This window comes from Pecten maximus, chromosome 6, assembly GCF_902652985.1.
Source record: "Pecten maximus chromosome 6, xPecMax1.1, whole genome shotgun sequence".
Classification (NCBI taxonomy): domain Eukaryota; kingdom Metazoa; phylum Mollusca; class Bivalvia; order Pectinida; family Pectinidae; genus Pecten; species Pecten maximus.
The window spans coordinates 18,348,197-18,406,986 of record NC_047020.1 but is presented as its reverse complement, the minus strand read 5'-3'; the positions used below and the strand labels follow the sequence as shown (position 1 = coordinate 18,406,986).

At 34.9% G+C, this 58,790-nt stretch overlaps 3 protein-coding genes across 3 annotated transcripts; all 3 read left to right on the top strand.

Annotated features, from left to right (window-relative positions):
* The first annotated feature begins 6,307 nt into the window (after positions 1-6,307).
* Positions 6,308-13,630, top strand: LOC117329134 (cytochrome P450 2C37-like). Its single transcript, XM_033886880.1, has 6 exons — positions 6,308-6,476; positions 8,121-8,476; positions 9,743-10,073; positions 11,912-12,093; positions 12,339-12,782; positions 13,119-13,630. The coding sequence occupies exons 2-6, from the start codon at positions 8,131-8,133 to the stop codon at positions 13,298-13,300; spliced, it is 1,485 nt and encodes a 494-aa protein (XP_033742771.1). The 5' UTR covers positions 6,308-6,476; positions 8,121-8,130; the 3' UTR covers positions 13,301-13,630.
* A 9,287-nt stretch (positions 13,631-22,917) lies between these two features.
* LOC117330082 (cytochrome P450 2C25-like) lies at positions 22,918-28,604 on the top strand. The gene is made up of 5 exons (XM_033888301.1): positions 22,918-23,242; positions 24,327-24,528; positions 27,350-27,531; positions 27,777-28,220; positions 28,486-28,604. Exons 1-5 carry the CDS (start codon positions 22,918-22,920, stop codon positions 28,602-28,604), a joined length of 1,272 nt encoding a protein of 423 aa, XP_033744192.1.
* Positions 28,605-40,621: 12,017 nt separating this feature from the next.
* Positions 40,622-47,347, top strand: LOC117330081 (cytochrome P450 2C37-like). The gene is made up of 5 exons (XM_033888300.1): positions 40,622-40,967; positions 42,374-42,704; positions 44,649-44,830; positions 45,071-45,514; positions 46,472-47,347. The coding sequence occupies exons 1-5, from the start codon at positions 40,622-40,624 to the stop codon at positions 46,651-46,653; spliced, it is 1,485 nt and encodes a 494-aa protein (XP_033744191.1). The 3' UTR covers positions 46,654-47,347.
* Positions 47,348-58,790: the final 11,443 nt, after the last annotated feature.

Here is a 58,790-nt window from a genome sequence, read left to right as displayed (position 1 = left end):
TAGTATGGGATTAATGAGCCCCGCCCCCTTCTGTATTCTGTTTAAAATACAGGCTGTTTTGAATTAATCTATTCTTTCTTTTGATTTACTTTCAAGCATATCACTTAGCCTCAACAGCCATATGATTTATTTTAATTGTTCAACACCAGATTATATTTACAGTTCTTGTATATATGTCGTATATATAATCCTTCTCTCATAACCTTATGATAGTTTACACGTGTAGGCGTTTTTTATATGGCAGCCCTAAGTCAACTGCACATATTCCCAACTCATCAGGTCTTTATATGGAATGTACATGTATTCGAAATTTTGGTGGACTTCATATCAGGCAGCAGCTGGAATCACTATCTTGTAATACAGTAATTACTTCCCTTCCCTAGCTAGTGGTATATATCTTTATTTCCTCCTCTGATGGAGATAATAACACGTAATGTCACACAAATACATGGACAATGTATGTACAAAAACACACATAATTACAGAGATGTATGTATCTATAACAAACATATCCTGTAAAGGGAAAATAATAATAATAATAATAATAATAAAAAAACATCGATAAAACGCAAAGACGAAACCGAAGGCATATCATAGATTAACACAGATACCATATTCAAGAAAAGTCAGACCATGTGTTCCGATAGGGTAAGCGTCTGATTGGCAATGCAACAGTCAAGCCAAGGTGATGTAACGTTCTCAAACTTAGAACAAGCGTATTGACGATCGAACTACCAGGAACTTCCACACTGAGATTAGGGATCGAGACTATCACATGTATCCTAGGTCTTCATTATCCCTCATCTATCCAAACATTTGTATTGCTATCCTTAACAGATCTGATTACTGTTGTAACATTGACAGTCTTATCTCACTGTTCATGTCTTCCGAAATTGTGCCGATACCTCAAAGAAAAAAAAAAAAAAAAAAATGAAAAAAAAAAAAAAAATGCAATAGGTTAAAATAAAAAGTTGGCAAAAGAAACTGCCAGGACGATGAGAAGTTAAATAAGTAAAACAAAATGATGGCAATATATTATGTTTGTCTGCAAAGCGCTTTATCATTTAATTTTAACAAGGAAGCTCAACACACATATTTACATTCCCTACAATACATATATTTACGTTCTCCACAATACATATACATGCATTTACGTTCTCTTCAAAACATATTTACATTCCCTACAATACACATTTATTTACATTCCCTACAATACGCATACATTTAATTATCAACAATACATATATTTATGTTCTCCACAATACATATACATGCATTTACATTTTCTACAAAACATAAATTTGCATTCCCTACAATACACATAAATTTACATTCCCTACAATACCCATATTTTCTTCCCCAAATGCATATATCTTCATTTCCTAATGAACTTATATGGAACATTAATACTGTAAAAGACTGGGCGTATAGCAACTGGAGCTGGCGTATAACGGCCGTGATAGAAAAAAAATATTCGCGTTACAAAAGCTGGCAGAAAAATACTAATGGTGAATAATGGCCGTGACAGAAATACATCTATATATGTGTGACGGGGAAGATATAGGCGTTATAACGATGAGAGACAAAAAACAAAATTGGCGTATTTCTAATCTTCTTTAGGTTGGAAAGTACTGTTAAACAACATACGTGACATTTCGATGACTAGTACGGTAAATCTGAGGTGACGATTGTGTGATAGCCACAGAGCATTCATATTAAATAATTAGTTATACAGAGGCTGATCAACTGAGATCCTAGGTAGGGTTTTGAAATCAACAAAATTATCATCGAGCAATATAACAAAAGAAAAACGAGGCAGATACAAATCTAGTATGATTCTACCAGCTGACAAGGGTAAGACCATAGTCGTCATGAACACCAATGATAATGAGGCCAAATGTCATGATAATGTTAAAGGACATTTGAAAATCTGCATACCAACGAAACACAAAAGTTTTAAAGGCGTCTAGTAGCTATCCTGACAAAATTGAAGCAAGACAGCAAGCAGCTTAATGAAGGCCAATACAGATTTGCCAGAAACGCTTCGGCACTGATATGGGGAGTCCAGTGTCACATATTATGGCAAATACATTCATGGAGCATCTGGACCAAGAGGCGATATCCACATCACCCCGAGAATAAAAGCCATGTTTATGGAAATTGTAGGTTGATGACAAACTTGAGGTAATCAAGAAGGACCATGGAAGGATCGCCCATATCAACACCATACTTGTGAAGAAGAAACCAACAGCACTATGCATTTCAATGACACTCTAATAGTAAAAAAAGAAGACGATACCGTAAAAGTATTGGTACATATGATTAAATGGCTAACGCAGCAATTACTAGATAGAATATCATATCATATGACACTGTGCTTTACCTTCTTTTCCTTCTAATGTCTATACCCATGGGGTTCATGGTGGTTCATCGGTCCAAGCTTAGCAATCCCAACATGACCACGTCTAATGATGCGAAACAAGAGATTCCTCCTATCGTAAAGAACTTGATAAACCTACTTGAAATATTTAAATATTTTAAATAAACGTCTACTTTCCGAATTTGAAAAAATCATTAATATATTTTAATTTGATTATTTTTGTTGAAAGGAAAACCAATAAATTTGATGTTCTTGAAATACCTGAAAGATATTCTTATTTCGCAAAACATGCGATTAAATTTAAAAGATAAAAGGAGGTATTGTCATAGTTTTCAAAAATAGTATTGAACATTAATTGCAGCCTAAAAACAGTAGTTCTGAATATGATCGGTAATGTGCATATTCCCTCCGAAACTTCTTTGTGTTAAATGCTGATGCCTTTTCTGAGCTAGAACGAGAAATTATTTCTCAAACGACAATACACAAGTTGTGTTAATAGGAGATTTCAATTCCAAGACGCAGTTGAAACCAGATTATATAGATCTTGACAACAGTCTTGTTATTGTTTTAAATATTGATCACAATGATTATTTATTTGATGTAATGCATGACGCTGAGAAATTACAAGATTTACATATACTTTCAGCAAGATGTACGCAACGGAACCCGAAAATGACTAATTTTGGAAATACGTTTATTGAGTTTTGTCAGCAAAGTAATATGTATATTGCCAATGGTATAATTGAAAAGACTAGTACATTGGCAAACCTACATGTAATAACTAGACAGTTATACTTAGTATATTATCTTTTGGTCTCCTCGGAGTTATTCGTTGTATAAATGAATTTGAACCTTCAGTCTTTGAACCCTTGTTTTCAGATGAACATTGTAGGATTAAATACATTATCTGTGAGTCAGCAATAAACTCTAACAGTGCCCATAACTCTCATAATACAGAAACAATAAGGTTGATTATGTAAAATGGAGAAAAAAATCATAGATTAACCAAACAGACAATATTGATCTGTTAAATCATGTACGTGATCGATTAGCTAATACACAAACTGTTTCTCGAACTGAAAAAGATAATGTTATATAAAATATGTGCAATATTTTTGCAACGGATGCCTCTAATGTTTTTGGTAAGAAATAAATAAATATAAACCTACGAATAGCAATAATAACACCCCCCCCCCCCCCAAAAAAAAAACAAAAACAAAAAAACAAACAAACAAAACAAAACAACAACAAAAACAACAACAAAAAACCATGGCACGCTTATAAATGTTTTAGTGGTACGGCTCTCTGAATCCCATAAGACAATGAACAAGTAGATGGCGTTTAAGACAGTATGCCGAATAGCCATGTCTACGTAGCAAATATAAGATGCTTCCACATTGCGGAAATGGGATTTGATTTTGTTTATATATATAAATTCTATGGACACAACAAAGCCAAAAGAGGCAATTTGAAGTGAGAAATAAGCAAGGAAAGTTTTGAAGAGAAAACGAAAGATCGAAAATGAAATTGCCTTAATTAACAGAATTAAATTTGATTAAATTGAAACAGAAAAGAGACCGCAGGTAAAACCCTTACTACTTTATCACAAGACGGAAAGGGAGGCAACTGGGCATCACAAACAAACCACAGTTGTGTTGTAACCTTGATGGTGAAATATTGTCAAGGCAGGTAACAAAGCGTTTATACTAAACAAGCTGTCGCAACTGGCTACCAACGGCAGAGATAACAGAAAATTCTCAAAAGTTCCTGACCATTTCGTGATATGACAACTCAATGAATACAGTTTTGTTTTAAGGGTCATCTATATATAAACAATGACGATTAAAAAGGATAGATATCCACAAATGTGCATCAACTTAGTCATGTTATATGCTACAGTGTTTGTCCGAGCTGTAGAAAGCCGACAGTTTCTTCTGTAAAGTTTCTTTGTTGTAAGACGCAGCAGTTTTCAGAAACCTTTTTAGGAAATATTGTTCAAATGCTGAATTTGAGTTTAAAGATGTAGATTTCTTTAAAAAAAAAGCCCCGAACTCCAGAGTTACCATGATCAGATGACGTAATACCATATAATACGACAATCTTTATTGATTGGAATAGCTCTATATGCTATATTTGTGTATTATTCACAACCACTATTGCATTTCAAGGTAAAATTAAAATAAGCGATTATATACTCAATAGCCTAATCATGTCAAGCGAATGTCCCTACTGCATGCTATATGTACATGTAAGCATAACGACATGAGCTAATCTTGTTCCCCTAAAACATCCATTTTTTGCTTTACAACAGCCTAACAATTCACATTTCAACAGCACATTGTTAGCCATGATAAATCCTAATAATTGCCTAAATTACCTCTGTTAAGTCTATCATACTAGTGATGTATAGGCTAGCGAAATATTACTGAATTTTATCATTTAGATCACCCTGAGCCAGTCGTAATATATGGCTTATATTATGCATCACAGTAACTCATTAATGCACACATGCCATGATCAGGCATACTTTGTCAAAACAAATAAAGGTAATACGCACATTTCGGGTTAAAAGATAGAACAGATATTGTTATGATGGGAGTACCAGACTAAATTTTATTTTTGTGTCTTCTTATCACCACATAATCATGTCCATGTATATACCGAAGATGCAGTAGTGAGAGTGATTGAATTTCTTGCGACATGTTTTTAGGAGACCTAATCTCTCAACAAACTATTAGCAATACCCATGCGAACAATCTGTGACCCTGGCTTTGCCGCTTGTTTCATTGGAATACCCTTTGGAACAAAGTGTGACCCTCACTTCGATGCATTGTTTTTGCTTTCATACGAGATTTATTCTAGAATTAAACGTATTGCTATAAGGATATATCTTTCACTACTCTTTCACATCGGCCGCTTGCCTCGATCTTTACTAACAATGTAATAAACAGGAAATAGGAGCATGTTTTGAGAGGATTTGACTTTATGCACGTATGAACACTTATTTTATTATGATTATTAAATGCGAATGATAGCTGTGAATAATATTTCAAAAATATAGCCTAAAAAGAGGCATTTCGAAAACGCTTTTTTTTGTAATATTAAGACATCAGATCATAGTAAAAAGGTCGTTTTCAAGACAAATACTCTTATTGTGGAGTTAAGGACCATTTTCAGAAATATGAATACTTCACTTCAACTCAGCGGTTGAACAATTTTCCTTAAAATAGACATGTTCAGAGTGGATGTATATGTATAAATGAAATATTTGATTGATATTATACGACCGTCATTTGCATTTCAATTCAGGTCAAAATAGAATCAGTTTTATATAAAGACCACTTCGTTGAAAATAATGCCCCTTTTGTGTGCTTATCAGCAAAATGACATGGTTATTTTCTGGAATATATGCGATAATTTTACTTTTTCCGCATGATTTGTTGGTTCACAAACAGCTTAACAAATTACATTTCAAGAGCAAGGCCCATGGTAATACATAATTCATACTAAGAATTGTTGAAGCTAACTTACGTTTATCAAATTGTACCATAGGAGTGATGTATAGGCTTGTAAAATATTACTGATATCACTGGGTTTGCTATTTAGATAACCCTCACTACACAGTTATCGTCACCATGTGTACATATATTTTGCCACACACAACCACGTTGGAGTATTTTCGTAGCTGAAATTGTTTATGAGTACAACGTTCACAAAAAACTGCAAATCGAATATCTTGCATGAACGACGGAAGAAGTTGCAAAACACTATGGTCACATAACTCTTAATTGATGCGTTGTTCTAATGACTATTTTAATGATATCAAAGCCAAGGATGGATGCTCTGTTAAAATATTTGGCTGAGTGCCAATTTACGGTTGTGATTTCAGCTGGCGTCACCTTTTCAAACTGAGTTTCCGTTTGGTAGGTTCGTTAGGGTTGATCAACATTTTTGAAGCACGATTCTTATATAAGTATATTATAGTGATAAAGGCTAGAGACACGGTAAAGTGTGCGATTCACCGTCAACAACACCCACCCAAGGGCTGCTAAAATGTAAACACCGTGCAAGTTGAAGTGCCTGAAATCGAGGTCAGGTAAGAAATAAACGTTTGCGTATCGTTTTTGACTGTGATTCCACTTATTATATAGCACACTGACCTCACTAGCGTTTTGATACATTTCATGCCCGTGACTATGGCTGAATACTGTGTAGTTATTTCAAACAAAGTGATGCCATTATGGCAGCTATCATGGATTGGGGCATCATGGGATAGGCTGATGGGGATGATTATTGGAAGCAGATAAAATAGCGCTTTGATTGAAATATCACAAACCAACATCGGAATCGAGTTGCGACAGGCCTTGATGAATTTTTTGTTAAAAGTAAACCATAAGTGAAACAAATTGATTAAAAAAATGTTAGAAGATTGTAAGACAGTGATAGTAACTGTTTGTGTATTAACAGCATTATTCAAGCAATCTAATTAAAATCTAGATGGTTATTCTCACTACGTTACATGAACATCTAACAACATCCCATAAGGGGTCACGTCGGGATGACCTTTTGGATAAGCGAATCAAATGACTTTGCTTCGATGACATCGACAAATTGAAAATTCGCCCTGAAAGTGAAATACACATATCTCAGAGATGTTGTTAGATGTTCATGTAACGTAGTGAGAATGATCATCTAGATTTTAACGGATTGTTATTCAAGATACTTAGAGCATATTTTAAAAAAAGTGGATGAGTGATATCGGAGGTGGTTTATCGAGAAAAAAAAAAAAAAAAAAAATAGAAAGAATATTTGAATTTCGTAGGTAACCGGGTGTATTCAGCTACGACTTTCGGTGGAGTCAGTACGCTATATGAAAAGTGGTAAGATAATCGTAAAGAAACGACACGGAAAAGTTTTTTTTTATTTTACTGAACTCGTTCTCAAGCCCTTATCCTTGCAGTTCCCGACCATTGCACTTAGCATCCATGTGATTGGGTTACCTCTATTTACAGGAATTGGCCAAAAGGTCCCCATAATAGAAAATTGTAACTTTTCGTTTTGAATGAAAATTATTTATTTCAGATTTCGGGATAAGTGGTAGGTTTAAGGTTTTTTAACTGTCAGGATCAGCGTTTTACTTCGGGATATCCGTGTTTTCGAGTTATCAGAGTTCGAATTATCCGCGATTGCATTACAAAGATAAAAAGGACTTGGGCAATGAACAAAAAAATATTCGATTGAAAGGAAGTCTTCGAGATATCCGAGTTATCGAAGTTTTACTTTATTCATGAACAGTTCAAACAAGGTTGATCACTCAACACAATACATTCATAGGAAATAGTAATGAAAATCTATTGCAAGCGCCTTTCGAGCTCACCTAGTGTACATCTTCTTACATGGGAATTCACCGCTAGCTAGCAGGGAATTCTTTCATTGAATATGATAATTACGGATTTGAATTCCCCTCCCAAAACAGTTATCCACCACTTCGCAGTAAGTGTGAAACGGTTTTACATAATCTAAACTGTCTGCCTGGATTATCTGATGGGAAATGCCAATTGCATTATGAAAGAATTCTAGTTTCATACACTAAGTTACAGTTGCTACGGTTTGTGTAGATGTCGGTCGGGGGATCCCTCCAACTTTGTGATCGAAGTCACTTCCTCTAATGTCGATGGGCCTGATTATTATTATTTGCTTTACTAGAGGTTGTGATAACATGCTACTTTCTGATCTTCAGATACCCGAATATGTTGGATGCACTATTCAGCATGGATCCTTTGACTGTCGTTCTGGGTATATTATCTGTCTTGTTTCTCTTAAAACTGATGCATGTTTCTGACAATGGTCCACCAGGACCTACTGGATACCCACTTGTTGGAAACTTCCCACTGTTAATGTCTGGAAACAGACCGAAATTATTCGATCAACTACGACGGAAATATGGTGACGTGTTCAGCTTACAGTTAGGCAGTCGACGCATGGTGGTTATCAATGGCTACGAGGCTCTGAAGGAAGCATTTGTAAAGCAAGCTGATGTCTTCTCAGAAAGGCCACAAGCCGACTACGCCTCAATACGGACTAGTAATTGCAAAGGTAAATGAAATGTTCAGTCTGTAACAAATGGCGCAGACTAATGGTTAAAATAGTCTGTAACATATGGCGTAGACCAATGGTTAAAAACCTTGAAAGAAAGGAACAACTTTGAAAAGTAGGTTTTGTTCTCGGATAAGTCGTCTAAGAATTACACTTACAACTCGTCAAAAAGTCTGTAACCAGACACTGTTAGGGTCAATGATATTGCTAAATATGAAGTATGTTCTATGTTTGCCATTTTAAAATTAAAGTAGCACGAGAAAATTAATAAAGAAATGTCTTCTATGTTAAACAATATCTACGAAAATCATACCCTCAATCGTAGAAAAAACCCGTTGAAATAGTCATGACAAAATCAAATTACATGTACAAAGCTTCTCAGAGAGGATAAGATATATTCACATAATAATATGGTTATTGTTTAACCTTCTTGCCACAAGCAGCGTAGCATAAGGATTGGAGGCCATGTATTAGCATGTAAAGACATCTCTCAGCTCTGTGTGTATTTGCTGTATGCCAAAACCTAAACTAGGTATGAATACATATTCAACCATTGTACAAACCAACGAAGAATATGTTAGTAAGTTGTCTTATGACCCTATACGCGCATTCCAATTGCTGATTAACTCAAAAGATTTCAAAGGACATAATCGATAGAGTGTATCCTAGAAATAGTCTTATCCCATAGGATATAATAAAAGGAGTTTATCCTAGAAATAGTCTTATCCCACAGGACATAATAAAAAGTGTATCCTAGAAATAGTCGTATCCCATAGGATATAATCAGTATAATTTATCTTAGAAATATTCTCATCCCACACTTCTAACGTCATTTTGTTAAGTTCTTTCAAACAGTAACATCTACGTTTAGCGAGATAGGTGACCTCACACTGGTGGAACCGTTACCTAACTTTTATAAGACACCATGCGGAGCAATTAGATATTGTATGATTAGCCTAAGTAACCTACCTCACCTGTCATATAAGTATGGACGCTTCATTATCAAGCAAGCTAGTTACTTCAAAACACAGTCTACACAAAAAAAATCATTATGCATGTAGCATCATGCGCTACCAACCCATCATTGTCATTTTGAAAGATATCCATGTGAAGACTGTGGGTAGCCAACATTTAAAGGGACAGTTTCAAACATGATTATTTATCCTTTGCTCTTTTGAATCCAGATGTCTTTCATATTACCATTATCATTATTAGGGCTTTCCATTACAAGCAGATTTTTATGCGCACTAACTTCAAACTTGACAGGTATTGTCCGTAGTTCAGGGGAGTTTTGGAAGAACACAAGGACATTTAGCATGCGAGCGCTGAGAGAGTTTGGATTTGGAAAAAGGTCTCTGGAGACAAACATTCTCGAAGAGGTATCAGTCTTTCTTGAAGTCATCGGGAAAAGCTATGGAAACGCATTTTCCTTAGGAACAATCGCACAGATCAGTGTTTCCAACATCATTTGCAGCATTTCATTTGGTGAGAGGTACACACACGATGACCAGAATTTCAAGAAGCTTATGATGATGATAGACAACCATGTAAAACTACTTTCCAAAGCGGCCATTTCAACGTTCTTCCCAGTGGTCAGGTAACTACGCTTTAAAATCATCATGGTATGTTGCTGGTTTGTCATGTAACTTCACTGTAATATCATCATGGTATGTAGCTGGTTTGTCAGGTAACTACCTGTAAGATCATCATGGTATGTAGCTGGTTTGTCAGGTAACAACCTGTAAGATCATCATGGTATGTAGCTGGTTTGTCATGTAACTACACTGTAAGATCATCATGGTATGTTGCTGGTTTGTCAGGTAACTACCTGTAAGATCATCATGGTATGTAGCTGGTTTGGCAGGTAAATACACTGTAAGATCATCATGGTATGTAGCTGGTTTGTCAGGTAACTACTTGTAAGATCATCATGGTATGTTGGTGGTTTGTGTTTTTATATCTCTGGTATACTTACATTACACAGAGGTTAACATAGTCATATTTCGATTCCTAAACAAAGTTTGACTCCATATACATGTAGGCTACTGTTTCGTTTTCTCATGGATATGGCAAGATTTACATTGCCTGTGAATATGATTTTTTGTCCAATTTAAAATGAGGGCTATAGACAAACATAAGATAGAATCCAGATTAAAACAAACGTGAAAAAAATAAGGATTTAATCTTACGTTTGTCAATTTCCAATTCATTTAATTTGGCCAACTTAATTCCTAACTTAATAAAATCGCAAAAATATAGGAATATATTGATATTGAATCAAAGATTCCTTCGGAGAAAGATACACCTAAATCTGGCCATAGTTCACTTCTGTGCGGTCATGCTTTTGTCCATGATTTTAAGAGTATTGGATTGTTCATTGAGTTGCTTCATCCCAAACAAAAAGAATGACGTAAGCAATATGCATCATCATGTGACCTTCGTAAACATTAGGTGAATATACCACTCTGCTAGAGAGATCTTCTCTTTAACACTCGTGTGATAAGACTAGTAATGTAGAGGTCCTTCTTTCGATCACCAATACAAATAATATATCATGACCGCTGTTACAGTTATAGCTGTCAACTTATTTCATCTTATGCTGTGACCTTGAAAACTCCTTTTATCTATTTTATTTAGTCAGATTGATGTAAACAGATCCCGTTATCTTGTGCTTCATGAGTTTAGATGTTCAAATTGGTTGACATTTCTACCGATAATCCTGATAAACTTTTAAGCAAAGATATAAAAAATGTATCGGTGGAGTACATATAGGCGTGTTTCTGTGTCATTGACACCTGAGGTCGATATCATAACGCATAAAGTTATCGAGAGAACATTGCATGTGTTCAAGGTCCCATATACAAAAAACATGGAGAGAGGACAGTGATGTCATAACGAGATCAATAAATTCTATATGACATGGTCACGAGTGTTCAGTTCATCACATAACTCATATCAATGAGAAAGCGAGTGAAAGCAAACTCAAAATAATTTCCAGATGGACGGCATGTGTTTCACTACGGAAACAAACGATACAATGTATAACATCCATCCTGCTTAACAGCGGTTGGATGAAAAATGTTATACTGGATGATATCCAGGCAGATGTTGAAGTCACATTGAGAAATGAAAACACGCGTGTAATGTAGCGTGACATCACTGTTGCCATAGTAAAACAAAGGGACGATGCAATATTCGAAACAGGAATCTCTAATCTCATAATGTAGATATATCAACCCTTCCCAGTTGAGTTTTACATAATCTAGGCAAACAATTTCGAGTCTTGGAACAAATAGTATGTAAATAGGAAAATCTGATAATATATTACATCGTAAGTTATTTTTACACCTTAATGGAAATATTAATTTTATCTTAGAGAAAACCAAAATTTTCAATTGTAAGTTGAAATCTTTCAATGTTCTATATTCCATACAGATATATTCCTGGTGATGTAACTGGAGTGGAGGCGATGGGTACGACTTATGACAATATAAAGCGATTTCTGCAAGAACAAATAGACAAACACCGGGCTACGTTTCAAATAGAAAACGTCAGAGACCTTATCGACGCCTTCATATTGGAGGAAATGACTCGTGGGAAGACCGATTACTTGGAGGGTACGTGTTTCTCGTAGGCAACAACCGGAAATGCATTTTTCTTATTATTTATTTATTGATCTATTCATTGATGCGTTATTTACTTATTTTCATATTTTGTTTTGTTTTTGTTAAGCACGAACGTTTTTTGGGTTGAACACGTTAGATTGAACTTCTTACTCATAGTTATATTAATTAAAAACAAGTAGTGAAATACCATAAACTTTAACCATTGAATTAAATAAGTTACCAATTGAACTTTTCAGATGAAAATTTGGCAATAGTGTTATACAATTTGTTTGTTGCTGGAACTGAAACAACATCTACAACAATCAAGTGGGCTATTTTGTATCTTATTTCGAACCCACACGTACAGACTAAATTACGTAATGAAATTAACGACGTCATAGGATTGTCAAGGGCGCCATCGATGACGGACAAACCGGAAATGACGTACATGGATGCGTTTATGCATGAAACATTTCGAATGGGTAATTTAGTACCATTCTCTCTACTACATGGGGTAAAAAAGGACGTCACTTTCAAGGGTTACACTATACGTAGGGAGGACCTTGTAGTTCCTAACCTTGATTCTGCCTTATTTGACGAATCCCTGTTTGAAGATCCTCGTACCTTCAACCCAGACAGATTTATCGGCGAAGACGGAAAGCTCAACGGAAAAGAACACACAGTTCTAGCATTTTCTTTAGGTAATTAGTATACATCATTATAGAAATGAAACATTTACATATATCAAACACATATAGGGTCTTTCGAATACTTCATTTCAAAAACATTGTCATAATCGATTTAAATTCAAAATGAATAATGAAAAAATACATATAGCCATTTTTTTACCTTGAATATTACGTGACAATTTCGAGTTTTATAATGTAGAAATTAGTAGAAAAATTATCATCAGTACTATAATAATGAGATGTTGACAATAATCATATCTCCTTAATCACGATTTAGACATGGACAAAAATGACTTTGGTTGGATTGATATTTTTAATTAATTGCCTTTCTTATTTTGATGTATAAAGGAAGAAGAGTATGTTTCGGCGAAAGTCTAGCGAGGATGGAAGTCTTCCTGTTCCTGACGTCGCTGCTGCAAAGATTCAAGCTTCTACCAGAAGATGATGATAGCCTACCATCGCTTGAACCAATAGCCGGAGTAGTTAATCACCCTCAACAATTCAGGTTCAAGGCCATCAAAGCTAACTAACCACTGTAAGATATAGTTGCGGATTTTACTAAAATCATGACATACGTTACACGTGATACATGCATTGTGATCTGTGCGATAATAATGTGGGTGATCAATATTTTCACATGCCGTGATAGATAAGTATTACTAATACCACGTGCATCAGCTTGTTGCGTACATAGCACTGCAATGATGTCAACATGATAAAGCTAGAATATTTTTTCTAAGAGAAGATAAAAAGTTATTGGTGTAAGCATGCCGACATTAATTATTCAGAAACTGAAGCTAAACCTGTTACAATACGTTGTTGTTGTTGGATTTTACAGAAAAAAAAATAAAAAATAAAAATAGCAATGCGATATGTGTTAAAGTGTCGCTTTTTATGATATGTTGTATATTGTGATGCTAAGCTTTCATTATCAATAATGAACAATACATAGAAAAGAATTACCTTGACTTCAGATAATATGTATAATTTAATTACAATGTTTGGCTCAAAGTCATATGTACCGTGATAAGGATACACATAGTAAATACAGAAATTGATCATTTTATTAGTGTATGTTTTGTATTGTTTTATTGACCTCCATGAAACTCTGTTTTTTTCCCAATAATTTAAATAACATCAATTAAAGTAATGTCCGCTTTACATGTATTTATATATAAAACATAGTAACACAAATGACGAAATTCTAGAACCCACTATCTACGGCACCAAATCGCCTAGCCAGGAATACCCGCAGCTTATACGACTGCTTCACATCCACGTTCTTTAAAAGGCCGTCAATCGTAATTAGAAGAAGTTGATCCACACATTATTTGGAGTATTAAGTATTAAGAAAACCTTACGCTAGAATTCAGAATAAAGATTGGTATATGTTACAAAATCACTTCTCTAACTAGAGTTATCCCAATGATTTGCAAAGTTAAAGCTCGGGTCATGCAGTTATTATTGTGGAATGAAAAAGAAAAATAAGACACCATCGCCTGTATTTTTTGAATTCGCTGTGGTTGCATTTGGTTGTATTGCCATCTAGATGACAAGTCGGCCTGCGTTGTACAGATATTCTAGGCTTATAAAAATATATCTTCGGTCTATACCGCTATAATAAAATAGTTTAAGTATTTGGCTGAGAGACAAATAGCAAGTCTCTGTTTTTTCTCGACCATTCGTATTTCCCAACCAGCAACTTGCTATATTCTTCAATCCCACAATTTAATGTATCATGTAGAAATGCTAACTGGAATTAAACCGTCACGAGGTAGCTAACGACATCCGGTTATACGTTCGAGTTAGAACAACTGAACATGGAATACAATAAAATGCACATGCAGTTTGATGAACATTATTCACAAGCGAACAGGAAGATTTTGTTTTGTAATTACAATATGCATCATCTGTAAGTATGGGGTTAATGAGCCCCGCCCCCTTCTGTATTCTGTTTAAAATACAGACTGTTTTGAATTAATCTATTCTTTCTTTTGATTTACTTTCAAGCATATCACTTAGCCTCAACAGCCATATGATTTATTTTAATTGTTCAACACCAGATTATATTTACAGTTCTTGTATATATGTCGTATATATAATCCTTCTCTCATAACCTTATGATAGTTTACACGTGTAGGTGTTTTTTATATGGCAGCCCTAAGTCAACTGCACATATTCCCAACTCATAGGTCTTTATATGGAATGTACATGTATTCGAAATTTTGGTGGACTTCTTACATATCAGGCAGCAGCTGGAATCACTATCTTGTAATACAGTAATTACTTCCCTTCCCTAGCTAGTGGTATATATCTTTATTTCCTCCTCTGATGGAGATAATAACACGTAATGTCACACAAATACATGTACAATGTATGTACAAAAACACACATAATTACAGAGATGTATGTATCTATAACAAACATATCCTGTAAAGGGAAACTAACAATTATAAAAAAAAAAACATCGATAAAACGCAAAGACGAAACCGAAGGCATACCATAGATTAACACAGATACCATATTAAGAAAATCAGACCATGTGTTCCGATAGGGTAAGCGTCTGATAGGCAATGCAACATTCAAGCCAAGGTGATGTAACGTTCTCAAACTTAGAACAAGCGTATTGACGATCGAACTACCAGGAACCTCCACACTGAGATTAGGGATCGAGACTATCACATGTATCCTAGGTCTTCATTATCCTGCATCTATCCAAACATTTGTATTGCTATCCTAAACAGATCTGATTACTGTTGTAACATTGACAGTCTTATCTCACTGTTCATGTCTTCTGAAATTGTGCCGATACCTCAAAGCAAAAAAAAAAAAAAAAAAAAAAATGCAATAGGTTAAAATAAAAAGTTGGCAAAAGAAACTGCCAGGACGATGAGAAGTTAAATAAGTAAAAAAAATAATGATGGCAATATATTATGTTTGTCTGCAAAGCGCTTTATCATTTGATTATAACAAGGAAGCTCAACACACATATTTACATTCCCTACAATACATATATTTACGTTCTCCACAATACATATACATGCATTTACATTCCCTACAATACACATTTATTTACATTCCCTACAATACACATACATTTAATTATCAACAATACATATATTTACGTTCTCCACAATACATATACATCCATTTACATTCTCTACAAAACATAAATTTACACTCCCTACAATACCCATATTTTCTTCCCCTTAATGCATATATCTTCATTTCCTAATGAACTTATATGGAACAGTAATACAGCAAAAGACTTGGCGTATAGCAACTTGAGCAGAAACAAAACTATTGGCGTTACACAATGGTCATGGAAAGAAAACTATTGTCGTATTTCGACAGTGAGAGAAAAAAAGCTGGCGTATAACAACCGTGATAGGAAAAAAATATTCGCGTTACAAAAGCTGGCAGAAAAATACTAATGGTGAATAATGGCCGTGAAAGAAATATAAAAAAAAGAAGACGATACCGTAAAAGTATTGGTACATATGATTAAATGGCTAGCGCAGCAATTGCTAGATAGAATATCATATCATATGACATTGTGCTTTAACTTCTTTTCCTTCTAATGTCCATACCCAGGGGGTTCATGGTGGTTCATCGGTCCAAACTTAGCAATCCCAACATGACCACGTCTAATGATGCGAAACAAGAGATTCCTCCTATCGTAAAGAACTTAATAAACCTACTTGAAACATTACGTTCGAAATGTCTGTGGGCTAAATCAAAACGTCTACTTTCCGAATTTGAAAAAATCATTAATATATTTTAGTTTGATTATTTTTGTTGAAAGGAAAACCAATAAATTTGATGTTCTTGAAATACCTGAAAGATATTCTTATTTCGCAAAACATCCGATTAAATTTAAAAGATAAAAGGAGGTATTGTCATAGTTTTCAAAAATAGTATTGAACATTAATTACAGCCTCAAAACAGTAGTTCTGAATATGATCGGTAATGTGCATATTCCCTCCGAAACTTCTTAGCATTAAATGCTGATGCTTTTTCTGAGCTAGAACGAGAAATTATTTCTCAAACGACAATACACAAGTTGTGTTAATCGGAGATTTCAATTCCAAGACGCAGTTGAAACCAGATTATATAGATATTGACAACAGTCTTGTTATTGTTTTAAATATTGATCACAATGATTATTTAGTTGATGTAATGCATGACGCTGAGAAATTACAAGATTTACATATACTTTCAGCAAGATGTACGCTACGGAACCCGAAAATGACTAATTTTGGAAATACGTTTATTGAGTTTTGTCAGCAAAGTAATATGTATATTGCCAATGGTAGAATTTGAAAAGACTAGTACATTGGCAAACCTACATGTAATAACTAGACAGTTATACTTAGTATATTATCTTTTGGTCTCCTCGGAGTTATTCGTTGTATAAATGAATTTGAACTTTCAGTCTTTGACCCCTTGTTTTCAGATGAACATTGTAGGATTAAATGCATTATCTGTGAGTTAGCAATAAACTCTAACAGTGCCCATAACTCTCATAATACAGAAACAATAAGGTTGATTATGTAAAATGGAAAAAAAATCATAGATTACCAAACAGACAATATTGATCTGTTAAATCATGTACGTGATCGATTAGCTAATACACAAACTGTTTCTGGAGCTGAAACAGATAATGTTATACAAAATATGTGCAATATTTTTGCAACGAATGCCTCTAATGTATTTGGTAAGAAATAAATGAATATAAACGTACGAATAGCAATAATACCCCCCCCCCCCCAAACAAAAAAACAACAAACAAAACAACAACAAAAACAACAACAAAAAACAATGGCACGCTTATAAATGTTTTAGTGGTACGGCTCTCTGAATCCAACAAGACAATGAACAAGTAGATGGCGTTTAAGAAAATCTGGGAGACAGTATGCCGAATAGCCATGTCTACGTAGCAAATATAAGATGCTTCCACATTGCAGAAATGGGATATGATTTTGTTTATATATATAAATTCTATGGACATAACAAAGCCAAAAGAGAGGCAATTTGAAGTGAGAAATAAGCAAGGAAAGTTTTGAAAAGAAAACGAAAGATCGAAAATGTAATTGCCTTAATTAACAAAATTAGATTTAAGTAAATTTAAACAGAAAAGAGAACGCAGGTAAAACCCTTACTACTTTATCACAAGACGGAAAGGGAGGCAACTGGGCATCACTTACAAACAAACCACAGTTGTGTTGTAACCTTGATGGTGAAATATTGTCAAGGCAGGTAACAAAGCGTTTATACTAAACAAGCTGTCGCAACTGCGTACTAACGGCAGAGATAACAGAAAATTCTCAAAAGTTCCTGACCATTTCGTGATATGACAACTCAATGAATACAGTTTTGTTTTAAGGGTCATCTATATATAAACAATGACGATTAAAAAGGATAGATGTCCACAAATGTGCATAAATTTAGTCATGTTATATGCTACAGTGTTTGTCCGAGCTGTAGAAAGCCGACAGTTTCTTCTGTAAAGTTTCTGTTGGAATAGCTCTATATGCTATATTTGTGTATTATTCACAACCACTATTGCATTTCAAGGTAAAATTAAAATAAGCGATTATATACTCAATAGCCTAATCATGTCAACCGAATGTCCCTATTGCATGCTATATGTGCATGTAAGCATAACGACATGAGCTAATCTTGTTCCCCTAAAACATCCATTTTTTGCTTTACAACAGCCTAACAATTCTCATTTCAACAGCACATTGTTAGCCATGATAAATCCTAACAATTGACCAAATTACCTCTGTTAAGTCTATCATACTAGTGATGTATAAGCTAACAAAATATTACTGAATTTTATTATTTAGATCACCCTTAGCCAGTCGTAATATATGGCTTATATTATGCATCACAGTAACTCATTATTGCACACATGCCATGATCATACGAAAGCCGGTTGGGACTTACGCGTTGTATCGCGAAACTTTCGCGTAATAACGCGAAACTATCGCGTTATTACGCGAAACTTACGCGTTACTACGCGAAACTAACGCGTTATATCGCGAAACTTTCGCGTTATTACGCGAAACTAACGCGTTATATCGCGAAACTTTCGAGTAATTACGCGAAACTTACGCGTTATTACGCGAAACTAACGCGTATTAGGCTATGATATGACTGTGATAGTCCCCTTTCCTGATTGGCCAATTCTAAACATTCTCACATTGCTCCACTTTGGACAAAAGCCCCGTTTATATAAATTTAGTTGGTGAACTTTATATACTATTAGTAAATCTGTATTTTTTAATAGTAAATAGTTATGTTATAATACAAGTAGTATTTCATCAATAATCGTCGATTACATGGTGCCATCAGGTTCCTATAACATCTCCTTTTTCAGTATCTGTGTCTCAAGTTATAATATAATGACTGCCTTACCAAACATGTTGCTCTGTGTTGTAATCATTTTAATTTTAGAAATGATTAAAATCAAAGAAATGATATAAAAACAAATTTATACCTGTGCAAATAAAGACATTTCACTGTTGATACACATGAAGACATTAATGATATATTTCTTTTCAGGAGAATACAACATCAATGAAAATGTAACAGTTCAAGTAGTTGTTGTTTGAACCGGTTGTTTATATTGCAAAAGCCACTGGTGACTGAAGTCACTTATACATATATGGATATGTAGAACTTCATTTAACTTAATATAACTATTGCTAAAAACATATATTGCAACTTTTGTCAACTGTCCCGGGGGGGGGGGGGGGGGGGGGGGGGGGGGGGGGGGAGGGGGGGGGGGGGGGGGGGGGGGAGGGGACTATCCATGTCGTCAAAAATGTATGCTTACATGTACATGTAGGTATGTGCTCCCGGGCAGAGTTTAATAGACTGAATTCTTAGATGTTTTAGCTTTTACATTTTGTTGAATTTAAGCAATAATAAATAATATAGTTAAAATTCATTGTTGACTTTGACTTATTAATTATCATTTTGAACTTTTCTTCGGTCGATCACTATTATTTTTTCAATCCTATGACAGGTAATGATAATCATTCTGAAATATGAAAATGTATCAGTTTTGTCATATAATAAAGCAGTTATCGACCTGTTTTAAGGTGAACACGATGACCGTCGGCCTCGGGAAATATCATTTTCTCGGGTTTATAAATCATAACATTCACCTAAAAACAGGTCGATAATTGTATAATATCACGAAACGTTTGCTTTATTATGTGCATCAGGTTATATAAGACAATGAAATGGTTTCAGAGTATCAGATACTGACTCTAAAGATAGAGGGCGAGAACGAAGTTATTTTTCTGTGAATGAATAATGCAACATCGGATATATCCGAGAACTAATTTCCTTATTGTTAAACACTATCGTTTCAAATATCGTTTAAGTGTTGGATTGCTGAAAACAACACTATCCACTATTGTTTAAAAACTCAAAATTTCAGCTTGAGATAGGCCAAGCTCAAAATAAAATCTCACTAAACTGTCATGCCTCATGTCAATACTCTTCAAAAGTAGCCGATACTTCTTATAGCTATCTATATATATATTCGTGATATAACACTTCAGTTTCGCGTAATAACGCGAATTTTTTTTAATTTTCTTCTTCGAAAATGGTCCCAACCGGCTTTCGTATGATCAGGCATACTTTGTCAAAACAAATAAAGGTAATACGCACATTTCGGGTTAAAAGATAGAACAGATATTTTTATGATTGGAGTACCAGACTAAAGTTTGTTTTGTGTGTTCTTATCGCCACCTAATCATGTCCATGTACACGTATTAGACATTTTTTAAGGAGACCTAATCTCTCAACAAACTATTAGCAATACCCATGGGAACAATCTGGGACCCTCGCTTTGCCGTTTGTTTTATTGGAATACCCTTTGGAACAAAGTGTGACCCTCACTTCGATGCATTGTTTTTGCTTTCATACGAGATTTTTTCTAGAATTATTATTATTGATATAAGGATATGTCATTCATTACTCTTTCACATCGGCCGCATGCCTCGATATTTACTAACAATGTAATCAACAGGAAATAGGAGCATGTTTTTGAGGGGATTTGACTTTATGCACGTATTAACACGGATTTTATTATGATCATTAAATGCGAATGACAGCTGTGAATAAATAAAAATATAGCCTAAAACGAGGCATTTCGAAAACGTTTTCGACATCAGATCATAGTAAGAAGGTCGTTTTCAAGACAAATAATTTAATTGAGGAGTTAAGGATCTTTTTCAGACATAAGAATACATGTACTTCACTTCAACTCAGCGGTTGATCAATTTTCCTTAAAATAGACATGTTCAGAGTGGATGTATATGTATAAATGCCATATTTAATTGATATTATACGACCGTCATTTGCATTTCAATTCAGATCAAAATAGAATCAGTTTTATATAAAGACCATTTCGTTGAAAATAATGCCCCTTTTGTTTGCTTATCAGCAAAATGACATGGTTATTTTCTGGAATATATGCGATAATTACTTTTTCCGCATGATTTGTTGGTTCACAAACAGCTGAACAAATTACATTTCAAGAGCAAGGCCCATGGTAATACATAATTCATTCTAAGAATTGTTGAAGTTAACTTACGTTTATCAAATTGTACCATAGCAGTGATGTATAGACTTTTAAACAAATACTGATATCAATGGATTTGCTATTTTGATAACCCTTACTACAGTTATCGTCATCGTGTGTAAAGGATAACGCAAAAAAAGTTCATGTTTTGACACACAAAACTGCGTTTGAGTTTTCACTTAGCTGAAATTGTTTATGAGCACAACGTTTCCAAAAAAAAAGGACTGCAAATCAAATACCTTATTTCAATGACGGAAGAAGTCGCAAAACACTATGGTCTCATTGCTCTTAATTGTTGTGTTATTCTTATGACTGTTTTAAAGATATCAAAGTCAAGACTATGTATGCTCTGTGAAAAATATTTGGCTGACTGCCAATTTACGGTTGTGATTTCAGCTGGCGTCACCTTTTCGGACGAGGTTTCTGTTTGCCAGTGTCACCTGAGCGTGGATGTTATACTAAACCACTTGTAAGGGGCGTTATGTAAATTAATCAACATTTTTGAAGCATGATTCTGAAAAGTTTATTGTAGTGATAAAGTACAGAAACACGGTAAAGTGTGCGATTCACCGTCAACAACATCCACCCCGGGCTCCTAAATTGTAAGCTCCATTGACTTCAAGTTTAAGTGCCTGAAAACGAGGTCAGGTAAGAAAACGTTTACGTATCGTTTTTGAGTTTTATTTCACTTTTTATATAGCGCGCTGACCTCACTAGTGATTTGATATAACTACATAACTACTGTATGAAGTTATTTTCAACAAAGAGATGACATGTCGAATGGGGGTCTTTGTTACAAAAAAAAAAATCCATTTTGGCAGCCATTTTGGATTAAAATTCAATAGAGTTTTAATTGAAATATCATAAACCTATATCGTAATCGAGTTGCGACAGGCCTTGTCTTTTGTTGATGTTAAAAGTAAACCATAAGTTAGTTGATGGACAACATTATTCAAGATACCTAGAGCATATATAAGATAATGGATGGGTGATATTGGAGGTGGTTTATCTAGAATAAAAAAAAGAAAGAAAAAAGTTATCCGAGTTATTGAAGTTTTGCTTTATGTACAGTTCAAGCAAGTTTGATCACTTAACTCGATGCTATATGGTGAAAATAATACAATATATTATGGGAAACAGGAAGGGATAATGGCAATTTATTGCTTGATATAGTTAGGATTAAGGAAATACCTCACTAGTTGAATATTGTGCGTGTAACACAGGAAGTGATATCAGTTTAGAATTTGGAGCCCTTTCCCCAAAAAATCCCCACCACTTCGCAGTGTGAAACGGTTTTGTGTACTTACGCTGTCTGTCTGGATTTTTTATGGGTAAAACCAATTTTAGTTTTCAGTTTCAAACACTACGTTACAGTTGCTGCGGTTTGTGTAGATCTCGGCCGGGGGTATTCCTCCAACTTTGTGACCGATATCACTTCCTGTGACGTCAATTTACTTGATTGATCTATATAAAATGTTGTGATGAAAAGATTCTTTCTTATCATCAGATACCCGAATATGTTGGATATGTTGTCTATTCAGCATGGATCCTTTGACTGTCGTTCTGGGTATATTGTCTGTCTTGTTTTTCTTAAAACTGATGCATGTTTCTGACAATGGTCCACCAGGACCTACCGGATATCCACTTGTTGGAAACTTCCCACTGTTTATATCTGGAAACAGACCGAAATTATTCGATCAATTACGACGGAAATATGGTGACGTGTTCAGCTTACAGTTAGGCAGTCGACGTATGGTGGTTATCAATGGCTACGAGGCTCGGAAGGAAGCATTTGTAAAGCAAGCTGATGTCTTCTCAGAAAGGCCGACAGCCGACTACGTCTCCATACGGTCCAGCAATGGCAAAGGTAAGAGGACTGTTTATTCTGTTAAAAATAGTCTGTAACATATGGCGTAGACCAATGGTTAATAAACTTGAAAGAAAGTAACAACTTTGAAAAGCAGGTTTTGTTCTCGGATAAGTCGTCTTAGAATTATACTTACAATTCGTCAACAAGTCTGTTACCAGACACTGCTAGGGTCAATGATATTGCTATATATGAAGTTTGTTCTATGTTAGTCATTTTAAAGTTAAAGTAGCACGAGAAAATCAATAAAGAAATGACTTCTTTGTTAAACAATATCTCCGAAAATTATACCCTCAAACGTTTGAAAAAAAAACCCCGTTTAAGTAGTCATGAAAATAAAAAGTTATATGTACAAAGCATGTACTCAGAGAGGGTAAGATATATTCACATAATACTATGTTTATTGTTTAACATTCTTGCCACAAGCAGAGTGTATCCTAGAAATATAATCAATATATTGCATCCTAGAAATAGTCTTATCTCCTATAACATAATCAATATAGTGTATCCTAGAAATATTCTTATCCCATAGGACATAATCAATATAATGTATCCTAGAAATATTCTTATCCCATAGGATATAATAAATAAGACATGTTGCATTCCCTATACGTTGCAATAGGAGCATACGGATCAATTAGATATTGTATCACTAGCCTAAGTAACCTACCTCACCTGTCATATCAGTATGGACGCTTCATCACATAGCAAGCTAGCTACTGAAAAACACAGGTTACTCAATGTACCACCATGCGCTACCAACGCATAATTGCCATCTTAAAACATATCCATGTGGAGACTATTGGTATTCAACATTTAAATTGACATTTCAGATTCCAACATGATTATTTCTCTTTTGTTCTCTTGAATCTGGAAGGTTTTCATATGACCATTGCTGTTATGAGGGCTTTCCATTACAAGCAGATTTTTATGCACACTAACTTCAAACTTGACAGGTATTGTCCTTAGTTCAGGGGAATTTTGGAAGAACACAAGGGCCTTTAGCATGCGAGCGCTGAGAGTTTGGATTCGGAAAAAAGGTCTCTGGAGACAAAAATTCTCGAAGAGGTATCAGTCTTTCTAGAAGTCATCGGGAAAAGCAACGGAGACGCCTTTGCCTTAGGGACAATTGCACAGATCAGTGTGTCAAACATCATTTGTAGCATTTCATTTGGTGAGAGGTACTCACACGATGACCAGAATTTCAAGAGGGTTATGATGATGATAGACATCCATGTAAAACTACTTTCCAAAGCGGCCATTTCAACGTTCTTCCCAGTGGTCAGGTAACTACACTGTAAGATCATCATGGTATGTTGCTGGTTTGTCAGGTAACTACACTGTAAGATCATCATGGTATGTTGCTGGTTTGTCATGTAACTACGCTGTAAGATCATCATGGTATGTTGCTGGTTTGTCAGGTAACTACCTGTAAGATCATCATGGTATGTTGCTGGTTTGTCATGTAACTACACTGTAAGATCATCAAGGTATGTTGCTGGTTTGTCAGGTAACTACATGTAAGATCATCATGGTATGTAGCTGGTTTGGCAGGTAACTACACTGTAAGATCATCATGGGATGTTGCTGGTTTGTCAGGTAACTACCTGTAAGATCATCATGGTATGTTGCTGGTTTGTCATGTAACTACCTGTAAGATCATCATGGTATGTTGCTGGTTTGTCAGGTAACTACACTGTAAGATCATCAAGGTATGTTGCTGGTTTGTCAGGTAACTACACTGTAAGATCATTATGGGATGTTGCTGGTTTGTCAGGTAACTACGCTGTAAGATCATCATTGTATGTTGCTGGTTTGTCATGTAACTACCTGTAAGATCATCATGGTATGTTGCTGGTTTGTCATGTAACTACACTGTAAGATCATCAAGGTATGTTGCTGGTTTGTCAGGTAACTACACTGTAAGATCATCATGGTATGTAGCTGGTTTGGCAGGTAACTACACTGTAAGATCATCATGGGATGTTGCTGGTTTGTCAGGTAACTACCTGTAAGATCATCATGGTATGTTGCTGGTTTGTCATGTAACTACACTGTAAGATCATCATGGGATGTTGCTGGTTTGTCAGGTAACTACACTGTAAGATCATCATGGTATGTTGCTGGTTTGTTAGGTAACTACCTGTAAGATCATCATGGTATGTTGCTGGTTTGTCAGGTAACTACACTGTAAGATCATCACGGTATGTTGCTGGTTTGTCAGGTAACTACCTGTAAGATCATCATGGTATGTTTCTGGTTTGTCATGTAACTACACTGTAAGATCATCATGGTATGTAGCTGGCTTGTCATGTAACTACGCTGTAAGATCATCATGGTATGTTGCTGGTTTGTCATGTAACTACACTGTAAGATCATCATGGTATGTTGCTGGTTTGTCATGTAACTACGCTGTAAGATCACCATGGTATGTAGCTGGTTTGTCAGGTAACTACACTGTAAGATCATCATGGTATGTAGCTGGTTTGGCAGGTAACTACACTGTAAGATCATCATGGTATGTTGCTGGTTTGTCAGGTAACTAGACTGTAGGATCATCATGGTATGCTGCTGGTTTGTCAGGTAGCTACACTGTAAGATCATCATGAAATGTTGCTGGTTTGTCAGGTAACTACCTGTAAGATCATCTTGGTATGTAGCTGGCTTGTTAGATAACTCCTTGTCAGATCATCATGGTATGTTGGTGGTTTGTGTTTTTATATCTCTGGTATACTTACGTTACACAGAGGTTAACATAGTCATATTTCGATTCCTAAACAAAGTTTGACTCCATGTACATGTAGCTACTGTTTCGTTTGCCCATTAATATTGCAAGATATACATTGCCTGTGAATATGATATTTCGCCCAATTTAAAATTAGGGCTATAGACAAACATAAGATAGAATCCAGATCAACACAAACGTGAAAAAAATAAGGATTTAATCTTACGTTTGTCAATTTCCAATTCATTTAATTTGGCCAACTTAATTCCTAACTTAATGAAATCGACAAAAACATAGGTCGATATTTGAATCAAAGATTCCTTCGGAGAAAGATACACCTAAATTTGGCCATAGTTCACTTCTGTGCGGTCATGCTTTTGTCCATGATTTTAAGAGTATGCGATTGTTCATTGAGTTACTTCATCCCAAACAAAAATAATGACGTAAGCAATATGTATTAGTATGTGACTTTCGTAAACATTAGGTGAATATACCACTCTGCTAGTGAGATCTTCTTTTTAACACTCGTTTGATAAGGCTAGTAATGTAGAGTCCTTCTTTCGATCATCAGCGGAGGGACAACAAATACAAATAATTTATCATGACCGCTGTTACAGTTATAGCTGTCAACTTATATTTCATCTGATGCTGTGACCTTTAAAACTCCTTTTATCTATTTTATTTGGTCAGATTTAATGTAAACAGATCCCGTTATCTTGTGACTAATGAGTTTAGATGTTCAAATTGGTTGACATTACTACCGATAATCCTGATAAACCTTTAAGCACAGATATACAAAATGTATCGGTGGAGTACATATAGGCGTGTTTGTGTGTCATTGACACCTGAGGTCGATATCATGACGCATAAAAGTTATCGAGAGAACATTGCATGTGTTTAAGGTCCCATACACAAAAAACATGGATAGAAGACAGTGATCTCATAACGAGATCAATAAATTCTATATGACACGGTCACGAGTGTTCAGTTCATCACACAACTCATATTAATGAGAAAGCGAGTGAAAGCAAACTCAAAATAGTTTCCATATGGACGGCATGTGTTTCACTCCGGACACATTGAGAAATGAAAACAAGCGTGTAATGTAGGGTGACATCACTGTTGCCATAGTAAAATAAAAGGACTATGCAATATTTGAAACCGGAATCTCAATCTATATATTAATCCTTTCCTGTTAGGTTTTACGTAATCTAGAAAAAACATTTTCGAGTCATGGAAATAACAGAAAGTAAATAGGAAAATCATATTGTATTACATCGTATGTTTTTCACAACTTAATGGAAATATTAATTTTATCTTAGAGAAAACTATAATTTTTAATTGTGAGTTGATATATTTTAATTGTTCTATGTTCCTTACAGATATATTCCTGGTGATGTAACTGGGGTAGAGGCGATGGGTACGAATTATGACAATATAAAGCGATTTCTGCAAGAACAAATAGACAAACACCGGGCTTCGTTTCAAAAAGAAAACGTCAGAGACCTTATCGACGCCTTCATATTGGAGGAAATGACTCGTGGGAAGACCGATTACTTGGAGGGTACGTGTTTCTCGTAGGCAACTACCGGAAATGCATTTTTCTTATTATTCATTTATTGATCTATTCATTGATGCGTTATTTACTTATTTTCATATTTTGTTTTGTTTTTGTTAAGCACGAACGTTTTTTGGGTTGAACACGTTAGATTGAACTTGTTACTCATAGTTATATTAATTAAAAACAAGTTGTCAATTACTATAAACTTTCACCAATGAATTTAATAAGATACCAATTGAACTTTTCAGATGAAAATTTGGCAATAGTGTTATACAATTTGTTTGTTGCTGGAACTGAAACAACATCTACAACAATCAAGTGGGCCATCTTGTATATTATTTCGAACCCACACGTACAGACTAAATTACGTAATGAAATTAACGACGTCATGGGATTGTCAAGGGCGCCATCGATGACGGACAAACCGGAAATGACGTACATGGATGCGTTTATGCATGAAACATTCCGAATGGGTAATTTAGTACCATTCTCTCTACTACATGGGGTAAAAAAGGACGTCACTTTCAAGGGTTACACTATACGTAGGGAGGACCTTGTAGTTCATAACCTTGAGTCTGCCTTATTTGACGAATCCCTGTTTGAAGATCCTCGTACCTTCAACCCAGACAGATTTATCGGCGAAGACGGAAAGCTCAACGGAAAAGAACACACAGTTCTAGCATTTTCTTTAGGTAATTAAGTATACATCATTATAGAAATGAAACATTTACATACATCAAACACATATAGGGTCTTTCGAATAATTCATTTCAAAAGCATTGTCATAATCGATTTAAATTCAAAATGAATAATGAAAACATACATATAATCATTTTTTTTTACCAGGAATATTACGTGACAATTTCAGTTATATTTTAGAAATTAGACAGTGACAAAAATTACTTTGGCTGGATTGATATTTTTAATCAATTGCATTTCTTATTTTCATGTATAAAGGAAGAAGAGTATGTTTCGGCGAAAGTCTAGCGAGGATGGAAGTCTTCTTGTTTCTGACGTCGCTGCTGCAAAGATTCAAGCTTCTACCAGAAGATGAAAAAAGCCACTTGAACCAATAGCCGGAATAGTTAATCATCCTCAAGAATTCAGGTTCAGGGCCATCAAAGTAAACTAACCATTGTATAATGTAGTTCTGGATTATAAACTAACCATTGTATTATCCAGTTCCGGATTGTAAGTATAATTACTGTAAGATATATTTCCTAATCATAAACTAACTAATCCATTCTGGACAGAAGTATTTCATTCTATGTGGATTACATTAGAAACAATGAAATTAAGCCGCATGACCAAATAAAAATTCCAATTTGGTATAATACCAGTATTAAAGTGAATAATACCTCAATTGGTTTTTTGTTTTTTTTTTGTTTTTTTATCAAATTTGGTTTGATAAAGGAGTAAGATATCTGTCGGACTTGATTTGTAAAAGTAATAACTGCATGTATTCTTATGGAGATTTTTGCAGAATATATGATTTTCCCCACCCCATACACTCTTTTACGGGCTGAGACAAGCTATTAGAAATGTTTAGTCAAAACCACACCATAGTCGACTTTGCACATCTTTTTATTCCAATTTATTTGGAAGCTTTTATAAGAAAACAAGAAATGCTGTAGCGATATTTACGACATTTGTATTTCTAGATTCAAGTCATTGAGATGGCTCCAGTCCAGGCTTATACATAGAATATTGGCAACAAATGACCTAACTAAGCTAACTATATATATGATGATCCTTTTTGTACATTTTGTAAAGAAGTTGAAATACTTTTACATGTGTTTTATGAATGTGAACACGTTGAGAGGCTGTGGATAATTGGATTAAAAAACCTCTATATGTTTAAATCTCTCAAAAAAGGAAATATTGTTTGGAAAAATAGGTAAACAATATGACATACATCACCTGATTATACTCATTGTTAAACAATATATCTATAAACAATGTATCAAAGGGGAACAACTCATGTTTTAAAGTATAGAGAATACTTGTGGATTATTACAATTTGGGAAAATATACATCAATCAAAAATAGTAAGTACATTTTATTCACTTCGAATTGAGGCTTTTTCATTATCTTTTTGTTCAACAGAAAGAAAAGAATTGTTTTGTGCATTTTGTCATCACTTCTGTAATATAATCTTACATGGATTATGCTGCCTTCTATGAAAGTTTTTTTTTCTCATATATTATTCACCTTCATACTTTGTATTAAAGTTATATATATATATGTAAACATAAATGACACAACAAGACAATTCCGGTTGAACATCGCTAACGTTTTCAAGCCGTGTATCGGCTATCTTCAGGCGATTACTTTTTAATGCTTTAATGGAATTGTCTTGTTGTGTCATTTATGTTTACATATTTAAGCGATACACAATATCACCATCAAGTTGATCTATATAAACTTTGTCGTTTGTGTATGTAAGTGTGTATGAAAGTTGTCTTTGTTTCTTTCTGCATCATGTGATTACTTTATGTGGAAAATCTTAATAAAAACGTCAAAAGTGAAAATAATAATAATAATAAAATAATAATAACTACTGTATGATATAGTTCCGGATCATACTAAAATCACAACACAAGTTACACGTGATACATGCATTGTGATATGTGCGATGTTGATGTGGGTGATCAATATTTTCATATGCCGTAATAGATAACTATTATTAATACCACTTGTATACTTTTGTTGTGTACACAGCAAAATTGTAATGTGATTTCAGCATGATAAAGCTAGAAAAAAGTTGTTTGTGTAAGCATACCGACATTAATTATTCAGAAACTGAAGCTAAACCTGTTACAATACGTTGTTGTTGTATTTTACAAAACTATTAACAATATGATTGTTGTTATTTAGACTGTCGCTTGTTAGTGATATGTTATATACATAATGTATGTTATAATAAGCTTTCATGATCAATAAGGAGCAAAACATAGAAAAGAATTACATAGACTTTAGATAATATGTATAATGTAATTACAATGTTTGAGTCAAAGTCATATGTACCGTTATAAAGATACACATAGGAAATACAGATATTGATCATTTGGTGTATATGTTTTGTGTCCTTTTATATTGACCTCCATGAAACTCTGTTTTTTTTTCAATAATTTAAACAACATCAAATAAAGTAATGGCCACTGTACATGTAAATTATATATTTACATTCTGTGTTGCATTTGTCTATATGTCGTTAGTAAATTAAATTGTATTCATGAGACAGTATACTACAATTTACAGTGATTCGGTCAATGTAGGAATACAGCTCCAAGTGTTGTAGGTTAAACAATGGCCGCCAGTTACCTTCGACCTAGAGAGCTTTGGAATGCTAGCCTTTATTTACAGAAGCCACAACGAAAAATAAAGCAACGTCACAAGTTATGAGAGTATTATTTTATAGTAAGAAAAGGGTCGTCAACACGAAATTATTATAAGTGTCATTCTTGATCTATACGAAATATGATCAAATTGCCATTGTCGTCACATTCACAGGGGCTCGTTTCGGATTTCCAGAAATGAAAGACACGACAACAATATAACTATTTATAAAAAAAATCTTGTTTAAATATCGGAAGTATCGACATGGTTTCCGGTTGTGTATGTGTAGACCTACTGGATTTTAGTTTTGTAGTTATTCACTGATGTCAAAGGCATACTTTACAAAATCGAGCCCCTGTGAAGTTGAAAATCGTCTGCTAAGTTAGCGACACTGAGTTGACCGGTTAGACTCGAGTCTGTTTTGAACGAAATATCCTTAGAATCGTTTTCCCCTACTGTTAAGACGACTTTCATTTAGAATCTAAACGCTGATATTCTTCTTGAAATAACGTAAATCCAGTCGATGGAAATATACGTGTTTCCGAGGAATGAAGTCACTCCTGGGCAATGCCCGTTCAAAGCCGCATCACTTATAAATGTTAACTGTATATCATTGCGCAGAAAAACGGTTTCGTTTTGATAATTAAGTTTTACGATTGATTATTTTGTCTACGTTATTTGTAATACAAAAGATACCATTTGCGCATTACGTTGATAATAAAATGATTAACAAAATCGATTTTTTTTTTAAAAATCCATGTACTATTTTGTTTGCAAAAAAACACACGACCATGTTCCGGCTGTTCCAACGACTGACAAAAAATCTGCTGATTGTCGGTAAATCGGGAATTATGAATTTCTTATATGAATTATAGCATTTAAAAAACATATAAAAGCTTTGGAAGCAAACAAATCATAATGTGCTAACGCACATTATGTTATCTGTTTGCAAAGCTCTGGCATTCAAAAAGATCATAAATACAATACAAAAACAGTTCAATGCTTAAATAACATAGTAACAGAAATGACGAAAGAAGACAATTTTATGACTCGTGCCCTGGCTGAGCCTCGAACTCACTATCTACGGCACCAAATCGCCTAGTCAGAATACCCACAGCTCATACCGCTGCGTCACATCCATGTTTTCGAAAAGGCCGTTAATCATAATAAGAAGAAGTTGATCCACATACTTTTACAGTATTTGGAGGCGATATGGAAAATAATAGACGAGATTAACGGATGTCAGTTTGATAAACACGAATAAGTATAAAGAAAACCGTACGCTAGAATTCAGAATGAAGATGGGTATATGTTACAAAATCACTTCTCGCCAAACTAGAATTCATGTATCCTCAATGATTTGAAAAGTTAAAGCAATGAAAAAGAAAATAATATACCATCGTCTGTATTTATTTTAATTCGCTGTGGTTGCAGTTGGTTTTATTGCCATATAAATAACAAGTCTGTCGGTGTTTTACAGATATTCTATGTTTAAAAAGATGTCTCTGGTCTGTACCGATGTGACAAGCAGTTAAAGGGTAGGGCTGAGGGACAAATAGCAAGTCTCTGTTTTCCCTCGACCATTCCTATTTCCTTCGGTCTCGGGAAACTAGCAACTTGCCATATCCCTCAATCCCACAATTAAATGTATCATGTAGAAATGTTAACTAAAATCAAACCGTCACGAGGTACCAAACGATATCCGGTTATAGTTCGAGTTAGAACAACTGAACACGGAATACAATAACATGTACATGTAGTTTGATGAACATTATTCACAACGTGAACAGGAAGAATTATTTTGTAATTACAATGTATCAGCTGTAACTACGGGGTTAATAAGCCCCGCCCCTTTCTGTATTCTGTTTAAATTACAGGCTGTTTTGAGTTAATCTATTCTTTCTTTTGATTTAATTTCAAGAATATCACTTAGCCTCAACAGCCGTATGTTTTGTTTTAATTGTTCAACATCTAAATTATATTTAAAATCATTGTATTTTTGTCGTATCTATAATCCTTCACTCATAATCTTATGACAGATTACACGTGTAGGCGTCTTTCGTACGGCAGCTCTAAAATCAAATGCACATATTCCCAACTCATCAGGTCTTTATATGGAATGTCTTCTTACATATCAGGCAGCAGCTGGAAACACCATCTAGTAAGAGTTACTTCCCTTCCCTCGCTAGTGGTATATCTTTATTTCCTCCTCAAAAAACACACACAATTACACAGATGTACGTAAACAAACATATCCTGTAAAGTAAAACGAACCAGAAAACATCGATAAAACAAAAAGACAAAACCGAAGGAATATCATAGATTTACATTTACCTACATTCCCTAATGATTTTATATTGAACAGTTATACAGTAAAAGATTTGGCATTTAGCAACTGGAGCAGAAAAAAACCTATTGGCGTTACACAACTGTCAAGGAAAGAAAACTATTGGCGTATTTCGACAGTGAGAGAAAAAAAAACTGTTTGCGTTTTAAAGACCGCGACAGAAAAAAATGCTGGGGTATAACGACCGTGATAGGAAAAACATATTCACGTTACAAAATCTGGCAAATACTATTAGTGAATAATGGCCGTGACAGAAATATATATATATATATATATAGTTGAAAAATATAAATTCAACACGACAACTGTTGTGTTTCGCTAACGTTTTCAGGCCTAACGGCCATCTTCAGGCGATTCATTTATTAACGTCTTGGTTACCACATTATGACGTCACATACAATATAATAACACCAGGGGAGTTAACGTTACTAATTTTACTAATATATTTTTCAACTATTTAATCGATAGTTTTATTCTATATATATACATTTGTTACGGGGAGGATATAGGCGTCATAACGATGGCGTTTCGATGACTAACTAGTACGGTAAATCTGAGGTGACAGTTGTGTGATAGCCACAGAGCAGTCATGTAAAATACTTAGTTAACAGAGGCTGATCAACTGAGATCCTAGGTATGGTTTTGAAATCAACAAAATTACCATCGAGCAATATAACAAAAGAAAAACGAGGCAGATACCAATCCCGTATGATTCTACCAGCTGACAAGGGTAAGACCATAGTCGTCATGAACACCAATGATAATGAGGCCAAGTGTCATGATAATGTTACAGGACAATAAGACATTTGAAAAGCTGCAGACCAACGAAACACAAAAGTTTTAAAGGCGTCTAGTAGCTATCCTGACAAAATTGCAGCAAGACAGCAAGCAGCTTAAGGAAGGCCAATACAGATTTACCAGAAACGCTTCGGCACTGATATGGGGAGTCCAGTGTCACATATAATAGCAAATACATTCATGGAGAATCTGGACCAAGAGGCGATATCCACATCACCCCGAGAATAAAAGCCATGTTTATGGAAACGGTAGGTTGATGACAAACTTGAGGTAATCAAGAATTATCATGGAAGGATCACCCATATCAACACCATACTTGTGAAGAAGAAACCAACAGCACTAAGCATTTCAATGACACTCTAATAGTAAAAAAAAGAAGACGATACCGTAAAGGTATTGGTACTTATGATTAAATGGCTAGCGCAGCAATTACTAGATAGAATATCATATCATATGACACTGTGTTTTACCTTCTTTTCCTTCTAATGTTCATACCCAGGGGGTTCATCGTGGTTCATCGGTCCAAACTTAGCAATCCCAACATGACCACGTCTAGTGATGCGAAACAAGAGATTCCTCCTATCGTAAAGAACTTGATAAACCTACTTTAAACATTACGTTCGAAATGTCTGTGGGCTAAATCAAAACGTCTACTTTCCGAATTTGAAAAAATCATTAATATATTTTAATTTGATTATTTTTGTTGAAAGGAAAACCAATAAATTTGATGTTCTTGAAATACCTGAAAGATATTCTTATTTCGCAAAACATCCGATTAAATTTAAAAGATAAAAGGAGGTATTGTCATAGTTTTCAAAAATAGTATTGAACATTAATTACCGCCTCAAAACAGTAGTTCTGAATATGATCGGTAATGTGCATATTCCCTCCGAAACTTCTTAGCATTAAATGCTGATGCTTTTTCTGAGCTCGAACGAGAAATTATTTCTCAAACGACAATACACAAGTTGTGTTAATCGGAGATTTCAATTCCAAGACGCAGTTGAAACCAGGTTATATAGATCTTGACAACAGTCTTGTTATTGTTTTAAATATTGATCACAATGATTATTTATTTGATGTAATGCATGACGCTGAGAAATTACAAGATTTACATATACTTTCAGCAAGATGTACGCAACGGAACCCGAAAATGACTAATTTTGGAAATACGTTTATTGAGTTTTGTCAGCAAAGTAATATGTATATTGCCAATGGTAGAATTTGAAAAGACTAGTACATTGGCAAACCTACATGTAATAACTAGACAGTTATACTTAGTATATTATCTTTTGGTCTCCTCGGAGTTATTCGTTGTATAAATGAATTTGAACTTTCAGTCTTTGACCCCTTGTTTTCAGATGAACATTGTAGGATTAAATACATTATCTGTGAGTCAGCAATAAACTCTAACAGTGCCCATAACTCTCATAATACAGAAACAATAAGGTTGATTATGTAAAATGGAAAACAATCATAGATTAACCAAACAGACAATATTGATCTGTTAAATCATGTACGTGATCGATTAGCTAATACACAAACTGTTTCTAGAGCTGAAACAGATAATGTTATATAAAATATGTGCAATATTTTTGCAACGAATGCCTCTAATGTATTTGGTAAGAAATAAATAAATATAAACCTACGAATAGCAATAATACCCCCCCCCCCCCCCCAAAAAAAAAACAAAAAAACAACAAACAAAACCACAACAAAAACAACAACAAAAAACCATGGCACGCTTATAAATGTTTTAGTGGTACGGCTCTCTGAATCCAACAAGACAATGAACAAGTAGATGGCGTTTAAGAAAATCTGGGAGACAGTATGCCGAATAGCCATGTCTACGTAGCAAATATAAGATGCTTCCACATTGCGGAAATGGGATATGATTTTGTTTATATATATAAATTCTATGGACACAACAAAGCCAAAAGAGAGGCAATTTGAAGTGAGAAATAAAGGAAAGTTTTGAAGAGAAAACGAAAGATCGAAAATGAAATTGCCTTAATTAACAGAATTAAATTTAATTAAATTTAAACAGAAACGAGACCGCAGGTAAAACCCTTACTACTTTATCACAAGACGGAAAGGGAGGCAACTGGGCATCACTTACAAACAAACCACAGTTGTGTTGTAACCTTGATGGTGAAATATTGTCAAGGCAGGTAACAAAACGTGTATACTAAACAAGCTGTCGCAACTGCCTACCAACGGCAGAGATAACAGAAAATTCTCAAAAGTTCCTGGCCATTTCGTGATATGACAACTCAATGAATACAGTTTTGTTTTAAGGGTCATCTATATATAAACAATGACAACTAAAAAGGATAGATATCCACAAATGTGCATCAACTTAGTCATGTTATATGCTACAGTGTTTGTCCGAGCTGTAGAAGCCGACAGTTTCTTCTGTAAAGTTTCTTTGTTGCGATTATATACTCAATAGCCTAATCATGTCAACCGAATGTCCCTATTGCATGCTATATGTGCATGTAAGCATAACGACATGAGCTAATCTTGTTCCCCTAAAACATCCAATTTTTGCTTTACAACAGCCTAACAATTCACATTCCAACAGCACATTGTTAGCCATGATAAATCCTAACAATTGACCAAATTACCTCTGTTAAGTCTATCATACTAGTGATGTATAGGCTCACAAAATATTACTGAATTTTATTATTTAGGTCACCCTTAGCCAGTCGTAATATTAGGCTTATATTATGCATCACAGTAACTCATTAATGCACACATGCCATGATCAGGCATACTTTGTCAAAACAAAAAAAAGGAAATACGCACATTTCGGGTTAAAAGATAGAACAGATATTGTTATGATGGGAGTACCAGACTAAAGTTTGTTTTAGTGTCTTATTGTCGCCACATAATCATGTCCATGTATATACCGAGGATGCAGTAGTGAGAGTGATTGAATTTCTTGCGACATTTTTTAGGAGACCTAATCTCTCAACAAACTATTAGCAATACCCATGGAAACAATCTGTGACCCTGGCTTTGCCGCTTGTTTTATTGGAATACCCTTTGGAACAAAGTGTGACCCTCACTTCGATGTATTGTTTTTGCTCTCATACGAGATTTATTCTAGAATAACGTATTGCTATAAGGATATATCTTTCACTACTCTTTCACATCGGCCGCTTGCCTCGATCTTTACTAACATATAATAAACAGGAAATAGGAACATGTTTTGAGCGGATTTGACTTTATGCACGTATGAACACTTATTTTATTATGATCATTAAATGCGAATGATAGCTGTAAATAATATTTAAAAATATAGCCTAAAAAGAGGCATTTCGAAAACGCTTTTTTGTAATATTAAGACATCAGATCATAGTAAAAAGGTCGTTTTCAAGACATATCATCTTATTGTGGAGTTAAGGACCATTTTCAGAAATATGAATACTTCACTTCAACTCAGCGGTTGAACAATTTTCCTTAAAATAGACATGTTCAGAGTGGATGTATATGTATTAATGCCATATTTGATTGATATTATACGACCGTTATTTGCATTTCAATCCAGGTAAAAATAGAATCAGTTTTATATAAAGACCATTTCGTTGAAAATAATGCTCCTTTTGTGTGCTTATCAGGAAAATGACATGGTTATTTTCTGGAATATATGCGATAATTACTTTTTCCGCATGATTTGTTGGTTCACAAACAGCTTAACAAATTACATTTCAACAGCAAGGCCAATGGTAATACATAATTCATACTAGGAATTGTTAAAGTTAACTTACGTTTATCAAATTGTACCATAGCAGTGATGTATAGACTTTTAAACAAATACTGATATCAATGGATTTGCTATTTTGATAACCCTTACTACAGTTATCGTCATCGTGTGTAAAGGATAACACAAAAAAGTTCATGTTTTGCCACACAAAATAAAAATATTTGGCTGAGTGCCAATTTACGGTTGTGATTTCAGCTGGCGTCACCTTTTCGGTCGAGGTTTCTGTTTGCCAGTGTCACCTGAGCGTGGATGTTACACTAAACCATTTGTAAGGGGTGTTATGTAAATTAATCAACACTTTTGAAGCATGATTCTTAAAAGTTTATTGTAGTGATAAAGTACAGAAACACGGTAAAGTGTGCGATTCACCGTCAACAACATCCACCCCGGGCTCCTAAAGTGTAAGCGCCATTGACTTCAAGTTTAAGTGCCTGAAAACGAGGTCAGGTAAGAAAACATTTGCGTATTGTTTTTGAGTTTTATTTCACTTTTATATAGCGCACTGACCTCACTAGTGTTTTGATATATTTTGTGACGTTTACAGGGTCCGTATCAGTCACTACTGATGATCCATATTGTCTAACATATAATTAGTTTTACTCGAGTCCTCAGTGCAAAAATATACAGAAATATACAGCTGACCTGGCTGTGTTTATGTAATATACATCAAGTACCAACTAGCTATACAGTTGAAATATAACACAATGATTGCTCAGTTCCTCTGAGTAATCCTACAGTATAAATACAAATATACCTAAACAGAGAGCTATTTATATTAACAGAACAGAATAATATCCTACATGAAATAATGAGTGCTCCCTGACCAAAATGAATCTTCCCTATCTGGGGTTTATTCAGGGCAATATCACATTATACAACTATAATTACTATATATATGAGGGTAAGAGAGTTTCAACACTCATTGACCGAGTGAGCACTCACTTTGACTGAGTGCTCACTTTTACCGAGCGCTCACTTCACTGAGTACTCACTGCTACCGAGCACTCACTTCTACAGAGCACTCACTGAGTACTCACTTCTTACTGAGCACTCCCTAGCATATATTTAACGTTAGGCATGTACGTACAGTACAACACTCGGGGCTCTCAGACACTTTCGTATAAACCACGAGCAGACCCAAGGCTATTGATATTAATACACTTACAACGTATGTGATGTACCGATCACATAGACTAACTAGAGTCCCCACGGAGAAGGGAAGCCTTACTCAGGCACATCTGCCTCCGTACTCTACCGTAAGTTATTAAATACACACTACAGTACTTTGATATAGGGAAGCCTTGTTCGGGCACGTCTATATCTTTACTATTACCTTTTTGTCCGGCCTTATCTCGTTCGTGTCAGACGAAGAAGTGAACACTATCTAGTTTCGACCGCCGCCTTTTATGCTCTCGCGAAAGGGAAACTAGCGCCACCTATTATAAAATCAGGATCTTTAGAACGCTTCTAAACCTACTAGATATATATTACTTACAAACGTCTACCTGACGTCGAGACTAATAAACAAAGTAGAAGACGGACAGTCCGGAACGACAGGTAACATAACACACAACAGTGGTTCACCACAATTTCATGTCCGTGACTGTTGCTGGATACTGTGTAGTTATTTCAAACAAAGAGATGACATGTCAGCTGGGGGTATTTTGTTACAAAATCAATTTTGGCTGCCGTCTTGCATTGGGACATCATGGGAAAGTTTGATGGGGATGAATATTCGAACCAGATTCAATAGAGTTTTGATTGAAATATCAAAAACCCCAACATCATAATCGAGTTGCGTCAGGCCTTGTTTTTCTTTTGTTAAAAGTAAACCATAAGTGAAACAAAGATTGTAAGACTTTGATAGTAACTGTTTTTTTATGAACAACATTATTCAAGATACTTAGAGCATATTTAGGAAAAAATGGATGGGTGAAATCGGAGGTGGTTTCTCTAAAATAAAAAAAAATCGAAAAAGAATTGAAAGAATATTGGAGTTTCGTAGGTAACGGGGTGTATTCAGCTACGACTTTCGGTGGAGTCCGTACGCTATATGAAAGTGGAAAGAAAATCGTTTAGGAACGACACGGAAAAGTTTTTTTGCTGCCGCTGTTCTCAAGCGCTTTAACTTGCAGTTCCCGGCAATTACGCTTAGCAACCATGTGGTGGGGGTTATTAACTAATTGGCTAAAGGATGTCCTATAACAGAAAGTTTCGTTTTGAATAAAATTATTTACGGGTCATTTTTTTTAATTGATGGATAAGTGGTAGTTTTTAGTTGTTTAACTGTCGGGATAAGCGTTTTACTTCGGGATATCCGTGTTTTCGAGTTATCAGAGTTCGAATCATCCGCGATGGCATTACTAAGATAAATAGGAGTTTTGGCAATAAACAAAGACATTATTCGAGTCAAAGGAAGTCTTTGAGTTATCCGAGTTCTTGAAGTTTTGCTTAGGAAGGGGTAATGATAATTTGTTGCTTGATATAGTTACATGATGTAGGTATAAGGAAATCCCTCACTAGTTGAATATTGTGCGTGTCACACAGGAGGTGACATCGGTTAAGAATTTGGAGTCCCTTCCCCAAAGTTCCCCACCACTTCGCAGTGTGAAACGGTTTTGTGTACTTACGCTGTCTGTCTGGATTATCTGATGGGTAAAGCCAATTTTAGTTTTCAGTTTCAAACACTGCGTTACAGTTGCTGCGGTTTGTGTAGATCTCGGTCGGGGGATCCCTCCAACTTTGTGACCGATATCACTTCCTGTGACGTCAATTGACCTGATTGATCTATGCAAAATGTTGTGATGAAATGATTCTTTCTTATCATCAGATATCCGAATATGTTGGATGCCTTGTTCAGTATGGATCCATTGACTGTCGTTCTGGGTATATTGTCTGTCTTGTTTCTCTTAAAACTGATGAATGTTCCTGGCAATGGTCCACCAGGACCTACCGGATATCCACTTGTTGGAAACTTCCCACTGTTTATATCTGGAAACGGACCGAAATTATTCGATCAACTACGACAGAAATATGGTGACGTGTTCAGCTTACAGATAGGCAGTCGACGCATGGTGGTTATCAATGGCTACGAGGCTCTGAAGGAAGCATTTGTAAAGCAAGCTGATGTCTTCTCAGAAAGGCCGACAGCCGACTACGTCTCCATACGGTCCAGCAATGGCAAAGGTAAGAGAAATGTTTAGTCTGTAACATATGACGTAGACCAATGGTTAAAAACCTTGAAAGAACGTAGCAACTTGCAAAGCAGGTTTTGTTCTCGGATAACTCGTCTAAGAATTATACTTACAAATCGTCAAAAAGTCTGTAACCAGACACTGTTAGGGTCAATGATATTGCTAAATATGAAGTATGTTCTATGTTTGCCATTTTAAAGTTAAAGTAGCACGAGAAAATCAATAACGAAATGACTTCTTTGTTTCACAATATCTGCGAAAATCATACCCTCAAACGTTTGAAAAAAACCCCGTTGAAATAGTCATGAAAAAAATTCATATTACATGTACAAAGCATGTTCTCAGAGAGGGTAAGATATATTCACGTTACATTATGGTAATTGTTTAACATTCTTGCCACATGCAAGGTAGTATAATGATTGGAGGTCATGCATTAGCATGTAAAGACATCTCTCAGCTCTGTATGTCGTTGCTGTATGCCAAAACCTAAACTAGACATGAATACATATTCAACCATTGTACAAGCCAACAATGAATGAGTTAGTAAGTTATTTATGACCCTATGAACGCATTCCCATTGCTGATAAACTGAAAAGATTCCATAGGACATAATCAATAGAATGTATGATAGAAAAGTCTTATCCCATAGGACATAATAAGTAGGACATAATAAGTAGTGTGTATCATAGAAAAAATCTTATCCCATAGGACATTATAAATAGTGTATCCTAGAAATATTCTTATCCTATAGAATCTAATCAATAGAGTGTATCACTGAAATATTCTTATCCCATAGAATCTAAACAATGGAGTGTATCATAGAAATAGTATTATGCCATAGGACATATCAATAGAGTGTATCCTAGAAATAGTCTGATCCCATAGGATATAATCAATAGAGTGTATCATATAAATATTCTTATCCCATAGGACATTATAAATAGTGTGTATCATAGAAAAAATCTTATCCCATAGGACATTATAAATAGTGTATCATAGAAATATTCTTATCCCATAGGATATGATAAATAAGACATGTTGCATTTCCTATACGTTGCAATAGGAGCATACGGAGCAATTAAATATTGTATCATTAGCTTAAGTAAACTACCTCACCTGTCATATACGTATGGACGCTTCATTATCAAGCAAGCTAGCTACTGAAAAACACAGGTAACTCAATGTGCCACCATGCGCTACCAACGCATAATTGCCATTTAAAAAGATATCCTTGGGGAGACTGTGGGCATTGAACATTTAAAGGGAAAGTTTAGATTCAAACATGATTATTTCTCTTTTGTTCTTTTGAATCCGAATGGCTTTCATATGACCATTGCTGTTATGAGGGCTTTCCATTACAAGCAGATTTTTATGCGCACTAACTTCAAACTTTGACAGGTATTGTCCGTAGTTCAGGGGAATTTTGGAAGAACACAAGGGCCTTTAGCATGCGAGCGCTGAGAGAATTTGGATTTGGAAAAAGGTCTCTGGAGACAAAAATTCTCGAAGAGATATCAGTCTTTCTGGAAGTCATCGGGAAAAGCAATGGCGACGCCTTTTCCTTAGGGACAATTGCACAGATCAGTGTGTCAAACATCATTTGTAGCATTTGTTTTGGTGAGAGGTACACACATGATGACCAGAATTTCAAGAAGCTTATGACGATGATAGACATCCATGTAAAACTACTTTCCAAAGCGCGCATTGCAACATTCTTTCCAGTGGTCAGGTAACTACGCTGTAAGATTATCATGGTATGTTGCTGGTTTTTCAGGTAACTACGCTGTTAGATCATCATGGTATGTTGCTGGTTTGTCAGGTAACTACGCTGTAAGATCATCATGGTATGCTGCTGGTTTGTCAGGTAACTACTAAGTACGCTGTAAGATCATCATGGTATATAGCTGGTTTGTCAGGTAAATACGCTGTTAGATCATCATGGTATGTTGCTGGTTTGTCAGGTAACTACGCTGTAAGATCATCATGGTATGTAGCTAGTTTGTCAGGTAACTACGCTGTTAGATCATCATGGTGTGTTGCTGGTTTGTCAGGTAACTACGCTGTAAGATCACCATGGTATGGTGCTGGTTTGTCAGGTAACTACGCTGTAAGATCATCATGGTATGTTGCTGGTTTGTCGGGTAACTACGCTGTTAGATCATCATGGTATGTTGCTGGTTTGTCAGGTAACTACGCTGTTAGATCTTCATGGTATGTTCCTGGTTTGTGTGTTTATGATATATCTGGTATACTTTCATTGCACTGAGGTTAATATAGTCATATTTCGATTTCTAAACAAGTTTGACTCCATGTTGCTACTGTTTCGTTTGTCCTTGAATATGGCAAGATTTTACATTTCCTGTGAGTATGATTTTTGCCCAATATAATATGAGGGCTTTATACAAACATAAGATAGAGTTCAGATTAAAAAAAACGTGAAAAAATAAGGATTTAATCGTTCGTTTGTCGAGTTCCAATTCCTTTAATTTGATCAACTTAATTCGTAACTCCATAAAATCGACAAAAACATAGGTCGATATTTGAATCAAAGATTTCTTCGGAGAAAGATACATCTAAATTTGGTCATTGTTCATTTCTGTGCGGTCATGCTTTTGTCCATAAAACTTTAAGAGTATTGGATTGTTCATTGAGTTGCTTCATCTCAAACAAAAAGAATGACGTAAGCAATATGCATCATCATGTGACCTTCGTAAACATTAGGTGAATATACCACACTGCTAGAGAGATCTTCTCTAAATAACACTCGTTTGATAGTAATGTAGAGGTCCTTCTTTCGATCCTCAGCGGAGACATCAAATACAAATAATTTATAATGACCGCTGTTACAGTTATAGCTGACAACTTACATTTCATCTTATGCTGTGACCTTGAAAACTCCTTTTATCCATTTTATTTGGTCAGATTTGATGTAAACAGATCCCGTTATCTTGTGATTCACGAGTTTAAATATTCAAATTTGTTGACATTACTACCGATAATACTGATAAACTTTTAAGTACAGATATATCGGGGGAGTACATATAGGCGTGTTTGTGTGGCAATGACACTTGAGGTTGATATCATGACGCATAGAAATTACCGAGAGAACATTTGATGTGTTCAAGGTCCCATACACAAAAAACATGGAGAGAAGACATTCAGTACATACAGTGATGTCATAACGAGTTCAATAAATTCTATATGACATGGTCACGAGTGTTCTGTTCATCACATAACTCATATTAATGATAAAGCAAGTGAAAGCAAACTCAAAATAGTTTCCATATAGACGGCATGTGTTTCACTACAATGTATAACATCCATCCTGCTTAATAGTGTTGATGTCACATTGAGAAATGAAAACACGCGTGTAATGTAGCGTGACATCACTGTTGCCATAGTAACATAAAAGGATGATGCAATATTCGAAACCGGAATCTCTAATCTCATGAGGTGGCTATATTAACCCTTCCCAGTTGGGTTTTACGTAATCTAGGAAAACAATTTCGAGTCTTGCAAATAATAGTACATTGTATGTCAAATAGGAAAATCAGATTATATATTACATCGTATGTTATTTTACAACTTAATAGAAATATTAATTTTATCTTATAGAATACTATAATTTTTAATTGTGAGTTGATATCTTTTAATTGTTCTATGTTCAATACAGATATATTCCTGGTGATGTAACTGGAGTAGAGGCGATGGGTGCGAATTACGAAAATATAAAGCGATTTCTACAAGAACAAATAGACAAACACCGGGCTACGTTTCAAATAGACAACGTCAGAGACCTCATCGACGCCTTCATATTGGAGGAAATGACTCGTGGGAAGACCGATTACTTGGAGGGTACGTTTTGCTCGTATGCCACTACCGGAAATGCATTTTTCTTATTATTTATTTATTGATCTATTTATTGATGCGTTATTTACTTATTTTCATATTCTGTTGTGTTTTAGTAAAGGACGAACCCATTTTGGTTTGAACACGTTAGATTGAATTTCTCACTCATAGTTCATTAAAAACAAGTTGTGAAATACCATAAACTTTCATCATTGAATTAAATAAGATACCAATTGAACTTTTCAGATGAAAATTTGGCAGTAGTGTTAAACAATTTGTTTGTTGCTGGAACTGAAACAACATCTACAACAATCAAGTGGGCTATCTTGTTTCTTATTTCGAACCCACACATACAGACTAAATTACGTAATGAAATTAACGACGTCATAGGATTGTCAAGGGCGCCATCGATGACGGACAAACCGGAAATGACGTACATGGATGCGTTCATGCATGAAACATTTCGAATGGGTAATTTAGTACCATTCTCTCTACCACACGGGGTCAAGCAGGACGTCAATTTCAAGGGTTACACTATACGTAGGGAGGACATTGTGGTTCCTAACCTTGACTCCGCCTTATTTGACGAATCCATGTTTGAAGATCCTCGTACCTTCAACCCAGACAGATTTATCGGCGAAGACGGAAAGCTCAACGGAAAAGAGCACACAGTTTTAGCATTTTCTTTAGGTAATTAAGTATACATCATTATATATATGAAACATTTACATATATTAAACACATAGTGTTTTTCTTATATTTCATTTAAAAAACATTGTAATAATCGATACAAATTCAAAATGTTTAATGAAACAAGAAATATCTTTAAAAAAGATAAACGGCATAGTTTTAATGCTGGTGGTTATAATGTAAAACTGCTGGGTGAAATAAATTAACGAGCTAATTAATAAATGCGCAGTTTCATCATAAAAATTATATCAGTTTGAATCATTTTTGGTGATAGTAAGACTGCATTTGAATAAGGAATATGATTGTATTAATGTGTCATTTGAATTGATATATCCACTTATTCAGCTTGCATTAAATCTTAACTTTGTTTCGTCGTTAACTGCATGTCTGCATTTTGCATTTACCGCTACATTGACCAATCATATACTTCATCTTGACAAGTAACGCCACCTGTCGCGTCATATCCGTGAACAAAAGAAAATTATACGGCTATGCCGAAAAATACATATACACATTTTTTTTTACCTGGAATATTACATGACAATTTCGAGTTTTGTAATTTAGAAATCAGTCGGAAATTGTTATCAGTACTATGTTAGTGAAATGATGGGAAACAATCATATATATATCTCCTTAATCACAATTGAGACAATGACAATGTAATGTTTTGCTTTAATTAATTTATTCATCATGAGAGTCTTCTGCCTGAAAACTTGGCAAATATTTTTCACATAAATAACGCAGATCCTACAACTTTAAACCTTTTTGCAATAAATACACATCGTTATGTTACCTGCTTTCAATGGTATATCTGAATACACACACAGTTTACATTTTATGAACACTCCTTTTAGAAAAGACGTTAAGATTAAATGTCAAATCAACATTAGGAACATTATAGACTTTGGTTCGGTTGGTATTTTTGAATAATTGTCCTTTCTTATCTAATCTATAAAGGAAGAAGAGTATGTTTCGGCGAAAGTCTAGGGAGGATGGAAGTTTTCCTGTTCCTGACGTCGTTGCTTCAAAGATTCAAGCTTCTACCAGAAGATGATAAAAGCCTACCATCACTTGAACCTATAGCCGGAGTAGTAAATCACCCTCAAGAATTCAGGTTCAAGGCCATCAAAGTAAACTAACCATTGTATGATGTAGTTCCGGATTATAAACTTACCACTGTATGATCTAGTTCCGGATCATAAACTAATTACTGTAAGATATAGTTCCGGATCATAAACTAATTACTGTAAGATAGAGTTCCGGATCATAAACTAATTACGGTAAGATATAGTTCCAGATCATAAACTAATTACTATATGATCTAGTTCCGGATCATAAACTAATTACTGTAAGATATAGTTCCGGATCATAAACTAATTACTGTAAGATAGAGTTCCGGATCATAAACTAATTACGGTAAGATATAGTTCCGGATCATTAACTAATTACTATATGATCTAGTTCCGGATCATAACTAATTACTGTAAGATATAGTTCCGGATCATAAAGTAATTACTGTATGATCTAGTTCAGGATCATAAACTATTAACTGTAAGATATAGTTCCGGATCATAAACTAATTACTGTAAGATATAGTTCCGGATCATAAACTAATTACTGTATGATCTAGTTCCGGATCATAAACTATTTACTGTAAGATATAGTTCCGGATCATAAACTAATTACTGTAAGATACAGTTCCGGATCATAAACTATTTACTGTAAGATATAGTTCCGGATCATAAACTAATTACTGTATGATCTAGTTGGACCGAGACCACAATTAGCTTCGCTATATGTTTCATTGTAACATTAAAATTCATAATAAATTCCCAATATCTCATATGCAACTTTCCATCTCACCTGGCCAAGACCAACATCTGAGAAGCAAAATATAAAAGTTTCAACCCAGCATGTTCAGCATTTTCTGGAGATAGCTGTCAAAATGTGTCACCAACGTGGATTATATACATCAAGATTACATACAGAAATCAAGTTCAAAGAGGCATTTGATTTGTTTTCCTGAAATAAATACATTTTTGAGGGGACTTCATTCGTGGGGCCTGAACCCGGAAGTACTTAATTGTAGTCTCAGTCCAGTTCCGGATCATAAACTAATTACTGTAAGATATAGTTCCGGATCATTAACTAATTGCTATACATTCGTGTGAACAGATATATCTCTATGTTTATTCTAATTTTAACCTATGTTTTACTTAGAATATGTAATTTGATAATGTTTATATTGTAATATGTTCATATGATGCAGTGGCGTAGGAAGTCGTCAAAAAGTGGGGGGGCAAAATTTTTTTTAACCTTAAATTTTACGCACTAAACAAATCGTATGCCATCTCCGCAAAATTAGTCAATAATTATAATTTCAACATCCCATGATAATTTTGATAATTGATGTAGTACAAAATAAGTTATTTACGCAAATCAGGATATATTATTTATGGCGCCGTAGGCGCGAGCCGATTTTTTTTTCTTTTAACACAGGGTCTGAGGGGCCGCCCAGCGGGTCCAGGGCAGCGCCCTGATAGGGGGGTTCAAGGGGGTCTAAGCCCTCCGCGGAAAATGAAATATAGCACATTTCTAATAATTCGGGATCAGGCGCGGATCCAGGAGTTTTCGAAAGGGAGGTCCAGTAATTAAGTGATCATGCGAGCGCCGTAGACGCGAGCCGATTTTTTTTCCCTTTTTGCGAGAGGTCTGGGGGCCCCCAGACCGCCAAGCGGGTACCAGGATGGCAAAGCCCCTCCTGCGGATCTGCAATCGAAAGGGGGGCAGTAATTTAGTGATAAAGCGAGCGCCGTAGGCGCGAGCCGATTTTGTTTTGTATTACCTGTTGGTAAATAGTATCACTCGATTCACGTTAAAACCGCGCATTCTTATTCATGTTGTTCTCATTATGAACTCAATTAACTTCACAAATTATCATCAACTTATTGAAGGTATGTGATGAAGTTAAGCAAAATTTCATATTAAGATATAAATATTGACTTACCGGGCTAGTGCAGACGACCAACACACAGGTCTGAGGATTGATATACTAGTATAAAAGTCGGAATGTTCCGGATGTACAAGATAAAGTTTTTATCGTTGCCTTCAAGAAAACATTATCGATTCGAAAATATACAGATATTTATCGAAATGAATATATAAATTCGTGTTTTTCCCCCTTTTTTAGATTTTGGATGTCAAAAAGTGGGGGGGGGGGGGGGGGGGGGGGGGGCAAAAAGATATGTTTGCCCCCCCCACTGTAAAAAGTGGGGGGGCAATTGACCCCCCTGCCCCCCCGCTTCCTACGCCACTGTGATGATATGTTAATTCACCAGTATAATTAAATTCGAATGCGTGGCACACGGACAAGAAACCTAGGAAGGAAAAGCTTGACATAAGAGAATGTTCCATGGATTGTGTTTACTACGAACAATCGATAAGTGACCTGTTTTGAATGTGTAGCTAGATAGTGCCACGTATTATTATTTATTATTACTCTGGCCTAACAATTAATAATTTGTGTACATTATTCATGAACATTTCATTTAGTAAATTTATTAAAAATATCAATTTTCATCTCCTCACCCTGATATCTCTACATCTGTCCTTTTTCCTTCCAACTATTTGCTATCTTTCTATATAAATCAATGTAATCATTTTGTGTCGTTATCACACTTTCTGTAACATATATTTGTGGAGAGGGCTTTTCTAAGTTGTAATAACTTGTGCCCGATCCATTTGTTTATAACAATAAAATATTTTCAAATCAAAAAACTAATTGCTGTATGATCTAGTTCCGGATCATAAACTAATTACTGTATGATCTAGTTCCGGATCATAAACTAATTACTGTATGATCTAGTTCCGGATCATAAACTAATTACTGTATGATCTAGGTTCAGATCATAAACTAATTACGGTAAGATATGGTTCCGGATCATAAACTAACTAATCCATTCTAGACAGAAGTATTTTCAACCTATGTGAAGTATATTAGAAACATTGAGATTAAGCCGCATGACCTAATGAAAATGCAAATCTGGTATAATACCAGTATCAAAGTGAATAATACCCCAGGTTTTTGTTTGTTTGATAAAGGAGTAAGATATCGGACATAATTTGTAAAAATAATAACTGCATGTATTCTTATGAAGATTTTTGCAGAATATATGATTCCCCCCATCTCATACACTCGTTTTACGGGCTGAGACAAGCTATTAGAAATATATGGTCCGAGTTTAGTCGAAACCACACCAAAGTCGACTTTGCACATCCTTTTATTTCAATTTATTTGGAAGCTATTATAAAAAACAAGAAAGGCTGCAGAGATATATACAACATTTTTATTTCTAGACTCAAGTTTAATACAACGTACATTGAAAAATGGTCCAATGTATTAGAAACAAGTGGAATTGAACTAAAAAAAATAATTCAAATAACAGTGTTTAAAACAACGAATGATGTCTCGTTGAGATGGCTCCAATACAGGCTTATACATAGAATATTGGCAACAAATGACTATCTTACTAAGATAGATATATACATTTATGATGATCCTTCTTGTAGATTTTCTAAACAAGTTGAAACACTTTTACATGTGTTTTATGAATGTGAACACGTTGAGAGGCTGTGGATATTAATATGTCAAAAAAACAAATATTGTTTGGAAAAATAGGTAAACAATATGACATACATAACCTGATTATACTCATAGTTAAACAATATATCTATAAACAGCTTGTTAAAGGGAAACAACTCATGTTTGAAAGTATGAAGAGAATAATTTGGAATATAGTGGACTACAATATGGGAAAATTTACATCAACCATAAATAATAAGTACACTTTATTCAATCACAAATGGAAGTATTCAAGTATCAAGAAAACCTTACGCTAGAATTCAGAATGAAGATGGGTATAGGTTACAAAACAACTTCTCGCCAAACTAGAGTACATGTATCCTCAATGATTTGCAAAGATAAAGCAAAGACGAAACCGAAGGTATATAATAGATTTACACAGATACCATGTTCAAGAAAATCAGACCATGTGTTCCGGTAGGGTAAGCGTCTTATAGGCCATCAACAACGCTACAGTCAAGTCAAGGTGATGTAACATTCTCAAACTTAGAACAAGGGTATTGACGGCGGAACTATCAGGAACTTCCCCACTGAGATCAGGGATCGAGACTATAACATTTCCCCTAGGTCTTCATCATCCTGCATCTGTCGAAACATTTGTATTGCTATCTTAAACAGATCTGATCACTGTTGTAAAATTGGCCATTATATTGACAGTCTTATTTCACTGTTCATGTCTTCCGAAATTGTGCAGATACCTCAAAGCAAAAATGCAATAGGTTAGAATCAAAAGTTGGCAAAAGATACTGTCAGGACGATGAGAAGTAAAATAAGTTAAAAAATTAGGGCAATATGTTATGTTTGTCTGCAAAGCGCTTTATGATTTAATCATAACAAGGAAGCTTAACGCCCATATTTCCATTCCCTACAAAACACATATATTAGCATTCTCTACAATAGATATACATGTATTTACATTCTCAACAAAACATATATTTACATTGCCTACAATGCATATGTCGACTTCCATAATGATCTTATATGGAAGAGTAACAACTTGAGAAAAAGACTTGGCGTATAGCAACTTTAACAGAAAAGGTTATTATTGGCGTTACACAAATCTCATGCGAAAAAATTATTGGCGTGTATCGATAGTGAGAGAAAAATCTAGACGGTGACAGAAAAAAAATGCTGGCGTATAACGACTGTGATAGGAAGAAATATTAGCGTTACAAAATCGGGCAGAAAAATACGACTGTGACAATATATTGGGTGAATAATGACCATGACAGAAAAAATACATACAGTGTATATATATTTGTGACGGGAAAATAAAGATATTGGCGTATTTGCAATTTTCTTCGGGTGACCAGGGCAGCATGTGTACACAAAGGTGTAAAACGTGTATGAGTTGTCTTTGAAATGAACGCTTCGGTACTGATATGGGGAGTCCAGTGTCACATATGATGGCAAATTTGTTCATGGAGCATCTGAAGCAGGAAGCGATATCCGCATCACCCATATAATAAAAGCCATGTTTATAGAAACGGTAGGTTGATGACAAACTTGAGGTAATCAAGAAGGACCATAGAAGAATCTGACCACCCACAAAGTGACATCAACACCATACTTGTGAAGAATAAACCAACATCACTTTGCCTTTCCTTGACACCCCACTGGTAAAGAAAGAAGACGGTTCCGTAAAGGTATTGGTACATACGATTAAGTGGCTAGTGAAGCAGTTACTAAACAGAACATCAAATATGGAACTGTGCTTACACGGGGTCCTCTCGTTATACATGACGCAATAACTCCCCACCACCTCGAGGAGCACATCAGCACCATGGAACAGCCCCTCAATTCAGTCAACAGCACGATAGGTCTTCGTTCCCTTTCAATGTCCATACCCAGGGGGGTTCATGGAAGTTCATCCGTCCCAGCTCAGCACTCCCAACATAACCACGTCTAGTGATGCGAAACAAGAGCTTCCCCCTATCGTAACGAGCTTGATAAACCTACTTTTAAAATTACATTCGAAATGTCTGTGGGCTAAAATCAAAACTTCTTTTAGAATTTGAACAAATTATTAAATTTTTGATTTGCTTATTTTTGTTGAAAGTAAAACCGATGTATTTGGTGTTCTTGAATTACATGAAGGATATTCTTATTACGCAAAACAGCGGGGTAAATTTAAAAAAAAATAAGAAAATAAGGGGGTATTGTCACAGAAAAGAAAAAAAGGTATTAAACATTTAACACAGCATAAAAATAGTGTAGTGAACTAGGAAATAGACAAGTTTTGCATGTTATCAATTCAAAGTTACCTAGAGTAGTTAAAGCTATACGCTATAGTCAGCCAAATCTATTGGAGTTGCTTCCCTTAGATCAGTAGTTAATTAACCCGTTTTAGGTAGAACACGGTCCGTGGGACTAGTGGTCAGTGCCTAGGGCTGTAATTAGAAATGACGTTATGGGGTGTAGATACGCCCATATTTCGGGGTAAAGGTCATGATTGGTCAATTGACCACATCGTCAATTTATACATATTAATTAACTCTCAGGGGATATAAGAGTTGTCCAGCAGCTTTCAGTCTGAACAACTCCGCCGTAGCCGGTCCCAAGCCCGTGTTGAGAAAGGAGGAGGGGAACACCAACTGACAATACCTAACAGTCACCCCGGACTAATGTTCTAACCTAGAGTCGCGAGTAGAGGTTGTAACCTAAATCAGAGACATATATACAGAGAGATAAGTAACATCGCTATTTCCCCGTACACGTAGTGGCTCCCTTTATTCGTGACCACTCAAGCATATCCCTTATCGAGAGCGCCCTGTCCCCTATCAAACACACGCGAGCACAGGTAAATCGGGCTTTGCGCATGTCTGTATCGATGTACTGGAACTTATTCGACATGTTCTGGGTAATCCGCCATTACGTCAGGCCAAAACATCGTCATTTTAAATACACACAGAAAGCACATCGTTTTATTTTGGCCACTACAAAAGTTACCACATTAACCAAAAACTATCAAACTTATGGAATGTGGTCTTGATTATCATGCACATTGTTGTCATTTATCCGTATTTTCGAAAATCCATTGGGTCCTATTCGACATGTCCATGTTTGTAATTAGCCGCCATTACGTCAGACCAAAACATCGTCAATTTTAAACGCACACAAAAAGCACATCGTTTTATCTAGGCCACTACAAAAGTTACCACATTAACCAAAAACAATCATACTTATGGAATGTGGTCTTGATTATCATGCACATTGTTGTCATTTATCCGTATTCTCGAAAACCCCATAGGGACTTTTCGAAAATTGGAGATTCCCGCCGATCTTTCCTGCGTTGTGCTTGACTTTCATACTCAAAAGACAAACACTTGGACAGCAAATTGTGATATATTTCATATTGATGACACTTCTGCACTTTGATATTAATAAAATTAACGCACATAATTGGATCTTGGTGATGATTTCAAATAGAAATTATCGATAATTATGTGTCTGGTTTTCAAGTTTTCTCCAATATGGCGTCTAGTGAGGACTGAACCGAGCGACCGCAAAGGGTTGTGGGAAGGTCAGGGGCCACTATGTAAACACCAGGGCAAATAGAGAGCTGCCAATCTCTCTGTATATATGTCTCTGCTTAAATCGAGACTTTAAACCAGCAACATCAACATCAACATTTCAGTCTAAACGGACTTAGTGCCGTTTGGATGTACATATTTAGGATGTAAATATGTATACTTAGATTTGTTTAAATGTGTGTGAATTGTTAAGTGTGAATGCGCCGGCACACGGATGGAACTTCATTGGATTATATTGTACCTTCGGGATTTTCATGTGGATTAATAAATATAGGTAAACTTTATATCCTGTGTTGAATTATGTTTATCGCACCACAACCATCCCAAAAAGAACTTTCACGTCCCGGGTTTATGGAGAGCGGACGTTACAGTAGTTCTGAATATGATTGGTAATGGGTATATTCCACCCGAAACTTCTGAGTATTCAAATGCTGATGCTTTTTCTGGACTAGAACGAGAAATTATCGTTTTCTCGAACGACAATACACAAGTTGCGTTAATCGGAGATTTCAATTCCAAGACGCAGTTGAAACCAGATTTTATTGAACCTGACAATAGTTAGTATTTTGAATATTGATCACAATGACTATTTATTTGATTTCATACATGACTTTGAAAACTTACATGATTTATATATGACTTTCGCAGATATAGCAAATGTAACCCTAGAGTGAATAATATAATTTTGGAATCAAATTAATCGAGTTTTGTCAGCAAAATAATATGGATATTGCCAATGGTAGATTTGGAAAAAACCAGTACATTGGCAAACATGTAATACCTCGACAGTTATAGATTATCTTTTGGTCTCCTCGGAGTTATTTCGATGTATAAATGAATTTGAAATTTCAGACTTTGACCCCTTGTTTTCAGATGTACATTGTAGGATCGAATTTATTATCTGTGGGTCAGCAATAAACTACCACTGTGCCCAAAACTTTCATTATAAAGAAACAGTAAAAGATGATTATGTAAAATGGAAAAATGACTACAATTAACCAAAACGACAATATGGATCTGCTAAATCATGTACGATTAGCTAATACACAAACTGTTTCTCGAGCTGAAATAGATAATGTTATACAATATATGTGCAATAATTTTGCAACGGATGCCTTTAATGTATTTGGTAAGAAATTAAGAAATATAAACTTACTAAAAGCAATAATAATAAAACAAAAAACAAAAAAACATGGTACGCTTATAAATGTGATCAGTTCAGGAAAGAATTTCATGTATCGAAAAAGAAATACAGCAGGGTTTAAAATGAAGCAAATAGATAAATATTGAAATTAAAAAATAAACATTTGTAGATAATATTTTTATATAAGAAAAAAATGAGTGTATAGTTCCAACAGATTGGACAATTGGAATTATTAAACCTGTTTATAAAAACAAAGGCGATAAACACAATCTTGATAACTACAGAGCAATCACTTTAGCATCGTACCTAGGTAAATTGTTAACATCTACTCTACACATTAGACTGGATAAACTAGCAGATTAAATTAATATTATATCTTGGAAGGGATACTCAACCACTGAAAATATTTTCCTATTACATGTTACATTATCTCTATTTATTTCTCTTGCTTGAAAAAAAGCTGAACTGTTCAATTATTGATTAAAGCGTTTGATACCGTGTGGCGTATCGGATTATGGAGAAAAATGCAGTCCTTTTCTCCCACGAAAACGTAAAATGTTCAGTGTTATCAGTAACGTAATAAACCATGTGTTCGAAACAGAAGTGAGACATCTGTTGTTTTTTTCATGTGTGATGTCGCCCTAAAACAAGGCTAAAATGTGTCACCATTTTTGTTTTCTATAATACCTTAACGATTTAGAAGAATATCTGCAACAAAATAATGTATCTTGTTTGCAAGAAATTGATAGTTTATGTGAACATACTCTATGTGTATATGTTAGAGTATTTGTTATCTTATTTGCAGATGATACCGTATTGATGTCCGAATCTGCTAAAGGTTTACAAAGTGCTATTGATTGTTTTCAAAATTGATATGAACCCTTGAAACAATTAATACCAATAGGAGAAAAATTGAATTTTTGAAAAAAGTAAAAATAGACGACATATTCAACTATATCTTATGAGTAAATAAATCGGGAGGATTCTTATCCTTATCTTGGCATACTCAAAATGTATCTAACTATAACGGTTCATTTGCTAAAACAAAGCAAATTAGCTGAACAAGCAAAGGAAGCATTACTTGTATTGTATTCAAACATAAGAAACATTCCATTATCTATAGACTTGTTCGATTCGCTGGTTTCCCAGATTTTACTTTTTGGTTGTGAAATATGGGGATACCAAAACGTAAGTACAATGTATAATTGAAAAAAATCCATTTGCAATTTTGTAAGAAAATTTTGAATATTAGAAATAGTACACCAAATTACAAGGCTTATGGCGATCTTGGCAATTTTCCACCTGGAATTGGAATAAAATTAAGGATGTTAATGCTTTGGCATCAATAAATCACAGGAAGCGACTACAATGTAGTACATTCTATCGCTTAAAACTAGAAATGCAAGGACATCAATTCATTCGAAACTGGTTTTCTCCTTTCAAATCATCGTCTCGTGGATAATTGTATTATATTTTTAAAAAACAATTTAGCATTGATCCTTACCTAATTAAGCTTAATTCCCAAGATCGCATTATTATCAGCAAATCTAGAATATCAAATCCTGTTAAAAAACTGGTAGATGGATTGGTATACCACGTAATGATCGTGATGGCTTGATATGTCATGACGGTATTGGCGATGAATGGCACTATTTATTTCAATGATATCATGCTTTATTGACAATATACTCAAAAGTATTACAATGCAAATTCAAGTTAAACTAAAATGGCAGGTATGTTTTGAATTTGTAACAAATCATTATTATCTAAATAAAGGTTGTCATTTCCTCAAAATGTAGAAAAACTTTGTATTTCAAGTTGAAGATAAGTATATATTTCATATTATGTTGTAATGTACTTATTATATTTCTATGTATAGTGAGATAATATTGCTTATGACTTTGTTAGTCTTTACTCTCTTGTATTTTCACGTTATTACCCTGTAAATCATGTACAGTTACATACACACTTTGTGTGTCCTAAGTGAATACAAATTCTTGAAATCTTTGTTATCAATCGGATATCTGTTTCGACTTCATCCCCTGGTACGTCTCAAGAACCAACCTATTATCAAAAAGACGGTTTACATTATACATAACATGTTCAAGAATTTCCCCCCATGGTGTGATATCACTGTCAACCCCTAGGGTAGGACAGATCGCACTTTCTTTCAACAATACAATAACGCCACGACAATACAATAACGCCACGACAACAATTTAACGTCACGGCAACAATTTAACGCCACGACAACAATACAATAACGCCACGACAACAATACAATAACGCCACGACAACAATACAATAACGCCACGACAACAATTTAACGCCACGGCAACAATACAATAACGCCACGACAACAATACAATAACGCCACGGCAACAAATCAACCATATCACGTCAACAGTGTGTTACATGACAATATATATTTTCAATATTGGAACATGTTGTTCCTACGTAATGGAAAAAAATCATCCTCTATCTTGAGGACGTGATAGAGAAATCTTCAAACCTCGGGATGATATTCTTGATTACCTAGAATATCATCTCTCTGGTTCGAGATATCTCTATCACACCCTCAAGGAGGGCAATATTCAACCAACGTTTTTGAATTCAAATGAATTGAAATTATATATATCCAGTTGAACAAAATTGATGACATGAAAGGTTTTACGACACTATAAAAAATGCAGCTAAATTTGTTCCTTTATTGTCGAGCAAGAGATTGGTAGCGCAAACGAAGGCCAAATTGTCTGCGTTTCTGATAGAAACAAATTACTTATAAAAGATACAAATATCCATTATCTGTAACTAAAATCCAATTTAAATGTAATGTTCACGAGTATGCACTATGTACAATCACGTGCTCACAAAGGTTTGTATGAAAGACACGTGATTCGCACTTTATGGATTCTTAACTGATACAGTAAAAGGACTTTGACTTTTTGAGAAGGCCAATCTGTGGTATAAGATTTAAGAACTGGGTATTAGAGGATTTTTTTGATAAGGCTAGTCTATGGTACAAGTTGTCCGAACTGGGCATAAGAGGAATATTTTGATGACAGTTAAGTTCCTTTATTCATTAGTAAAAGTTTTGTGTCTTAGTTAATGACAGATTTTTTTTTAATTTATTTAATTGACGATGTTGGATTGATAGAAGGGGAATTGTATCCTTGTTACTTTTTTCGTTATTTGTTAATTATTTCGAAATCAATTTCTTTTAAAATGGCGTCATCAACTACGACTTTGGGTAGTCTTTTTAATAGGTATAAGCTACATGATATAACTTGTCATAAATAATTTTTACAACTACAGGACCATACATCAGTACATTTTTGTAAGTTTTGTACGTTATAACTTCCTCATAGATGTCCTTTGGTAAAATATACAAAAAGGACAACTGAAATATTATCCCTAAAAAGTGATTCTCCCATGAGCTGGTATAGAAAAATTTTAAAAACATAGTTGATAAAATATCTTAAAGCAAGTATTAACTGTACTGACTATCAATCATAATATATACTTCATCTACCTACAAGTACAAGTCTGCTTAGTTCATATGGTAGAACCATCGCTTCTGTGGTGGTTTTGAATATAAGTGACTTGAATCCTCATTCTATAGCCGATTCTGTGAACGTGAGATGGGCGGTTTGGGAACCTGCTGTAGACGTGTCATCAATGTAGGAAGCACCGCCTGAACGTATTAACGACCTTGTGTGATCGTCAACGTCACAGACATGATACAAGAGTACAGAGGTTGTAATGCGAACCGAGTTAATGTAGAATCATGTAGCAAAACCGCAGTGATAATTCATTGAGAAAGCAAATCTATACTGCGTCAATGAAGTCTTCATTAGGTTTTGGTTACGTCATCATCACGACAATGACGTCTTTACTACAATATACGTGCTTATTATATTAGGTTCTTAATGCGTCCTAATTCGACCACGTCATCGC

Bases quoted from the DNA above. Each gene is read 5' to 3' on its own strand.
- LOC117329134 (XM_033886880.1), top strand. From the start codon at position 8,131: ATGTTGGATGCACTATTCAGCATGGATCCTTTGACTGTCGTTCTGGGT. The intron at 8,477-9,742 runs GTAAATGAAATG...CAAACTTGACAG, and splicing joins ACGGACTAGTAATTGCAAAG to GTATTGTCCGTAGTTCAGGG. The intron at 10,074-11,911 runs GTAACTACGCTT...TATTCCATACAG, and splicing joins ACGTTCTTCCCAGTGGTCAG to ATATATTCCTGGTGATGTAA.
- LOC117330082 (XM_033888301.1), top strand. From the start codon at position 22,918: ATGGATCCTTTGACTGTCGTTCTGGGTATATTGTCTGTCTTGTTTTTC. The intron at 23,243-24,326 runs GTAAGAGGACTG...CAGTCTTTCTAG, and splicing joins ACGGTCCAGCAATGGCAAAG to AAGTCATCGGGAAAAGCAAC. The intron at 27,532-27,776 runs GTACGTGTTTCT...TGAACTTTTCAG, and splicing joins GAAGACCGATTACTTGGAGG to ATGAAAATTTGGCAATAGTG.
- LOC117330081 (XM_033888300.1), top strand. From the start codon at position 40,622: ATGTTGGATGCCTTGTTCAGTATGGATCCATTGACTGTCGTTCTGGGT. The intron at 42,705-44,648 runs GTAACTACGCTG...TGTTCAATACAG, and splicing joins ACATTCTTTCCAGTGGTCAG to ATATATTCCTGGTGATGTAA. The intron at 44,831-45,070 runs GTACGTTTTGCT...TGAACTTTTCAG, and splicing joins GAAGACCGATTACTTGGAGG to ATGAAAATTTGGCAGTAGTG.